Here is a 61,653-nt window from a genome sequence, read left to right as displayed (position 1 = left end):
CTATCTCTCTCTTCTCTTTTTTCTCTCTCCTTTTTTCTCTTCTCTCTCTTTCCTTCTCTCTTTCCTCTCTTCTCTCTCTCCTTTTTTCTCTTCTCTCTCCTTCTCTCTCTCTCTTCTCTACAAATATGTCAATTTCTCCATCTTTAAAAAAAAAACAACAAAAAAAACCACTCACCAGTCATACAGCTTTTACCTTACAAAGTAATGTAGGAGAAGGGGCCAGGAGTCTGGAAAGACCAGGAAGTAGTAGCCAATACGTGTTAGGAAGAAAGAAGACCTCCCTTGACAGGGGACTCTCTCCCTTTCAAGGTGGGAAATTCTCCTTAACACCTCCCCCACCCTGGCTCTTTTAACACTGTCTACAACCCCTCTCTCTTCTTCATCTGTAAAATGAGCTGGAGAAGGAAATAGCAAATCACTCCAGTATCTTACCAAAAAACCCTCCCCCAGAAAAGGATCACAGAGTCAGATATGACTGAACAAGAGCCCCTAGAACATAGAATGTCAGCTCTGGCAGAGAACTTAGAACACAGAATGTCAGAGCCAGAAGGAGCCTTAGAACATAATTATATCAGAGCTGGGAGGGACCTTTGAATACAGAATGTTAAAATAGAACTTTCGAGTTGAAAGAGAACTTAGAACATAAGAACTAGGAAAAATCTAGAACATGAAATGTCAGGGCTAGAAAACACTTTGGAATACAAAATGTCAAATCTGGAAGAGAACTTTGAATACAGAATGTCAGACCTAGAAGGGGCCTTAGAATAAAAATCGTTTGACCTGGAAGGGCCTTAGGGGTTGTCTTGTCTAAACTCCCAGAGCTGACGGCCAAATAATAATAATCATTATATAATAAATACATGATGCTTTGAGGTTTGCAAAGTGCTGTGCATATATTAACTCATTCGGTGCCCACAACAACCCTGTAAGGCAGGTACAGATGAGGAAGGTCACACAGGGTTGCGTTTCAGGGCCTTACTGACTCCAAACCACAGCTGCTTAGCCTGGCCAGCTCTGGAAATTAGGTCCTGATGATCTAAAGCACCTGTGGGTGTGGGCAGGTTAATTCATCCCTGATCTTTTGCTTCCTAGAGTCCTGATTGCTTTCATCTGGGAATATGAAGTTCTGGGGGGGGGGGGTCCCATCTAATGCCGAATATGAGAATAAGGCACCTAAGAATCTAAGTTCTCAAGAGCTTTAGAGGAAACAAAGCTGCCACCACAGCATTTTTGTAATGAATTGTTCAAACCTGCCAGGATCAGAGAAAACAGGAAGGTACCATGCATATATTTTCACCTGTTTTCCTCTTCTTATTCCTTGACCATGCTCTACCTTCAATCATGTAAGCCCTAAGAAAGATGGAGAACACCTGGGTAGATGATTGGTAATTCCCTTAATTAGAAGTGAAGGGGCTACTGACTGGGGCCTATAACAGGAAGCCTAGGGCGTTGTTTCTTGGCCCTCTCTGCTAACTTCAAATGGTCTTGAAGGGGCCTACTTGAAGGCAAGGAAATCTGGTCTCCTGGGAGCCAAACATGGATGCTCAGCAGATTCAGAGTAAAGAATCTGAAAGACTCAGGGAACTCCCAAAGAGGATTTACCCTATGTGTTTGGAGCATCCCATCAAGAGAGTGTGCCCAATGGGCACCACGGTATCTATTGATGTTGTGAGGTAAGAGTAAGGGAGCTTCCCTGGACTGATAGCCCAGGTGTTGTCATTGACACGTGGCCCAAGAATGTTTAGAATGTCTGAGGCCACCCTGGGCTAGCTGTAGGACCAGTGAATACATTGCTTACATTTATGGTGAGACTCAACTTCCTCTCCTGTGGAATGAAGGAGCTGTACCAAACAGCCTTCAAGGCTTTTTTCGGCTCTGATGTTCTGAAACTCTCCAGAGCCCTGGGCACAGCAGGCTGCTGCCCATGTGGGTGTGTTGGGCCCTGGGCTTCCTGATGACTCTTTGTTGGCTCCGGTTGAGAGGCAGGATGCCATGGTAGAATGGGTAGTGGATTTGGAATGAGAGAACCCAAAGTCAAATCTACTCACAAACCTTGGAGGGAGGACCAAGGCAAGCCCAGGAAAAACCCCAAAGGAAATTGTCAAAAACTTTTAATACAGCCCAGTTCCACTTGGGATGTAGTCTCTGTTCTGGGCTTGGCTGGGATGGACATGGAGATCTTGGAGCTGGGAGATGCCTTGAAGACCAAGCTCAGCCCTCTCTATTAACCAATGAGGGAACAAAGAACTAGAGACCGGGAAGTGACTTACTCAGTCATCTATCATACTAGCTATAGAACCTGTTAACATTAGAACTCCAGTCTCTTGGTTCTAAGTCCAGGGTTCTACCCCACTCACCATGCTGTACTCATAAGCCTCAGGTTTCATTTGGCTGGCTCTCTTGGAACCAAAGCCTTGTGGGAAGGGTAGAAAATGCAACCATGGCCCTGCCTACTTAACCAGGTCTCATTCTCTTCATTTCTGATATCAGGTTTGCCCCTAAGGGTTATAAGACCTTTGAAGTATCAACTTCTGAAGGACTCCTTTATAATGTGGAAGGTACGAAATTCAACTTTGCCTTCTCTGGACATCCCAGCAGATGGTACCTGCAGCCTTCCTGCCTCCTCATTCTTAAGGCACTCGCGCCCAGCTCTAAGATGTTTTCAGATTGGGTAAGTTTATGATGGGTCACAGGAGACATGGAGGAAATTACTGCTTGGGCACACCTTTATCCGTCCAGTAACTTGCCTTTCATTGGATGCTAGGTCCTACAATCCCACCTTCCAAGAGATACCATGGACAAGGGAAAAGGATAGGCCCACTGGGTTCTGCCCTGCTCAGCCCAGAGCTGGACTGTGGTCTCTGGGTACCACATTTAGGAAGGACATGGAAAAGCTGTCCAATATGTAGTTGGTAATTAAAATACCAGACCCCAAGAGAGAAATGGGCTGGATGTATAAATCCAATAATTTTCATAGAATTAATTGAACCCAGTGGAGTTGATGATAAGACTTTTCATGATGGAGAATATTGAGAGAAGTCCCAGGTCAGAGCCTTGACATTGACCCAAAGGTAAAGGTGTTACAGGCTTTAGAGCTTACAGGACCTTTTGAGACCATCTGCTCTAATCTCCTATTTTTGCAGATAGGGAAACTGAAGCCTAGGGAGGAAAGGAAATGTATTCAAGATCACACAACCAATTAGTAACAGAGCTTAGAATTACAATCTAGGTCATCCAACTATAGTTCCAGGTTCTTTCCATATTGAATATGCTGAGGCACTTAAGTGGTTAGAACATTCTGGAATTGCAAAGAACTGAATTTAAATCTGGCTTCAGACTCATACTAGCTGTGTGACCCTGGGCAAGTCATTTCACCTCTGCCTCTGTTTCCTCAACTGTAAAATGTGGATAATAGTAACACCAACTCCCAGGGTTGTTGTGAGAATCAAGTGTGATAAATATTTGTGAAGTGCCATACTAGCACATAGTAGGAGCTATATAAATGTTAGCTATGTTGGTGTCTACCCCCAGGAATCCATCCAATTCAAGCATCTATTGAAACCCCTTCCAGGCACTGCGCTACTCACTAGGGGGAAAATCAAAACAAAACGCTAAATTAACAACTCTTCCCCGGGAGCTTGCAATCCACCTGGGTGGGGGAAGGGACAATAGGTGCACATAATTTGAGGGAAGGCTTTGGGTGTGGGAATAGACCCATAATTTCATTGGCATAGGAAATTCTCCCAGAAAAGAACTCCTCCCAACATTCATATTTCAACCCAAAGGGAGAATTTGTTTTGCTCAACTATGCAGATTTGTTATGTTTTTTCTTTCCTCCTCAGTGAGGAAGGAAAGAAAAGAATTTTATTATTGAAAAATAAATTTTTAAAAATGCCTCTACCATTGCAGATTATAGTATTTGCTTTCTAACTTCTAAAGCTGCTTGGGGCATTGAGAAGTCAAATGACCTTTCCACTTGTCACATTGCTAAAACTCCCCATTAGACTTAAATCTAGCTGGCCTGTCTGACTCTGAGGCTGGTTCTTTTCCCAATGTACCAATCTACTTCTCAAAATAGGGAGAGTAAATAGAAAGTAATATAGGAGAAGGGGCCAGGAGTCTGGAAAGACCAGGAGGTAGTACCCAATATGTGTTAGGAAGAAAACTAAGGATTCTGTGGGGGCAGAAAATGGTCCAGGTATGGGGACAGCCTCTTCAAAGGCACAGAGATGAGGGATGGAATGTCATCTCCAGGGAACTAACCAATAAGCCAGTTTCTCTGGAATATAGAGTGTATGCAGGGGAATGATGGGGAAAGATCACTTGGAGCCAGACTGCTCTAGTAGAACCCAGCTGCTTCAGGCTCCATTGTGATGGACCTGGAAACTATAGACATAGCCCATCCTTGAAATATTGCTGTGGGGTGGGTAGATAGGCGGCAGAGTGGATACAGCACCGGCCCTGGAGTCAGGAGGACCGAAGTTCAAATCCGGCCTCAGACACTTGACACTTACTAGCTGTGTGATCCTGGGCAAGTCACTTAACCCCATTGCCTACCAAACAAAACAAAACAAAACAAAACAGATGTTGGTGTCTTTACAGGTTAGAGTTAACTACTTTAAAAGTGGAGAAGAACATTCTGACTGTGTGGCCGTGATGAATGTCACCTGTGTCTGTGAGTAACTGGCCTAAAGGGGTAAAGAGAATGGGGAGTGAGAAATTGACACCAAGCACAGGCTTGGCTTAGGCAGCCCGAGGGAGGGAAGGGCAGGGGAAGGATTAGCTGTAGAATGAAGGCTTGTGTCCACGTGGGGAACACCATAGTTGGTCAGTGACCTTTTAGAAGGGTGTCTGCATGAATGAAGGCAGGGCAACAAGCAGTTATTAAGTGTCTACTGGATTCCAGGGCCTTGCTAAGCACTGGGGATACAAATACAAGCAAAAAGAAATAGTCCCTGCCCTCAAGGAGCCTCCATTCCAATGGAGGAAGACGACACATGAAAGGAAGCTGAAAAGTAGAGATTGAGAATGAAGGTACTCACGTAGGGATGTAGTGTTATGGTCCAGAAAGTGAAAGGCAGAGCCAGGAGGAGAAGATCGGTTGGCTGGCCTGGGCCTCCACCCAAAATGGAGGCAACATCACCAATGGAAGAAGGGCACTAGTGGGGTGTGGGGATATTCCAGAGTGAGACTGCAGCTGATATCAAGGTGTGATATCAAGGTCCGGCTGGAGGAGAGCAAAGGTTGGCCAGCCTGAGTGAGCTTGTCTCAAAATGGAGACACTGGAAGGAGCTCCCCAATTTGAGAAGAGAGCTGGCAGGGTGTATGGGAGTCCCAATGGCTCCCACAGGCAGTGAGGGAATAGGATGAACATGCCAAAGAGTAGTTTGGAGAGGTTGGGTCATCTTCTACCTTTCCTTGGATGACAACTCCTCCAAAGATATCTGCTTCCCTTAGGCTGTTCTGGGTCATGGAACCTGAGGGTACAAGGGGAAATGTTGCCAAATTAGTCTTTCTTTTTCTTTTTTTTCTGAAAAGACTTAGGGAGTTTTAGTAGACAGCAAGCTCCATACAGATTAAGTGTGATGGATTAGCCAAGAAAGCTAGTCTTAGGCTTTGTCAGATTTTCATAAAGCTCTTTACAGACATCCTCATTTGAACTTTACAACACGCCTGTGAGGTAGCAACTATAGTTATCCCCATTTTACAGATTAGAAGACTGAGGTTCTAAAAGAGGAAGTGACTTGTCCTTGGTAGCATAGCTAGTCCAAGGTGGGATTAGATCCCAAGACTAAGAAGACGATAGCTTCTATATACCCTGCCCAGGTTGGACCACATCTGGGCATCATACTTGTGGAAGAACATTGATAAGCCAGAGAGCACAGGAATTCAAAGCAGACAGTTTGAGGACTGGTTGAGGCTATTTAAACAAATCAAAGATTTGGACAAGGAAGAGAAACCTGTTTCCAGGTGTTTGAGGGGCTATCAAGAAGAAGAATTAGGGGGCAGCTACGTGGCGCAGTGGATAGAGCACTGGCCCTGAAGTCGGGAGGACCTGAGTTCAAATCCAGCTTCAGACACTTGACACTTACTAGCTATGTGACCCTGGGCAAGTCACTTAACCCCAATTGCCTTAAAAAAAAATTAGTCTTGGTTGCCTTGGTAGTATCACTAGGCAAAACTAGAGACAACAAATAGAAAATGCAAAGGGGCAAAATTAAGTTTGATGTAAAGAAAAACCTAATTGGAAAATACCTAATGTAGAATGAGCTGCCTCTGGGAATCATAGATTTCTTCTCATTTGGAGGGCTTCAAGTAGAGATTAGGCAACTTCTTGGGTCTATGGTACAAGACATTCTTGTCAAGATACAGGCTTCTGTAGATATCGTCTAACTTTCTGGTTGTTTATGTCTGAAAGTAGATGGCTAAGGCAGAAATAAGAACATGAGGAATTTCTCTTTTCTCCAGTAAGTATCATCCCTCTAGTGGTCTAGATTCTGTCTCATGGTAGAGTAGAACCTAGAGGACCCTTAGAACCCAGAGTGATAGAACTAGGTCTGTTAATCCCATTTTTCCTATAGCCTTTCTTGCCAAAATGGAGCACGTCTTTTTTTTTTTTTTTTAAATCTTTTGTTTTTGACTAAAATGGATACTTTTGTCGCTTTTTAAGCTTAATTTCAAATTGTGTTTTCTGGAAGGATTATTCACTAACCGAGTACCTGACTTTTCATGCCTCCTATGTTGGCTGTTCCCATGTCTTGTCCTCTTTGTCAGTTTGTTCAGTGTGAGGTGAAACCTCGGGGTTGTTTTAACTTACTTTTTTTTGTACTGCTATTCAGTTTTTAAAATTTATTTATTTATTTTTAGTTTTCAACACTCACTTCCATAAGATTGAGTTCCAAATTTTCTCCCCATCTTTCCTCTTCCCCAAAATGGTATGCACTTTGATATAGGCTCTCTATATATATTCATATTGAACTTATATTCACATTAGTTGTGTTCTAAAAAAGAATTAGAACCAATGGGTAAAACCAAGAGAGAAGAAAAAAACAAAAAAAAGGAAAAAAGAGAGCAAATAGTATGCTTCAATTTGCATTCTGACTCATAGTTCTTTTTCTGGATGTGGATAGCATTTTCCATCATGGGTCCTTTGGAGTTGTCTTGGATCCTTGGATTGCTAAGAAGAGATCCATCTTTTAATTCACTTCTTAATAGTGATTTGGAACAATCTTTTGTAAGGTTAATATGCTGTTTTCAGTTCTTTTGATAATCCTTTGTTCATATTCTTTGAGCACTTGGCCATTGAGAAATGACTTTTAGTCTTGTATGTTTGATTAGTCCCCTTTATCTTGAATATTAAACCCTCATCAGATACTTGATATGAAGCTTTCTATAATTGATCCTTCCTATCCTAGTTGTGTATTGATTTGGTTAATGAAAAATTCATTTTTTTTGTCATTAGCATTTCTTTTTGTGATTGCCTCTTTACCTTCTTTGCTTAAGAATTTTACCCCTAAACATAGCTGCAATCAGGTACCCGATCTTTTCCCTGCTAATCTTTTATGGTGTGACCTGAATATTGAGTTATAGCAATTGAGTTGATTGGGCCTTTCTCCTCCCCCCCCCAATGCCTCATCAAAATTGTTTGTAGGTAGCAAAGACTAAACTAGTAGGAAGAGAATGAAATGTGCCAGAAGGGACAGGAATCCAAAGTACCAGTAGGAAGATTGTGACCTTTCCATTCCCCCTCTCCCAATATTTAGAAGGAACACATTTTCATCTGATTGGAGTAAAGAAGGAAAAAATGGGGGGGTATGACACATTGTACTAAGATTTTATGTGAGAAGAAGGAATTGGTGGCCAATAACCTATTTTCCTGGTATAGTATGAGACTGCTAAGTCATCTGCTGAGAGATGGGGAGTACTTGTGGGAGGCATGAGAGAAGAGAAGTTTTGGAACAATCACTGAGTACAATATGACTCAATTAAGGAGAAGAAAAAAGATTGCCTTAGCATAAGGAAGACTTAGTTGAGATTGTTGGGTTATTTTCATTGTGTCCAACTCTTCATGACACCATTTGGGGCCTGGATGTTTCTTGAAAAGATACTAGAACTCTTTGCCATTTCCTTCTCCAGCTCATTTTACAGAGGAGGAAACTGAAGCAAATGGAGACAAGTGACTTGCCTAGGGTCACAGAGCTAGTAAATGAAGTCAGATTTGAACTTGGGGAGATGAGTCTTCCTCTTAATTTGGGAACTTAGAACTATACTTGCCTCATCCTCAGGTTTTATGTGTATAAAATGAAGGGGCTGGTGCGGTCTAGAAGGGCCCATAGAGTTCTTCTATTTATCATCCTATGGAGACTCAAACTTCCAGTGGTCATACTAGGAAAATTCTCTACCCAGCAAAACTGAGTATAATCCTTCAGGGTAAAAAAATGGTCATTCAATGAAATAGGGTATTTTCAAGCATTCCTGAGGAAAAGACCAGAGCTGAATAGAAAATTTAACTTTCAAATACAAGACTCAAGTGAAACATGGAAGAGGTAAACAGGAAAGAGAAATCATTAGAGACTTATTAGGGTTGAACTGTTTACATTCCTGCAAGGAAAGATGATGTTTATAATTCATGAGTCCTTTGTCAGTATTAGGGAAGTAGGAGGGGAAAAAAATTATATGTATATCTAGATAGATAGAGAGATGGCACAGGGTGAGTTGAAGATGAAGGGGTGATATCTGGAAAATAAAATTAAGGGGTGAGAGGATTGTACTGGGAGAAGGAGAAAGGGAGAAGTAGAATGGGGTAAATTATCTTACATGAAACAGACAAGAAAATGCTTTTACAGTGGAGGAGAAATGGGGGAAGGTAAGGGGGAATGAGTGAATCTTATTCTCATAGGATTTGGCTTAAGAAGAGAATAACATACACAGTGGGGTATGGAAATCTATCTTACCCTACAGGAAAATAAGGGGGGAAGGGGACAAGAGAGCAGGGGGTTGATAGAGGGGAGGGCAGATTGGGGGAGGGGATAATCAGAAGCAAACCCTTCTGAGGAGGGACAGGGTCAAAAGAGAGAACAGAATAAATGGGGGGTAGGATAGGATGAAAGGAAATATACTTAGTTTTTCACAACATGACTACTATGGAAGTGTTTTACATGACTACACATCTATAACCTGTATCGAGATGCTTGCCTTTTCAATGAGGGTGGGTGGGGAGGGAGGAAGGGAGAAAATTTGTAACCCAAAGTTGTAAAAACACATTAGATAAAATAAAAATGACCTTAAATATGAAAAAAAAGAAAATTCTCCTAATGATTGGCACTATCCAAGAGTAGAAAGGACTCTCTCGAGAGTTCCTTGTCACTCTAGGTCTTCAAGTGGGGATATTGGGAGGATTCCTGTTCAGGTACAGGTTGAAGCCTTATCTGTATAAAGTCCCTTTCCATTCCTTGACTTGGTGCCAAAGAGACTCCCAAGATATAGAGCCTCTGGGAAAAGTAGACCTTGGAATGCTTTACAGCCTTATTAGGAGAAGGGTGGGTTGGGAGGCTCTGAGGGATCAGTGGAAGAGTATTCTCGGCCCCAGAGCAGCCCTGGGCTGCCCCTCACTATCCTTTGCTTCCTTTTCCAGCTATCTCTCTAACAGTAGAAAACTACCAAGACAAAATGAAGAACCAAGAAGGAAAGAAGATGCATAAGGTACAGGGGCTAGGGCTTTTACTCGAGTGGAAGTAAGTATATTCTGGAGGGAAAATTCATGGACTAGCAATTTGGAATCTTTTGCATGTCCTGGATCCCCCTCAGCAGTTTGGTGAAGCCTATGGACCTCTCTAAAAAAAAATGTTTTTAAATACATAGAATACATAGAAAACAAATGATATTAAAAATATGGTTCTTAAAATACCTTTTTGGAAAAGATTAAAAACTCACAGACCCCAAGTTAAGAACCACATTGATGGAATCCACTAGGGGGAAAGGTCAGCATGAAAAAACCATCCAGAGTCCTGGGCTTTGGAGTTGTTCCTTGGTTCTAATTCTGCCACTGATAGTCACTAGGTATGTAACCCTGAATATTTTCACTTGACTCTATGGTGCTCCATTTCCCCAACCATAAGAAAACGGGGTTCCTAATGTCTCTAGTAACCTACCTTATAGAGTTGGTTGGAGGCTCAAATGAAAGAATGGATGAAAAATATATGGTATCCCAAAAGCCTTGATGAATTTTGGGATGCCCTATATTGTTAAAAGGGAGTGCTCTTTGGAGAAGGGAAAGGAGTCAGTGGGAAGGGATAGTCATAGGAGGGGAGAGAAGAAACTAATTATATTAATAACTAACATCATATGTCACTTACTTAGCACAATGCCTGGTACATAGTACTTTACAATTATCTCATTTGATCCTCACCACAATCCTAGGAGATAGGTGCCATTATTCTCCCCATTTTACAGATGAGGAAACTGAGGCAAACAGATGAAATAACTTGCCCAGGGTCACACAGTTAATAAGTGTCTGAGGCTGGATTTGAAATCCAGACGAAGGGCATTATGGCCCTCTATGTTTACAGTCATACAAGTATGTAAAAGGCTTTGCTAATATTGGGGGGGGGGAACCATGTATATCAGTTATTCTACTGCTTTGAGGAGGCAGGGATGTCCAGGATCTCCAGATAAAGGAAGGCAAGGAGAAATATTTGAGTATGACAGGGTTATTTTCTTTGATTTTCTGTATTGAAAATTCTACCTTTGAGTTACTAGCTAGATTTTTCTAAATTCTGAATTATATATAAGGCAAATTATAGTCAGCTGTGTGGTATGCTAGACAGGTCATGAAGATTTGGCTTCAAATCCAGCCTCAGACGCTTACTGTGTGGCCCTGAGCAAGTCACTTCACCTGTCTGCCTCAGTTTCCTCAACTGTAAAATGAGGATAACAATAGCACCTATCTCCCAGGGGTTGTTGTGAGGCTCAAATGAGATATTTATAAAGTGCTTAGCACTGTGTCTAGCACATAATAGATGTTTAAATGCCTATTTCCTTCACCTCGTCCAATATTTAGTCTTTATGTCAGTCCAGGCAGAGTTACAAGGATGACTCATTTCATAAGTCTGGGGTGGAGGAATGGTCCTCTGGAGCCCGTGTTTGTCTTTTCAGGGAAGAGTCTTTTCCCCCTGGCGGGGGCCCATCATGCTTGTCAACTGTGGATGCAAAAATAAATACCCACCTGACACAGATAAATATAAAGAAGAAATTCTTGACAAAAAAGGTAACTTGGTGCATCACCCATCCTGGGGAGCAGCCTTAATCTTGGACTGGGCCCAACCTAATAACAGCAAAGTGAATTTATTCAGTGAATTTATTCAAAGCACTGCATAATCCACCCCCACCCTACCCCCATCTAGAGTAAAATGTTTCCCTTATGTTAAAAGAACTTGGGGGTAGGGCCAGAGGACAACAAAGGAAGAACACTTTTAGAAGAATTTAGAATTGGAAATCTGGATTCGATCAATAGGCATTAATCAAATATTGACAATACATCAGGTGTTTGTGCTGGGGATACAAAGTCAAATGAAAACCCTGACCTCAAGGAATTTACAGCCTAGGGGAATGGAAAATGCATTCTCAAATAAGAAAAAACACAAAATGGATTTTGATGCACATTTGAGAGAGGACAACAATGAAGTAAAGGGCTGTAACCACTAAAGTAAACCCCAAGCCCAACCACGCAGCCAAATTACTAATTTAGAGGCAGCTAGCTACACAGTGAATGGGACACTAATCCTGGAGCTGGGAAGAACTGAGGTCAAATCTTCTTGGGCACTTACTAACTGTGTGACCCCTAGGCAAATAAACCTTTCTGCCTTAGTTTCCTCATTTGTATAAAAAGGAAAATAATAGCACCTGCAGGGTTGTTATGAGAATCAAATGAGAAAATATTTATAAATTGCTTAGCAAAATTTAAAGTTCTATATAAATGCTAGCTACTTAAAAAAAAAAGACTAGTAGGGTTGTTGTTTTTCAGTCTAGAGATAAAATGCATTCTCATGCATTCTTTGCCCAACTTTGAAGCTATATGTCAATAGATTCTCTTTCATATAGCTCAGGAGCCCCCAATAATCCAAACAAACTCTTTCCCTTTTCATATCTGTGTACCTTACTCGCCCACTGCCTCTCTCTCTGATTTCATTTTCTCGGGAATGAAGCACACAGATCAGAAGTGGCTATGATTGACCAAGCTTTATCTAAGGAGGTAATAGTGCTTCTTAAATAGAAGTATAAACAAACTTTGAAAAACATAAGTTTAGATTTAACATAAGCCCTCTAGGACCAAGTGAGAGATGGAAAGAAGAACCATAACCTCTCTAGCATCTTTACTGGTGAAATTCTTCACCCAGTATCCCTTTCTCGTCCCCACCCAGATTACCTTGTAGCCACAACAGGTACCTGAAGGAGCAGGCCCTGTGCTTGTAAAGGGGCTGGTAAGAAAAAGCTGTCCCCCTTTTCATTTTCAATGGGTCAAAGTAAGTCACCAAGGCTGAGAAGGCATGGATAGGTTGTGCTCTCTATTATAAATCTCTTTACAATATCTTTTTTCCCAACCTTCCTATACTATTTCAAGGATGCTTCCAGTCACTGAAAGTCATAACTTTAATGACGCCCTAAACTCTTCATTTCATTCTCTTCATGTATCGAGTTGGCTGCCAGATCTTGTCTTTTATATACCTTCAGCATCTTGTATCTGTTGCCTTCTTTCACTTGGCTCCCACCTTAGTCTAATCACTTGCCTAAATTATAACCTAAGTCTCTTGATTGATTTCCATGCCTCAAGCTCCTCTTCTCCAATCCATCCTCCACACAGCCCACCGAAGTCACTTTCCTAAAATGTAAGTCTAATCACATCATACCCCTATTTAATAAACTCCAACGGTCCCCTAATAATTCCCAAGATCAAACATTATTTCACCTTACCATTTTAAAATGTTGACTTTTGTGTAAGTTTTATACAGTAATATATGTATATAATTTGAAAGTATACATATATTGGATTTGTGAGCAAATTTTTTCAGTGGTAGTGGGTGATAAAAAAGTCTTGGAGATGGGCTCTAGGACATAGTGAGAAAAGAAGAGGGTATTAAGTCTGGAGCTAGGCTGTGAAAGGCTGGAAGAGATGAACAGAAGTTTGCATCCTATCCTAAAGGCAAGAGAGAGCTGCTTGAGCAGGGCAGGGATGAGGGCTTGCTATAGATCTTATAGGTCTGGAATTGGAGGTTCCCTTGGATTCCCCACCCATCTTACAGATGAAGAAACTGAGACCTAGAGAGGTGAAAATAATTTTCCCAAGGGAGCACAGATAGTAAAGTGGCAGAGACAGGATTCAAAGCCAGGTCTTCTGACTCCAAATTCAGAACCCTTTCCACTGTCCCATATGACATCCCCATGTGCAAGGCTGTAAGCTCAAAAAAGCTGAAAATCCTAATGGGTCTAAATGTCAGTTTATGTGTTCCAGAATGAGGGCACCAAATCTTGGGGTGGGGAGGAGTCTTCTCCTGAGGTTAAGGTTGGGGATATTGGCCTTTTTAATAATTAAGGCTATCTAAAAGTGGACTACAGATACTTTGAAAGAATGAGTTCCCTGTATCACAAAGTATTCATGTAGATGCTTAAATCAGGAGGGTTATCCTTGGGCTTTCACAAACTAGCTGCTTCTTTTCCCTTCCCCAGCTATTCATCAAATGTCAAAAATGTTCTTGAGGATACATTCCCCACTTGGATTTTTCAACACCCATCAACTAACTATTAATTGTTCTCACCCAAACAAAGTGAGACTCTTTGGAGTTGAACGTGAGTATCCTTTTGGTCTTTGGGACCCAACGTGGGGCTGTAGTAAAAAGGAGAGAGAGAAGACTGGGAACCAGAGGACCTAGCTCCACATGGAGACTTGGCCACTCACTGCCTGTGAGTGACTTCCTGCGCTTCAGCTCCCTTTTCTACAAAATGATAGATGGTAGGTAGAAGACCTCCAAGGTCTTTCCAACTTAAAATTTAGGACCCTGTGAAATAGGGAGGTGGGAGTAAGAGGCCTGTAAGACAGAATGGCTTATGCAACCCTTGTACTGACAAATACAAGTTCTGGTTCTGACAAAGGTTTCCTCCAAGGGTCCCTAAGCCTTGCGCATATACAATCACTTGGCCCAAAAGGTCTGTGACAAAAGAAAGAAGATAATTATAACTGGGAATCCTTTACCTGCAGGTTTGTTTTTGGTGTTGGAGAGAGGGACAATATCACAAAGGCTAACTAATAGTGGGCCTCTTCATGCTGTCGGAGGGGTAGAAGGTGGGTTCTCGGGAGAACCTACCATTGGGTGACAATGGGGGAGGATTTAAATTGGGTTAAAGACCAGTTTTGTAAAGCATGAGCCAGCAGAAGACGAAAAAGAGAGGTATAGTGGAAAGAGGGATAGATTTGGGATCTAAGGTCCTCCGTTCAAATCTGGTCTCTGCTGCTAGCTGTCCCTGTGAGTGGAGGCAAGGTTCCTGACCTCAATTCCCTCATTTGTAAAATGAGGCATTGGACTCTGAAAAGGCACATCTGGCTCAAATGTTATACCCAAAGATGTCTATCTTTAGATCCTTCCACTCAATCTCTAGCTGCAGTATTAAACTGAGCTCAGATTCAATGTCATGGGAAGACCTTAAACATCTAGTCCAGGGGTTCTCTATCTTTCTGTGCGTTATGGACCTCCTCTCAACACAATGTTTTAAAGTAATGATAGGCAACTAGATGTAGATGAAGACTGGAGTTCAAATCCATCCTTGGATGCCTCCTGGCTTTGTGACCCTGCCCAGATTACCTTAGCTCTATTTGGGTATGATAATAATAGCACCTTCCCCTCCAGGGTGATTTGGGAAGATAAAATGAGACATTTTGAAGTGTTTTGAGAGCATCAAAGCACTATAAACATGCTTTTGTTGTTGTTGAATTGTTTCATTGGTGTCCTACTCTTGGTGATTTCATTTGGGGTTCTGCTGGCAAAGATACTGGAGTGGTTTGTCATCTCCTTTTCTCCAGCTCATTTTACAGATGAGGAAACTGAGGCAAACGGGGTAAAGTGACTTGCCCAGGGTCACGCAACTAGTAAGTGTCTAAGGCTGGATTTGAACTCGGGAAGATTAATCTTTCTGATTTCAGTCCCAGCACTATGCACTACGGTACCACCTAGCTGCCCCCATACACATCCTAGCTCTTGTGTGTGTATATATATAATTATATATGCATTATTACTATATCATAAACGATCATATATTATTATAATTATGTTTCTACAATTTTATATTTGAAGGAAATGCTAAATTTCAGTGGTTTCATGGAAAACAAAGATGACCTTTTTTCCCCTCTCCAAGTTCATGGACTCCTTGAAATCTATCTCCAGATACTTTGGGGATCTGTAGACCCCAAGTTAAGAATTCCTGATGGAGTTTCACTTCCTCATTTAACAGATGGGAGTGAAATGCCTTGCCCACACCTCAAAGTAGCAGAATAGATTGGAGCCAACTATCCTGTCTCCTAGTCTTCCAACTACACATTACTTACTAGTCATTCTTCAGGCTTTAAAAAAACAAAACAAAACCCAAAACATCCACGAGCAGTCATGCCAGCTTCTCTTGCTTTACTCCTCCACCCCCCCAACTGCCTCAAACTACTCTAAATTCAGCTCTTAGACCTCAGGGAGGGGAAGAAGGGAGAAAAATAAAGTTCATCTTTCCCTTTCTTCTTCTGAGCTCAGAGAATTTCTTTTTTGCTGATTCAGTTATTTGTAAAGCTGAGAGTTTTCCAGCTTGGTCTTCCAAGCAGCTGGAGGGGTTGATTCTGGCCTCCAGCAAAAAAAAAAAAAAAGTTTTTTGTGTTGTAGTTTTTTGTTTTTGTTATTTTGGTTTTGTTGAGTTTTTTTTTTTTTTTAACCCAATGCTACCACAGCCTAACCACTATTTGAAACAAAATCTGGAGCTCAAAAAAAGGGAACCCAGAGTAAATTAATCTTCATCACTATTGTAATCTGTCCCAATCTACCTTCCTCTTCACCTGTTCTGTGTCTTCCCCTATAATCACTAGCCTAAACTGCTCAGTCCACTTAAACCAGAAACGGTTGGGGAGGGGGCTAGTATACCAAGAAACGTTCAACATAAGGAAGCAAGCTGTTAGCCTATGAAGGTCCTCAAACAATGTAAGCAGACAGTCTTTGGATGTGGCTCCTGAGGGGAAACCCATAGGCCTAGGAACATAGCTGCTAACAATACCTTCTATCTAACTTGCAAAGATCTCCAATCACCACCAGGTTACTCCAACAATACAGTGGCATGCTCCTTAAATTTTGAGCTGGCTAAACTGACCCTCAGTGCAAAGTATCCTATTTTGTGACCTGGGGCAAATCATCTCTGGGGGTAAGGGGTTGAAATGGAGACTGGTTTAAACTAGCTGGCCCTCTAAGGTCTAATATTAGCCTTTTTTGTAGGGGATGTCATTCCAGGTATTCTTGTTTGGCTTCAAGGAGAGGCTATGCACACCCACATTCTTCTTTGTTGACCCATTGGTCAACAATAGTCATAACAGCTATAAGAGCTATCGGTAGCTAAGGAATAACTTTTTAGTTTCATCCCAGTAGGCCCAAAGGTTTGGAAGACTGAATTTATTACCTTGGGGTAGCAATGAGCCACTGAACCTGGATGTCCCACTCTGCCCCACACCCCCAACTCAGAACCAGGGAACTGCCCCTGTAACCAGCCTCATACTTTCCTTCTCCTAGGACCCACCATAAATCCTCCTTACAGAATGGTGCTGGGGCCAGGCAAACCTTCCCATGTTGTCACACATCTGAGAAACCGAGAAAGACGGAAATTTTATGTGGAAGCACTTTCCTTCCCAGATGCTGACTTCTCTGGGTTGGTTTCTTTCACCGTCTCCCTTCTGGATAATTCTCATGGGGTATGTGTGGGAATGGGCACTGGACTGGTAGTGGAGGAGGTTGGTGAAGTCTGGAGAGCAAGTTAGAGAGATAGCTCAACACAGGGGTAGGGTGGGTAGGATTTAAGAAGTCATCCCATGTAAGGGGCTGGGGAGAAACGGGAAGGAAAAACTTGGGAAGGAGGGGTTGATTCTGGCCTCCAGTAAATATGAATGCTTGAGAGCTGGCCACTTGGGAGCCTAGATTTTTTTTTTTTTTAAGTTGGAAGGGATCTTGGAGGTCACCTCTCCCTGCAGATGGGAGAGCAGAGACCCAGAAATGACTCGCTCAGTTAAGAAGCAGCTGAGTAGGGATACGAACCTAGGCTTTCTATAACTCTAAAGGTTAACAGCTTTCTACTACACCCCAGTCTCGTCCTGCCTCCCATAGAATGTCTCTGGACCTCCGATTCATAATGTAGGATTGGTTTTCCGTGTGGCACCATGGATCATGACTGCTAACACCCAACCACCCGTGGAGATCTATATGACCAAGTAAGAGTGAGGCCCCAGTAAACCTCTGGCGATTCTTCTTCCTCCTGCCCTAGCCTCAGCCCCACGACTCTGTGCCAGTGCATGGGACAAAGTTTTCTAATGACCCATCTCTGCCACCTCTGGACCCCATTGGAATGAGGCACTACCCCCAAGTGAACTGTGCTCTTCGTAGGAGCCTGGGCCAAAAAGTGTTCTTGTCCATTCATACTCTCCTCCAAATTACTCAGTATTTATTGTGTGTAGGTATCTGCGTATGTGTCTATTTTTCTATCTTGATATACGCGTGTACGTACAACATACATACATGTATATGAAGACATGCACACATGTATGTATATACATATAGGTATACATACTGCATACATGTATACATGATTATGCGTCTATGTGTGCGTGCGTGTGTATATGTATGTGCATATGTGTAAGTATATTGAATGCACGTTCCCCTACCTCAAGTAAAACATAAGTTTCTTGAGGGTAGGAACTGTTGTTTCTTGTTTCTAAAGCCCCAGTGACTCCCACTGCCTGGCACATGGGAGCCTAAACCTGGAGTGTTTCTCCTGCTTTCCCTTCCAGCACATTGAAGCAATCGCCCCTGCATCCTTGGAAATTTTGGAAGTACACAGAAAGTAAACTGCCTATTAGGTGGTTGACGGGGTCATCGAAGCCAAATTCAACAAGAAACAGGTTTGTTCTAGGGTTTAGAGTTTTATGTAGGTGCCCAGTGGCTAGAGTGCTGGGCCTGGAGTCAGGAAGACTCATCTTTGTGAGTTCAAATCTGGCCTCAGACACTTACTTGCTGTGTGACCATAAGCTATATGACATAAGCAAATCACTTCACCCTGTTTGCCTCAGTTTCTTCATCTGTAAAATGAGCTGGAGAAGGCAATGGCAAACCACTCTAGTATCTTTGCCAAGAAAACCCCAAATGGGGTCACGAAGAGTCTGACACAACTGAAAAACAATTGAACTATCTTCTCTGTTCTCACCTAATCAAGAGTATGTCCATAGATGTTTAGGTCAGGTCTCTAGATATCTGGCAAGTCACAGCAGTTTCCAACCTGAAGGGTTGAAGGAGAGGCAGGTTGGAAATTTTTCCTTAATCAGCTCAGGTCCATTACCTGAGATGCCTCATGAGTTCTAGAGTGGCTTTCTCCAGTGCCGAGGATTGGGACATCGAAATCTGCTCAGAGCAGATCAAAATGGCAGAGAGAAAGTGTAGGGATTGGAGCAAGGGCCCTAGAGATTTGCCCCATCCTTTTTTTTAAAGTTGAGTTTTAGAAGGAAGGGAAGAAATGGAAAACACTGAAACTAGAACTTAAAGACCGTCAGCCCTCAGCAAAATAACTTAATCCAAGCAGAGAAAGCCTAGGGAGGGGACTTCTGCTGTAGAAACACCTGATCTCATTTCATGGACCAGATCAGAGCTCTAAAAGTAGTTCAGAATTAAAACTAAGAAGTTACCCACAGAGAACAGGAGGAAAAGACTAAATATTCCCTTTTCCCCTCCACCTCCCCTCCCTTCCCCTCCATTGATGGATATGGATAGAAAACAAAATGGTGAAACAAGTTATCACCTGGAAGCCAATGTTCTGTTGAACCTTGGCCCACTTAGCTAGATTGGTACATAGCCATGGACCATCGGGCTCATACCCTAAGCCCTTCTACCTAGAGGAGAACTTTCGAGCTTGTGTTCTATTCTGCTTCTCAGAATGCAAAGCTTTTTCCATGACATGCTAAGACTTTGGAGGAGAAGGACAGAGGTGATAAAGTAGGCCTTGATACTCTAAATGGATTGCCAGTCGTGATGTGCTAAGGGACCCTCTGCTTAGGAGAAAGGCAATAAAGGCAGAGTCATGACTATTATCCCTTGGGCCTAGAGTGAATTTGCAGACTGACCAGACCAAGCAGCATGATGACAAATTTAGGTGGGACAAGGGAATGGGGAGAAGAGGCATTAGCCCCTGTGATCAGAAAGAGACCCTGGTATACAGCAAGTTTGGGGGGGCGGGGCTAAAGGAAAAGCTCCCCGGGGTTGTAACAAAAAGAAGCATGTACCCATTTGGAAGCTTCCTATTCTGAGAAATTGTTATTAAACTCGATTGTCCCTAAATTACTGAAGGAGTACAAGCATAGTAAACCCCTCTAACTTACAGCACTCTCGGACATGTCCCCAGTGGCACCGTGTTAGTTAAAGCTCTGGTCAAGGCTTTGTTTCCCAAAGTCTTTGTAAAGAACCCTTTTTCAGGTTTAGGACCATGGATACAAAAGTAATAGGGGCCCTCACCTGGAAAAAAAAAAAGATTCCTCCTTATAGAAGGGGATTTGATTTGAGTGGGATAACACCCTGCTGGTTCTTTGCTTTCTTCCAGATCTATGCCTGATTCAGAATTCATGACTACCGTCCTTAACTATTCCTACGTAGCTCATTGTGAGCTGACTTTCTGCCTCAAGGACAAAATTCGACTGGACACATGGATTGGGGTAACACCAATGGGTTGAAGAGCCTAGCTCTCTGAGCTCCCCTCCCTGTCTCAATGGTCCCATTCTCTTGGTTGGGAGGGACAAGGTGCAGAGGTGGGGAGGGGGCATGCTGGTAGGGCTACTCCTGTATGCACAGAATGGACAAATGGGTTATATGGGATAAGATGGGTTTGGTTCCTGACTAAGGACCCTGGAGGAAGGAAAGGGGATTGGGAGCCTCAATTGGGATAACTTGGGACAACCATTTAGAGCATTAACCTTGGCAAGGCCTCTATTGATAAACCTGAGCAATTGAAGCTAATAACAAGACAGTCATATTCAGATTACTCGAGTATAGAGTAAGCCCCTAGTTGATATAAACTTTGTCTATTTTACTCATGAAAGCATTTAGAGATATAAAATTTCTTCTAAGGACAGCTTTTGCTGCATCCCAAGAGGTCTGGTACGTTGTCTCATTATTGTAAATTCTCTTGGATGAAGTTATTGACCATTTCTATGATTTGTTGTTTAACCCACTCATTCTTTAGGATTGGACTATTTAGTTTCCAATTAACTTTTAGTCTATCTTTCCATGGTCCTTTATTACAAGTAGTTTTTATTGCATTATGATCTGAAAAGGATGTGTTTAATATTTCTGCCTTTCTGCATTGGATTGTGAGGTTTTTATGCCCTAGTATATGGTCAATTTTTGTGTAGATGCCATGTGCCATTGTATATTCCTTTCTATCCCCATTCAGTTTTCTCCAGAGGGCAACCATATTTAAGTTTTCTAAAATTCTATTCATCTCCTTAACTTCTTTCTTGTTTATTTTGTGGTTAGATTTATCTAGTTCTGAGAGGGGGGAGGTTGAGGTTCCTCACTAGTAGTTTTGCTGTCTATTTCTTCCTGTATTTCCTTTAACTTCTCCTTTAAAAATTTGGATGCTATACCATTTGGTGCATATATGTTTAGTAATATTATTTCATTGTCTATGATACCGTTTAGCAGGATGTAGTTTTCCCTCTACTGTATTAGGTTTTCGTGCCTTTTCATGTGATGTAATTTACCTTTGCCTGCCTCCTCCTTTCCTCTTCTCCCAGTACAATCCCTTTTCACCACTTAGATTTTTTTATCATCACATCAAAGTCAACTTATACTCACATCCTCTAAGTATCCCCCTTTTAAATGTCATAACATTACAGTTCTCAAGAGTTACAAGTGTCATCTTCCCTTGTAGGGATAGGTTTACCCTTATTAATGTTTTTTTTTTCTTTCCTGTTTACATTTTTATGCCTATCTTGAATTTTGTATTTGAAGTTCAAATTTTTTGTTGAGCTCTGCTCTTTTCATCAGGAAGGTTTGGAAGTCCCCTATTTCATTGAATGTCCATAACCTCCCCTGAAAGTTTATGCTCCATTTTCCAACCTGTAAAAATGGAAATAATCGCATATACCTCAAGCTCAAATAATACAGTATATGTAAGGAGCCATAAGAATACTGGCTATCATCACACATTTCTTCTAATAGTCCTACAAGATAATTGATGCATGTACTACCTCTATCTAAAAGTTTGAGAAAATTAAGATTTAGGGAGGTCAAATAGGTTTTTCCCCTTTACAAGGTAGCTAATATATCAATGGAAAGAATACTGGACCTAGAGTCAAAGATCTGAGTTCAAATCCATCCTCTGATACTTACTAGCTGTGTGATCCTGGGCAAGACACTTCAGCTCTACTTGCCTCTGTTTTCTCACCTATGAAATGGAGAGAATAATAGCACTGACCTCCCAGGGTGGTTGTGAGGATTAAATGAGATAATATTTGTAGTTTAAAGGGGAAAAAAGCACTTGGCATAGTGCCTGGCATTTAGTAGGTGCTATAAAAATGTTTTTTTTTCTCTTCCCTCCCACTTACATGACAGAAGCAAGTAGCACCCCTGAGATTTGAATCCAGGTCTCCTGACTCCTGCTCCAGCTTCTTCAATTTGTTGTTGTTTGCTGTTTTTCAGTCATGTCCAACTCTTTCTGACCCCGTTTGGGGCTTTCTTGGCAAGGATACTGAAGTGGTTTTGCCATTTTCTTCTCCAGATCATTTTTACAGATGAGGAAACTGAGGCAAACAGGGTTAGATGACTTACCCAGGGTGACGAAACTAGTAAGTGTCTGAGGTTGAATTCGAGCTCAGGAAGATGGGTCTTCCTGATTCCAAGCCCAGTGCATTTACCTCCTCTGGCATATTTGTTGGTTTATCATATTTAAATGTTTCCCTTGGTTTCTTGGGGCAGCTAGGTGATGCAACAGACAGAGTACTGGGCTTAAGAGTCAGGAAGATCCCAGTTCAGACTTGGAGGAGACACAAGCGAAACGAGGTGGCTGGAGCCAAATGACAGCATTCCATCTAAACTAAGGAGCATCTACTTTCTCCTAGGGAGAATAGGGAGCCAGCAGTCATTTCTGAGCAGGAAATGGACACGGTCACAACTGTGCCTTAGTGAGGAGGAGGTAGCTTCTGCAATAGTGAGTGCCAACCCAGAATGGGACTAGGAAGAAGGGGCCTGGTACAAGACATGATCAAGGAGGAAAATCCAGAAAGATAAACTTGGGCTTGACGTAAAACGTTCCACAACCCTTAAAGCACTATATAAACACTAGCTGTTATTGTTGTTGTGATTATTATTATTAACCATTACAGATGTCCAAATATAGGATGGGCTACCTCAGGAGGTATTGGCTCCCTTCCTTGGGCAGCTCCAAGCAGAGGCTGAATGTCTATTTGTCATATACTCTAATGGGGATCTTTTTAAAGTGTTTAAGTTGGATTAGATGACTGCTGGAGTCCCTTCCGAATGTCCAGTTCTGGTATTCCATAAGGTATCCAGGGAAGGGACTACTTGTCACATTTTGCCTTTGCATCCTTGGCATTTCATATCCCCTTGCTCATCAAATATACAAAGAACTCTGGAAATTTTGAACCTAGCTGTCTGGGGAAAAAAACAACATGGTGCCCCCAACACAAATAGGGCAGGTAGGAGGAAGAGCTGGTTTTGGTAGAGGACAATTACTTGAGTTTGAGATGCTGTGAAATTTTGGCAGAGAGAGCCCGAGAAGCAGTTGGGAGACTAGAGACTAGTTTGTGAGGCAGGAGAAGAGTTGGAGATTACTCGAGTTTTACTTCTATCTCTAAATTTTACACGAAATGGGACACTGGCTCATTTTTGTTCCTTCCCAGAACGAGGTGGCAATTGGGTATACCCAGAGTCCTCAACGATGTTTTCCTGTTTTCCTCGACTTCCCCTGGACCAAGGGATTTGAGGAATTCGAGTTCAAAGACAGTCTGGTACGTAGCTCGGTTGGGTGCAGTAAGCTCTGACATTGTTCCCCCAAGTCTATCATGAAGTCAAGAACAACCTTTACTCATCCATAGCTTTCCTGTTTAAAAAAAATCCTTTCCTTAATCTAGTATCATGAGGTCAATGATGCAAGGTGTTCATTTTCTCCATTTTATAGATGAGGAAACTTGAGGTCTAGATTGGGGAAAATGTGACTGGCACATAGTGGTCAGAGGGAGGACATACTTGAACCCAGGTTCTCTGACTTGGTCTGCAAGTGGTGAAGGGGAGGTTGACCTTTGATGGCTTAGAGGTGTGGGGATGGTCTCAGATGACCTCAGGAATTCCTCTTCCAACTAAATGCTGGGCTAGAGATTGCATTTTTGGAAACACATGAGAAAAGTTGGAAAATGTCCAGCAAAAAGTGGCCAGAATGGGGGAAAAGCTAGGGATGTTTAGCACGGAGAATGGAGAAGATGGGTCAGGTAAGAACAAGATGGCGCATCTGAAAGTATTTGAAGGGCTATCACCTCGAAGATCAACTTGCTCTGTTTGGCCCTAGAGGCCCAAACAAAGAATAATAAAGTCTCAGTTATAAAGAAGAAAATTTATACTTGAGACAAAAGAAATTTTGATTAATAATGAGTTGTTGAATAGTGGAATGGGATTGCCTTGGGAGGTAGTGAGTTCCTCATCCCTAGAGGTCTTCCAGTAGAGGCCAAATGATCACCTGTCAAATGTGTTTGTAGAAGGGCTTCCGGGTCATTTAGGTCTCTTCCAATTCTGAAACTATTCTTCTAATTTTGAGGAAAAGGTAACATTGAAGAGATAGAGTGTGTGTGTGTGTGTGTGTGTGTGTGTGTAAAATTTTTTTTTTTTTAAAAAGCGCTGTTACTCAAAAGACCTGGGTTTGAATCCCAATTTTGCCACTGACTAGTTATTTTACTTGGGGCAAGTCACCTGATCTCCTTGGGACTCACATTTTTTTTTTTTTCCTGTATAATGAAGAGATTTCAAAAACTCCAAGGTTTCTGAGGTCCCATATAGTTCTAACTCATAAGCCTGAATTCTCAACCACATCCTGGCCCACATTAACCAATAGGACCATGATTTTTGTTCAGTTATCCAACACTGACTTCTTTTTCTCTAACTGGGGGGGATGGGACTTCTCCCAGCCGTCATCCTTTGGTTATGTGATCCATGAACGGGAAGATGATGACAACCTGGATGCCACTGGATTCCTGGAAGTCAGCCCACCAGTCACTGCCCATGACATCTTTTATCCCTTGGGCAGGATTCTCATTGGCGATGGCAGCTTGCCCAGGTGAGGAGGAAGTTCAAGGCTTTAGCAGGCATAGGGAATGTGAAAATTTATTTTCCCTACCCCATACATGTCCTTAGTCTTATTGGTAGTTGGTCATTTGTATCCAACAAGTGTCTTTTAAAGTGCTGACTATATGCAAAACATTTTGCTGGGAAAGGGTCAGAATCGGTAAACATTTATTAAATGCCTACTACATGCCAGGCCCTGTGCTAAGCACCAAGAATCCAAAAATAAGCAAAAGACAGTCCCTACCTTCAGGGAGCTCACAATCTAACGGGGGAGAAAATATGCAAACAATGGTTGATATGGTGGGACCTGTACCATGAGACACGCTGAAAGACAGCCGAGCATACGCACTAACTTATGGCAAGTGTACAGTGCATAAGAGCTTTCCACAAAGGGTTTATGTGAGATCCAGTAAGCTAATCCACTCCACATTTGTTAAGCCCCAGTGATGTACAAGGTACTCTTTGGACATGGGCAGATGGAGGGGAGGGAAGGAAACAATTCCTGTCCTCAGGAAGCTTACAGTTATCCCTTTCCTGTTGCGGGGGTTAGGGGTGCGGTGTCCCTCCCTTCTTACTCCCCCACAATCTGGAAAATCCGTGCCAAATTTTTTTGGCCCTCCCTTTGTGCCAGAGAAGAAATCTGAATTTTCTTTTTCTTGTATGGGGTGTTCGCAGTACCTTATTTTAAAAATATAAGTTGATATTACATAATACCATACATATATTTTATGTATTTTTGAGTTTCTAAACTTTTTCTGTGTTACTTGCTTGCCTTTGTATGTTGTCTGCGGCTTCCGCAAAACTTTCCCCAAATTCGCATTTAGTTTCTTATACCAACTCGCGATATATCAAAACTGTGGTGAGGAAAGTCACAACGTGGAAGGGATAACTGTACATTTCTACTGATCAAGTGGGTGGGGAAAGGCTTATGGGAAGAAGCAACTTTAAATCGGGCTTTTGGAGGATGTTGGTGGGATAGTTAAGAGCATTAAACTTGAAGTCAGAAGACCAGGGTTTGAATCCCTCTGTCACTTCCTGTGTAACTTTAGGTGAATCAGTTTATACCTGTGGGGCTTTGTCCCTGCCTCTTTTTTATAAGGCAGGGATGGTGTGTGTGGGATTAAAACACTGTCCTTGAGATCACTACCAGTTCTGAATCCTATGACCTCGTCGTCCTAGAATCTAGATTTTGAGAAGGGGGAAAAAGGACCTTTTGAATCATAGATTTAGAACAAGAAGAAATCTTAGAACCAGAGGTTACCCTAAGTTCACCCCACCCCCTCACTCTTAAAATTAAGAAAAATCAGACCCCAAGAAGGAGCAGAGTCAGGGTTCAAACCCAGGTCCCCTGACTTCAGATACAGCATAAGACTTCTCTTCTGTGTCCAGAACTCTGCTGTCCAAGTTAGGAAAGACACTAATGACTTAAAACTAAAGTTCCTTTAGCCTAGCCTCTCTGAAATAGGCAGAGGGAGACCCATCCTGTCTTTGCAGAGGTGGGGATCTATGGATGTGAAATATTGCATGTATTGTCACTTGGTTTATGTGGTGGTTATTTCTGTAGAATCGTTTTCTAGTCTCTTTTCTCTTCCTTTCCCCCTCCCCCCACAGGAAGCCAGTCTTAGAAAGACATGAATTCTTTGACCCAGTAATACCACTTCTAGATCTATATCCCGAAGAGATCATAAAAATGGGAAAAGGACCCACATGTGCAAAAATATTTATAGCAGTTCTTTTTGTGATGGCCAAAAATTGGAAATTGAGGGGATGCCCATCAATTGGGGAATAGCTGAACAAGTTGTGGTATATGAATGTAATGAACTACTGTTGTGCTATAAGAAATGATGAGCAGGCAGATTTCAGAAAAACCTAAAGACTTTCATGAACTGATGCTGAGTGAAGTGGGCAGAAGCAGGAGAACATTGTACACAGTAACAGACACATTGTGCGATGACTGACTTTGATAGACTTAATTCTTCTCAGCAATGCAAGGATCTAAGACAACTTTGAAAGACTCATGATGGAAAACACTCACATCCAGAGAAAGAATTATGGAGTCAATGCAAATTGAAGCATACTATTTGCTTTTTTTTTTTTTTTTTTGTTCTTTCTTGTGGATCCTCCCATTAGTTCTAATTCCTTACAACATGACTAATGTGAAAATATGTTTAATAGGATATACATGTGGAGTCTATATCAGATTGCATGCCATCTTGGGGAGGGGAGAGGGGGGAGAAAATTTAGAAATCAAAATCTTCTGGAAGTGAATGTTAAAACTAAAATTAACTAATTGGGGAAAAATAAAAAATAAAAAAGAATGGGTTCAAGAATGACCTCCAACACCTAGGAGTTTTGTGAGCCCTAGGCACGTAACTTAAACCTTTCAGTGTCCCAGGGAATCCTCTAGGATTATAAATGGCAGAGAAGGTACCAACCTGCATCAGCAGCCATTCCCTTCCCTGGGAGCAACCAGTGCCAAGGAAGGCAAAAGCCCAGTCCCTAGTTTGTCCTTGCATTCTTCATTAGAAGGAACGGCCCTCTGGGAAGGGAAACAGAATATTCAGACTGAGGGGAGTGATTAAAAACAAAAAAGATTTTTTTTTTAATGGAAAATGAAATGGGCACAATGCTGAATTGTGACCCAGGATTCCCATCCTTTGGCCCCGCTGGCCTTCAGCCTACCTCCCTCCTCTTAAATACCTCCTAGATTTACTTAACTCTTGTGTTTCTTAGGGAAAACATCACAGAAGTGAACCAAAGGCTACGGACATTCATCTATGCCCAGAATATGCAAGACCCCCTAGAACTGTTTTCTGAATGGCTTCTGGAGGGCAACGTGAAAGAATTCCTGACCTTCGTCCCTGCCAATGATGGAAAGGTAGAGGGTGGGAAATGTCTGGTCTGTCTGGCCCAGCTAATGCTGGGAGTGTGTGGGAAGGGGTAGGACCTGATGTAGGTTTGAACAATGTTAGTGAGTATCTAAGTGGACTTGAAGTTAACCCCTTAGGAGAAGAAGCTAGTGACCACATGGTCCAGTGGAAAGAACATAGCTACAGAGTTGGAAAAGCCAAGTTCAGATTTTGACTCTACTATTCCTGGCTGTGTGGCCATGGGCGAATTGGTTTAATCTCTCTGGATTTCATTTCCCCTCTTCTTTAAAATGAATGTTGAACTCAAATGGCCATAGATATATGACCCTAAATAGGTTGGGATCCCTTCATTTGTACTGCTCGCCTCAATCTCCCTGCCCTTCTAAGGGCGAAACTCAATAAAAAGATGGAGACTCTGGATACTACGAGTCTAGGTCCATACCCACAGCCTTCTCATTATAATCTGACTCTTAATCTCTAGTCTGCCAGGATCCATGGTGAGGGGATTAATGGGAACCTCTTCCTCACAACATCAAATCCACAGACTTGAGCACCTTTTGGGTACTAATCTAAGTAGTAGCCACCAGACCTAATGGCCTGCCCCTCACCCCAGTACAAGTGGCTAGTGGCTAGTGGCTACATCTGTTCTCTCTCTATGCCCTCAACAATGTCCTCATCCCACTGAAAACCTTGAAAATCCACAAATGGGATCCACGGTCAAACAGCCCTTCATTGCTCTGTCCTTTTCATCTCTCTAGGGCTTCCGGCTACTCCTGGCTAGTCCCAGTGCCTGCTATGAGCTATTCAAAATGGAGCAAAGACACGGGCATGGGAATGCCTCTGTGTTAGACACAGTGGAAGAAGAACTGCTCTATTATGCTGGTATCTCCCTTCCTCTGATCCCCCCTCATCTTGGCCAGCTTTACCCACAACACAAGTTCCCCCAACACAGCGCTGGGCTCACAAGCATGGGGAAGAAGTGTCTAATGGGCATCCTAAGATATACCTTTACTTATTGCTGGCCTGGATGCTATGAGCTAAGGTCAGTCAACGTGCATTTATTAAGCACCTACTGTATGTCAGGCATTAAGGACACAAAGACAGAAGTAAAATAATCCCTGCCCTCTAGGAGTTTATATTTGAGATGGTCGCTGGGATATTGGAGTAGATGTGGCTAGCAGGCATTGGTGGGAGAACATGGGGGCTGGTGACGTGTTGCCTCCATGGATGGATGCAACTGAAACTATGAGGATGAATGAGATCCCACAGGAAAACGGGAAGAGGAGCCTGCAGGCCTTGGTAGACAGGAGGATGTGGCCACACCTCTGTGGGCAAGAAGGGGAACAAGTGTATGAACAGCTGAGGACCCCCTCCAGCCTTGTCCGTGCCCCTCCCCACCCCACTTCCTTCCCCTCTTGTGATTCGGATGGCTGCCAGTAACATTTGTCCTCATCACCTTGTCTTATCTTTCCTACAGAAAGGATGAGGATGAGTATCAATGAGATCTTGGCTGATAAGCTCTTGCAGAGGCAGAATGACTACGTACAGGTATTGGGGAGGGTGGGAGGAGAAAGACTGGCAGGGCTGGGTGGCTCCGAGCCTGGCTGGGGTCAGAGTCGGGGGCTGGCAGAACCCACAAACTCACCTTTTGTCCCTTGATCACCAATTCTAGATAGAAACTAGAATTTAATTCTCTCTTCCATATCGTATACCCTGGCCTGTGTTGTAAGACTGACAGAGGGCAAAAGTTTGAAGATAAAGGCTAAAAATGGAGTTGGAAACAAATTCCACAAATGTGAATTGCCTGCTATAAGCCTGATATGGGAACCTTTTATTTTTTCCCCTTTCCAGATAAAATCATTGCCCCTCTATTGAAAGGTGGTGTGTTGCAGCAAAGTTAAAGGCTGGAAGTCGGGAGATCTGGGTTGAAGTCCTCAGCCTACCACTAACTCACCGTATGATATGGGCATGTCCCATTTCCTTTCTGGGCCTCAGCATCCTCATTCTTTAAAATGAACAAGTTAGATGGGATTTATTAACAAAGATCTTTTCTAAGCTCTGACATGCTGAGAGTCTGTAGCATTTTAAAAAAATCCCTATTTGGGTCTCAAGAAGATTGTTGGAAAAACGTAGGATTTAAAACCAGACAACCTGAATTCAAATCCTGACTTCCCCGGCCTTGGATCATCTACAAAATGAAGGTTGGATTAGGTGACAAAGTTCCCTTTCTAGCATCATGACGCTTTTCTTCCTTTCTCCCTACGTCAAGACTTGTATCACTTGGAACCGAATGGTGCTGAAGGAAGAATTGGGGCTCTCGGAAGGAGACATTATTGACATTCCCCAGCTGTTTCGCCTGGGCTGGATCCAGGATCCCACCACCAAAAAAGAAGTGCTCCGAGCAGGGCATCTCTTCCCAAACATGGTAAGGAATACGGCAGGGGTGTTCAGGCAGTAGACCATATTTGGCATCTGGGCTTCCTGACTCTGTGCCTAGCTCTTTATCCATCGGACCACCTATCTGTAGGGACAGGCAGTGGCCTCATTACAAAAGATGAGTTTAGAGCTAAGTCTCCAAGGAAGTTGGGCAAGTTGAGGAGAGAGCATTCCAGGCATGGTGGATGACCCTGACAAAAGCATGGCAGATCATGCATGAAGAACATTAAGGCAGCCAAGGTAGCTGGATTATATCATGCATAGTAAGGTGTAAGGAGCCTTTAAATGACAATCAGAGGGATCCATATTTGATCTTAGGGGTAATAGGGAGCTACTGGAGTTTGAAGGTGGGAGAGGTAGGTGACATGGGAGACCTGCATTTCAGGAAAATCCCCTTGGCAGGTGTGCTGAGGATGGATTTGGGCAAGAAAGATTTGAGCCAGGGATACTAATTAGAAGCTATTTGAATAATCCAGAGGAGGGGTGATGCTGATGCAGGACTGAACTAGGGTAGCAGATATGTGAGTAGAGAGAAGGGGAATCCATGAGAGATGTTCCATCTATCTAGACGACAAGAATCCAGCAACAGATTGGACTTTTGGGGTGAGTACAAGAGAGGAGTCAGACACAACAAAGAAAGCTTAGGGTTGGACATGAAGATCTGGGAATCCTCAGCATGGAGGTGACAGATGAACAACGGGAGCCGATGAAATCGCTGAGCGAGTGATGGAAAGGAAGGAGAGTAGAGGGCCCAGGAAAGAGCCTGGTCTGAGATGTCCAGCAGGCAATTGGTAAGGCAGGACTAGAACCCAGGAGAGAGACCAAGGGCTGGGTATTAGTGATCCCAAGAGGCGGGAGCCTAAGCTAGAACCTTGGGGGACACCCAGACAAAGAAGACTCAACAAAACCCTGGGATGGCCCTCAGACGCTTGTCTCCTGCCAACAGGTGACCTCCCAACACTTGAAGTACCTAGAGTTTCTCTAAATAGGTGCCTGAGGTCAGATTTCAACCAAGGCTTACTGACTCTGGGGCAGCTAATGCAGTGGACAGAGTGACATCCCTGGAGTCGGGGGGCCAGAGTTCCAATCCAGCCTCAGATGTTTACTAACTGTGTGACCCTGAGCAAGTCATTTAATCCTGTCTGCCTCAGTTTCCAAATTTGTAAAATGAGCTAGAGAAGGAAATGGCAAACCCCTCCAGTGACTTTGTCAAGAAAACCCCAAATGGGGCCATGAAGAGTTGGGCATGACTGAAAAATGACAACTTCCTGACACCAGGCCCAGCACTCTATCCATCGTGCCACTAGTTACCCCAAAAATGGATACTAAGGTCTCTTCTATCTCTGATTCTGTATCTGTCTATAATAGGTCTTCCTTCCTCTCTTTTAGAACTTTTTCCTTGAAAGTGACCTAGACCCTCAGTGCTACTGATCTTTTTTTCCTTCTCAATGCTCTGCTGCATAGACTGTCTCCTAGGTGTAGGGACTGGGGCTTCTTGACCCCAGATGCTGCTGCTGAGTCTCTACCCTTCTCTTTTTCTTCTTGCCATAGTTGAATATGATCGTCCTAGGATCTTATCTTGGGATCCCCAAACCTTTCGGACCCTTAGTCGATGGAGTCTGCTGTGTGGAGAAAAAGGTCCAGAGCCTGCTAGAGCCATTGGGCCTGAATTGTCTTTTCATCAGGGAATTCTTCGGTCATCAAGGAGATCAGGGGGATGCCTACTATTGGTTCAACATCCGCCGGAAACCATTACCCTACAAATGGTGGAACTTTATCATATGATGGGTCGTTCCCTGCTCTCTTCTCTGCCCTATCTGATGCCCATCTATGGGGTGGTGGCAGGAGTTCTCTCCACTACTGTCTTATCCATCTAGTCTTCTGGACAATCTCTAGCCTACAGTGATGGCCAACGGCCATGTCTCTTCCGATCAGGGGACTGAATCCTAATCTGCAATGGGGTATGGTGTCTGCCTTCAGAGACATCTTAGATCGAGGCACACTTGGCCTTTACCCTTCTGGTCCCCTTGTCCAGTCCATTTTATGGTGCTGAGAGTGACTAAATAACCCACCGCAGAGATGTTACTTACGGCTTGGACCTTGGCTGAGAATTTGAGCAAATATTCAATAAAGCTCCTATTTCATTCAAGTGGTAGCTTCTTTATCATGGGGCTGGGGTAGGGGCCAAAAAAATCCTATTTAAATGTTACTTTCTTTCTTGGCCTTCTGAAGAAAGTGTGGCACAAATTGAAACAAGATGGAATAAGGGGGGGAAAAATGCTGGACTTGGGAGTCAAGAAATCTGGTTTTAAATGGACTAGTTGGGACCAAGGGAAAGTCTGATCCTTATACACATATGGCCCTTATATGCTACTGTAGGTCCATGTCCTTTGTTCTACCATAGCCAGAGCTGGAATGTGTTTTGTAGTTGGGTCTTTCCACCCAACTAGGCCAACTGGAGAACTAGTTAGTTCAAAGGAAGACATTTAAGGAAAGCATAATATACATATGATTTTCCCCTCTACACAGGAATGCTCCTCCTTATCAGTAACTAATTCCTTTGGTGGGAGGAGGAACCACCCACAGGGAATGTGAGACCAGGAAATATACATTCATGGAAGGAATGTGGTGGCCAGGGCAACTCCTACCACTGATGCTGTGTAGACACCAATGTCCTCTAACACTACTGAGTTGCTCCCTGTTATGAGACTCTGCTGTCATCCACTAAGGGACAATGTAGTTTTTCTTCTTTCCCATAGAGGGCAGTATTGTATAATGCTTTAGTTTATAGCCTTGGGATTATTATAGCTCTTTTGTGATGCATACCCCAGAGGGCAGCAGCCAGTCAAATAGCTGGATAGACTATTGGGCCTTTTAAATCTACCAAATGCCTTTTCTCCTGCTACCCCTCAGAAATGGTCTTGATTCTAATTGAACTACAGTTTGACTTTCTATCTCTTGCCAGTATGCCAGTTATGGTCCATACAAGTCACAGGCTGGATGGAGCTGGTGACTTTCACCAGTTTTGTCTACCTATAACTGTTGCTATACTCAAGGTAAATAATACTTGTACTACCCACCTCACAGGCTTGTCATAAAAACAAGAGGTAAAGACATAAGATTGGATAAGAGTAGAAATGGTCCTAATTTTCAAAAGAAGAAGAGAACAATTACTTTGATTCCTGGGAAAATTCTACAATGAATCCTTAAAGATGGATACTTAACGTCTAGAAAGGGAAATCGTGATTACAAAGGGCAGACATGATTTCAGCAAGTACAGGTCACAGACTAATCTCATTGCTTTTTTTTCTTTTTGATAGAGAGGATTACCAAACTATAAAGTACTTACTATTTAAGTACTTAATAAATTAAGCTACTTAATATAAGGGAAGTGCTGTGGATATAATTTAATTTTTGAAAAGTCATTGATAACTGATAATCATACTATTCTTGGGGTAGCTAGATGGCTCAGTGGATAAAGCTCCAGCCTTGGAGTCAGTAGGACCTGAGTTCAAATCCAGCCTCAGACACTTGACACTTACTAGCTGTGTGACCCTGGGCAAGTCACTTAACCCTGACTGCCTAACCAAAACAAAAAAAACAAAAAAAATCATACTATTCTTGAGGTGAGAGTGAAGATATATGGATTAGACAATAATACAACAAGGTTTAGAACTTGGATGTTAGCTAGTCTCAAAGTACAGCCGATCATATCATAGTAGTAAGTCTCCAGTGGAGTTCCCCAGGGATCTCTACTTAGCCGTATTCTGTCAAACATTTAATCACTTGGGTAATGGCATATAAAACATGCTCCTACAATTTTTTAAATAACACACTGGATGACAAATTCAGGATCTAAAAAGATCTTGACAGGCTAGATTATTGGGATGAGTCAAACAAGATGAAATCTGGTAGGAGAAATAATTGACTTTACAAGTATAATGTGGAGAAGGACAGTGTTAGACAACAATTCTGAAAAATATCTGAGGTTTTTAAGGGACTATAGTGAGATATGACAGCTAAATAAGCTAATGAGATCTAGAGAGAAAAGATTGTCCCACTGTGTTTAGACCTGGGCAGATGACAGCTGGAGTAGTGGGGTCAAGACTGGGTACTGCAGTTTACAAAGGTCACTGATTAGCTAAAGGGTCACTAGGATGAGAAAGGGCCTTGAGGCTGTCCTATGAGGAAGAGGGGATGTTTATCCCAGAGAAAACAAGGCTTGTGGGGTGGGAGGAAAAGACATGAAAGATGTCATTAAGTATTTGAAGGTCTGTCCTGTGGGGAGAGATGAGATTTGATCTGTTTGGCCCCAGAGGGCAGAGCCAGGAGCAGGGCAGACAATACCAAGAGAAGAATGTAGACTTGAACCAGACAAGCTATCCAGCACTTTCAGCTGCCCAGAGTGGACAGGGCTCACCCGGAGAGAGAGAGGCGATGGGCCTCCCTCATAGGAGGCCCTCAGGCAGAGACCACTTGTTAAACATTTGGGGGATTCCTTTGGGGCACTAAATGGACACTGAGGTCCCTTCCATCTCTCAAATTCTGGGATTCTCTGACTCTTTAGGGTGCCTTAATGTGCTACAAACATGAGTTATTGTTTTCATTTTACAGATGAGGAAACTAAGACCCAAGCAAAAGTGACTTGCTAAGGATAGGTAAGGCAGTAAATGTTAAAGGGAGGAATCTAACCCCCTTCTCCTAGCTTAATTCCAGCATTGTGGCTACCTTTGCATGTTGACATGTCTTGTTGTTCTCTCTGGGGCTAGCATGGCCCTTGGACTCCAACTCTTCCCCTCAAGACAGAATCAAATCGGGTACTGAGGAAAAGTAGTAGTAAAAGAAAGAAAATAAGCATTTGCTAAGTGTCTACTATGTACCAAGCACCTGCTAAGAGCTTTACAAATATTATCTCAAAAAAAAAAATTATCTCACATGATCCTTACAATGACCCTGAGAGGCAGTTGCTGTTATTATCCCCATTTTACAGTTGAGGAAACTGAGGCAGCAACTGGGCAGTGGATAGAGCACTAAGCCTGGACTCAGGAAGACCTGAGTTCAAACCCAGCCTCACACACTTCCTAGCTGTATAATCTTAAGCAAGTCATTTAACTTGCCTTAGTTTCCTCAATTGTAAAATGGAAATAAAAGCACCTACCTTCCAGGGTTGTTTTGTTTTGTTAATTAATCATGTCTGACTCTTTGTGACCCCATTTGGGGTTGTCTTGACAAAGATACTGGAGTGGTTTGCCATTTCTTCCTCTAGATCAGTTTACAAATGAGGAAACTGAGGCAAACAGGGTCAAGTGACTTGTCCAGGGTCACACAGCACATGAGGCTGGATTTTAATCAAGGTTCTCATGATTCCAGGGCCAAAAATCTACCCACTGTGCCACCTAGCTGCCCTTCCAGGGTTGTTATGAGGATCAAATGAGATACCTGTAAAGCACTCAGCACTGTCCCTGGCACATAGTAGTAGCTATAGAAATGCTAGCTATTATAATTACTAGACAGAAGTTAAGTGACTTCCCCAGGGTCACACAGCTAGGAAATGTCTGAGGTTGGATTTGAACTCGGTCTTTCTGACTCCAGGCCCAGTGCTCTGTGCACTACGGCGCCACATAGCTGCCTCTAAAATAATGGCAATTTCCCCACCAGCTTGCTGGGTGATTTGTGGAAAGTTCCTGGCTATCTCTGGGCCTCAGTTTCCTTTTCTCCAAAATGCAGAGGTTGTTCTACATGAGCTCATCTGTCCCTACCAGATCTAATGGGTAGCAAGGGGGTGCTGGTGCATAGAGCGCTGGGCCTAGAGTCAGGAAGACTCCTCCTCCTAAATTCAAATCCTGCTTCAGACACTTACTAGCTGTGTGACCCTGGGCAAGTCACTTCACCCTGCTTGCCTTAGTTTCCTCATTCTAAAATGAGCTGGAGGAGGAAATGACAAACTACTCCAGTATCTTTGGCAAGAAAACCCCAAATGGGGTCACAAAGAATCAGACACGACGTAACAACAAAATACTGAGGTCAGCCTAATGAGCTCCTCAGTCCCTACCAGCTCTAATGATCAATGATTATCTGCCGCTGATTCTGATTCTTGAGAGGTGGGGAAGCGTGGGTCCCCAGGAGGTAGTTTATCTTAGTGTCCACAGCTCTGCCATCTGATTAGGGCATCTGCTAATAGTGTCCAGGAAGGACCAGAGGGTTAGAGCTGGTGAGGACCTCGGCTGCCATCTGGCCCCAACCCCTCATTATACAGGTGAAGAAACAGATTTAGAAAAGTTAAGTGACCAGCCCACAGTCACACAGCCAGTCAGTATCAGAGGCAACTTCCTAACTCCAAGTCTAACACACTAACAAATGCACTCTAGGAGACCCAATGGAAACCTTCCTGTGATGGCAGCATTTCAGGCACTGTGACCATGTGGTGGGAAGTGACTTTGAAAACAGACCTAACATGTTGAGAGCCCTTCCCCATGATACTGCATCTCCTACCACCAAGCCTTTGCCCTGGCTGTCCCCCATGCCAGGAATGTTCTCCCCCTTCTCCTCTTGGAATCCCAATTTCCTTTAAAACTTGGCTCAAGTATTGCTCTCTATTGTGTGACCTACCATCCCCACTCCCACACCAGCTGCTAGCACCCTCCCTCCCAACACAATTTTGCATTACAATCATGAATTTAAAGCCAGAAGGGGTCTTCAAGGCCATCAAGTCCAACCCCTCCATATTACAGATGAAGAAACTGAGGCTGAGAGGTTGTGACTAGCCCAGGGTCATATGGCTAGCAAGTTCCTGGAGCCTGCAGGATTCAAACTTGGGTGTTTCTGACTTGAAGACAGAACGTTTCAATGTGCTATCTTCTATGCCCCTGGATGCTTCTATTCTGCTCACATTCTGTCTATGTACGTGCTATCTCCCCTATTAGAATGTAAGATCCTACAGTACAGGGTCTGTTTTGTGCTCACCTTCATATTCCCCCAAGCTTAGTCCATGGGAGCTATTTAACAAATGCTTGATTGACTAACGCCAGAAAGAGGCACTAGTGAGCATGCAGCCTGACAACCCAATTTTATTTATTTTTACAAATAACTCATCTGATCCTTACCACCACTCTGGGCAGTTGGGACTATTATTACTGTACCCATTTTACAGAGGAGGAGACTGAGGCACAGAGAGGTTAAGTGATGTGCCTGTACCTAATTTAATAGATGAGGAAACTGAGGTACAGAGAGGGTACCAGCTCAAGATCACACCTTTTCCCATCAGGGAGTTTACCCATCATGTGAGGTCGTGTCACCAAATCCCTAAATTGGGGCCTCCACGGACATATGAGTTAACAGGCAGGCCCTTAAGCAGAGTTGTCTTCAGATTCTCTTCTTGACTCCAAATTGATGGTATCAGAAACCCCCGGGAGAATAAGTTATTGAGTCCAGCCTCATTTTACCAAGGAAACTGAGGCCCAGAAAAGGCAAGTGATTATCTCCTCAGAGTTTCATAGTAGTGAGGAATTCAAGCCCAGGTCCTCTGTCTTCACAGCCAACAGCATTCTTTCTACCCAACAGCAGCTTAATGACTAGTTCTCAATCAGGATTAAGATCAGGAAGTAAGGTAGTAAAATGTGGTAGAGACATTTCAAAGTACAGAGCTTGTAGAAACAACTCTAGGTTGGGAATATCATCTACGTGGCATCCCGGTCTGCAATCACAAAGAAACCCTTAGGATCATCATCGCAGGGAATGCCAGGTGGGGGCTCGTGCTGGTGAATGTAACCATGACAGTGGAAAGGATGCTGCCCAGGAAGGCTGAGCCCTGACTGCTCTGGGTGACGGTGGAATATTTGGTCTTTATCAGGCCTTGATGGGACCCTCTGATTTCCCAGACCCAGAAGAATAATGATAATAATTACAATACCTTAATTTAGACAATGTTGTAAGATTTACATGTTTCCCAGTGTTCCCTATGAATAAGAACTATTTCTTGCCTCCATTTTACAGAAGAATCTGAGCCTCATAGAGGTGGAGACTTGCTCAGTTACATGATGAATGTGTCGGAGAAGCATTGTCTACTGGAAAGAAGAGACTCTGGAGTCAAAGGAGCAGGGAACAAACTCTGCATCTGTTACCAGCTCTTCAGCCTGGGGCCAGTCACTCCCTTTTCTAGGAACTGGAACAATTTCAATTCCAAAAACAGGAAGGCGTTCAACCTCCCCACGAACAACACAGTCAGGGATGGGAAATTCACTATTTGTCAAGGTAGGTCATTGCACCGTTATAGCTGATTAAATTTTGCCCTCATACAGGGCCCAAGTTTGCCTGCCCCCCTGTAGCACCTCCTCATTGCTGCTAGTTCTGAGCTCCGGAGGTACAGATCTTTTGTCACATGGGTAACAGAGACCATTGGTCACGAGGGGTCTTCCAACTCCGTCTCTACGATCTTAATAACCAAGTGGCGAAAAATCCCATGTTCTTGTCTAGTACAACCTGTCCAGACTGTGAATGTCCAACAGGCCCAAGACAAGGAACTTTAAAAACCAAGCAATTAATTTTGAGGAATTAGAATGTTAGAGCACACAATGTCAGAAGTGGAAGGAGCCTTAGAACACAGAATGTCAGAGCTGGGAGGAGCCTTAGAACACAGAATGTCAGCTGGGAAAGCCCTTAGAACACAAGATGTCAGAGCTGGGAAGGCCCTTAGAACACAGGATATCAGAGCTGGGAAGAGCCTTATAACACAGAATATCAGAGCTGGGAGGAGCCTTAGAACACAGAATGTCAGCTGGGAAGACCCTTAGAACCCAGAATGTCAGAGCTGGGAGGGGCCTTAGAACACAAGATGTCAGAGCTGGGAAGGCCCTTAGAACCCAGAATGTCAGAGCTGGGAGGGGCCTTATAACCCAGAATGTCAGAGCTGAGAAGGGCCTTAGGACACAGAATGCCAGAGCTGGAAGAGCCCTTAGCACACAGGATGTCAGAGCTGGGAAGGCCCTTACAACAAAGAATGTCAGAACTGGGAAGGCCCTTAGAACACGGAAGATCAGAGCTGAAAGGAATTTTAGAACACAGAATGTGAACGTCAGGTCTTTATAATCACCATGTGAGAAGGGCTAGGCATGTCATGTTGACTATTTCCAGATGAGGCACCTGAGGCTGGGAATCAGAATCACAAAATGATAGCTGTCTAAGGAGCATTGGTCAAGTTAAGCATATTTAAAAAAAAAATTAATACTAAATTTCAAACTGTTTCTGAATTTGAGCATTTCCTTCCATAACTCAATTTCTGCTCAAAGCACTGCTGATGATCGAGAAATAATGGCCACCCCTGCTGGCCAGGGTGCGAGCCCCATAAACAGAGTCATGGGAGACCATGACAATAAACTTCTCATTAATGGCTGGAGGCTTAGTGCCACCTTGTGGTCAATTTTCCACATAGCAAATTAAATTCAGGGCATTAGCTTTCTCCAACACCTAGCCAGCACAGTTTTCTGCATATAACTCACATTTATTAAATAGCTGTTGAATTGTGAATAGCTAATATGGACACACGGGGAACTCACCAACCAACATCAATGTTTTTTAAAAATATGTAAATTAGGGGCAGCTAGGTGGCGCAGTGGATAAAGCACTGGCTCTGAAGTCAGGAGTACCCAAGTTCAAATTGGGCCTCAGATCAAACACTTGACACTTACTAGCTGTGTGACCCTGGGCAAGTCACTTAACCCCAATTGCCTAAAAAAATGAAACAAAACAAAAAAACCAAAAATATGTAAATTAAAAAGCAAAGGCAAATATTCAGTACCTGTTATATGCAGGCACCATGCCAAGCACTGAGGAAACAGAGAAAATTGTGAATTAGCCCCCACAACGGTGCACTTACTTTCTAACTGGAAAAAAATGAGCACGTGTTCTAGTCCTTTAAACAGTGGCAAGAGTGCAAAAGTTCAGAATGAGTCGGGGATAAATGGTAGCTAGTAAGAAGACTTTTTAAAAATTATATCACAAGGGGCAGCTAGATGGTGCAGTGGATAGAGCACCAGCCCTGGAGTCAGGAGGATCTGAGTTCAAATCCGACCTCAGACACATAACACTTACTAGCTGTGTGACCTTGGGCAAGTCACTTAACCCCATTGCCTAGCCCCCCCCCCCCCAAAAAAATCATATTGCGTAAGATTGTTGGTGGTGGTGGTGGTCCTTCATTCTCAAAAAGGACTATGACATCATCGGAAGGTGATGCCATGACTTGCAAGTGAATTGGATTTAAGCAAGGCAGGGCTATGCAAAGTCACCAGCCTCACTTTCTCCTTCAGAGCCACCTTGGTCTAGTGTCAAGATAAAGATCAGGACCTCTGGAGATGGCCCAGGATGCAGTGGGGGACCTTGGCTAAGGTCTTTCCCAGGTCTGTTTGAGGCTAGCCCATTCAGTGATTAAGACTAGGTAATATTCTGGCTGTTGTTTGTCCTTAAATGAGGCAAAGAATGGCCTCTCTTCCCTAGTCAAAAAAAAAAAAAATTCTATTGGGGGGGGGGGGAAGACCCTCAGGATTTCTGGCCAAAACAGAAACAATTGCTATTTACGTTCACTCTGAGCCAATCAGGGCCCAAACAGTGACCAAGTGAGGCTTGGGCTGGGACCCATTGTTGGCCAATGAGAGCCAAAGGATTTGCTTTTCAGGCATAGTTCTTAAAAATAAATTTAGCCTTGGGGGTAGCTAGGTGGCACAGTGGATAGAACACCGGGCCTGAAGTCAGGAGGACCAGAGTTCAAATGTGGCCTCAGACCAAACACATGACACCTGCTGTGTGACCCTGGGCAAGTCATTTAACCCCAATTGCCTAAAAACATAAATAAATAAATCTAGCCCATAAACCCCAAGATATCAGCAATCAAAATTTATCTTCCTACAATCTTTACAGCAAGTGTCTCTAATAAAAGCCTCATTTTTATATAAAGAACCGAGTGAAATGTATAATACAAGCCCTTCCCCAACTGATAAATGGTCAAAGGATATGAACATGCAGTTTTCTGAGGAAGAAATTAAAGCCATCTATAGTCATGAAAAAATGCTCTAAATCAATATTGATTAGAGAAATGCAAATCAAAAGAACTCTGAGGTACCACATCTCACCTTTAAGATTGGCCAACATGACAAAACAGGAAAATGATAAATGTTGGAAAAGATGTGGGAAAATTAGAACACTAATGCATTGTTGGTGGAGTTGTGAAATGATCCAACCATTTTGGAGAGCAATTTGGAACTATGACCAAAGGGCTATAAACACGTGCATACCCTTTGCCCCAGCAATAGTACTCTTGGGGCTGTATCCCAAAGAGATCATACAAATGGGAAAAGGATCCACATGTACAAAAATATTTATAGTGGCTCTTTTTGTGGTGGCAAAGAACTGGAAATTTCAGAGGATGCCCATCAACTGGGGAATGGCTGAACAAGTTGTGGTATGTGAATGTAAATGGAATAGTATTGTGCTATAAGAAATAATGAGCAGGCAGACTTCAGAAAAACCTGGAAAGACTTAAATGAACTGATGTTGAGTGAAGTGAGTAGAACCAGGAGAACACTGTACACAGTAACAGCCACATTGTGCGATGACTAACATTGATAGACTTAACGCTTCTCAGCAATGCCGGATTTAAGACATCTCCAAAGGCCTCATGATGGAAAATTCTATCCACATCCAAAAAAAGAACTATGGAGTTTGAATGCAGATCGAAGCATACTATTTGCTCTTTTTTTTCTTCTGTTGTGTTTTGTTTCCTCTTTCTGCTGGTTCCTCCTATTGGTTCTAATTCTTACTTACAACATCACTAATGTGAAAATGTTTAATAGGAATGTATATGTATAGCCTATATCAGATTGCATGCCATCTTGGGGAGGGAGGAGAAAAACTCAAAACTCAAAACCCTATGGAAGTGATTGCTGATAAATCAAAATAAATTAATAAAAAGGAAAAAAAAAGACCCAAATAGTGAGCAGGTGAGGCTTGGGCTGGGACCTATTATTGGCTAATCAGTGAGAGCCAGAATGATTTGGGTTTAAGGCATAGTCAGGTAGCTCCATTTGAATCCCAAGGGGCCTTACCAAAACCTGGTTTTTCCAGAGCTCTATTTCAAGAATATCACATAGGAAAGAACCAAAGAAACAGGGTATGGGACAAGGACAATGAATAAGAGAAAGCAAAGGAGTTTAATTCTTATTTTGCTTTCATTTCCACTGCCAAGAATGACCTTTGCACTAAAATTGAGATAACTCAACTACATGCCTTAGTTAAGTCATGGGGCCCAGACATACTGCATCCTCTGGTCCTAAAAGTGATAGACGTGACCATTGAGCTCCTTAGAGTAACATCTGAAAGATCATAGCCAATGAGACAGGTATTACAGGAGTATAAAATTGCAAATATCTTTCTCTTTTTTCAGTTATAGATTTCTTTTGCTTTTATATACTTTAATTTTCTTCCAATGTCTCTTCTCCCGGGGAGCTAATCTACAAATCTACTTACTATACACCAGTGGGTTCCCAAAAAAGCATGACAGACCCTGCCCTCAAGGAGCTCAGAGTCTAATGGTGACAATAGGAATGTTATGTGCAAACAAAATAGAGGCAGGATAAATTAGAGATAATCAATGGGGAGAAAACACTAGAATTAAGGGACATCAGGAAAGGCCTCCAGTGTAAGGAAAGCAGAACTACCGATAAGGAGGATGGCAGGCATGGGGGAAGAGTCAGTGCAAATGCCTGCAGGCAGGGAGTGAGATGTGTGGTTGGAGCAGCAAGGAAGACAGTGTCTTTGGATCAAGGAGTACCAAGGGGTTGAGGGAAGGAGGGAATGAGGTATAAGATGGAAAGGGAAAAGAGGACTAGTTATGAAGGTCTTTGAATGCCAAAGGATTTCATATTTGGTCCCAGAGGTGATAGGGAAGAGTTGGCGATTATTAAATAGAGGTGGGGACGTGGTCAGAGCTGTACTTGATGAAGATTATTTCGACATCTGAATGGAGGATGGACTGGAGTAGAGGCCAACTCGCTAAAACAGGAAAAAGAAAAGTTGCTGTCTTCTTTCCAGGTACATCACTGTAATCACGGTTGTTCTTCATATGTTAAAATGTTTGTGGATGGTTATCAAGCTCTTAATGAAAAAGAAAACAAAGAACAGAACAGGAGCAGATGTTCAGACATCAGTTTCTCTGTTAAAGACCTGGGGGTTTCCACAGCCAGCAGGCCCAGTGTATAGTTTAAAATAGCATCCAAAAAATGATCGATGGGCCTGGGCCACGGAGAATGGCACAGCTTCCATGATGATCAATTGTCATCCCCTGTATGCTCATGAGGTCAGATCACAGCTGTGCTCAGTCCTTGGGACCACAGAAAAGTAGAAAGGGAACAACCAGAAGGGTAAAAAGCCTCGGGTCCAAGGCACAGAAGGATCAGTGGAAATAACTGGGAACGTGTCGTCAGAACGCTGAGGGGAGAGAGAAAAGGGGACCACGGCCCTCTGGGCCATCCTCAGCTACGCAAAAGGCCAAGGAGGAGTCATCAGACTTGCTCTGGTTGGCCCCAGAGAGCAAAACCAGGCAGTAGAGGCAGATTTGAGTTTGACATTAAAAAAAAAAAAACCTTCCTAACAGCAAAAGCCAGATTTGCTAACCAGCAGGCTTGCTGGGTTCTGATACTGCAGCTGCTCTAGTCCCTTTTGATCTAAAAATTCTGGGATCTGCTGCCACTGGAGGGGTTCAAAGTAGGGTCGGTTTCACTCATCTCTCTACTTTGCAAGGACAGAAAAATCTCAAAAGCTGCAGCATGGCATACTTCAACACTGGGCTGAGACATCAAAACACAGGGTCCCAGTCTTGACTATGCCACCAACTTTGGGCCTTCTCTAGGCTTTTGCAAAAAAAGAAAAGGAACAACTGCTCCCAGTGGTGACTTTCCAAAGTCGAACCCTACTCTGATATCATACCCTAAACTCTCTCCTAGCTCTAACTTTCCATGTTCTAAGGGCCCAACTTTGGGCCTTCTCTAGGCTTTTGCAAAAAAGAAAAAACTGCTCCCAGCGGTGACTTTCCAAAGTGGAACCCTACTCTGACATCACACCCTAAACTTTCTCCTAGCTCTAGCTTTCTATGTTCTAAGGGCCCTCCCAACTCTTACATTCTATGTTCCAAGGCCCCTCCCAGCTCTGACATTCTAGGTTCTAAGGCCCCTCCCAGCTCTGACATTCTGGGTTCTAAGGGCCCTCTATGTTCTGATATTCAATTTTCTAAGGACCCTCCCAGCTCTGATATTGTGTTTTAAGATCTCAAGGCTCTAACATCCTATGTTTCACAGCTCTAATGTTCTAGACCTACAAAAGAACGGAGTTTTCTTAAGGGTTACTTTATCCTTTATGGAATTTGCACATGACATTTTACACATACCAAAAGGCTTAAGTGTGCAGAGAAGTAAGTGGCCCTCTGGATGACCTCCAGGTGACTTGAGCATCCCAGCCACCTTTCCCCACCCCACCGAGTGCTTAGCATTTCCAGGAATCTCACTCTAAGCCCAATGAGACAATCTGTCTCCTCAGGGGACTATGGAATGGATCGGCCCATTTGCTCCCAGGTCACTTCCACCTTCTAGGCTGGCAGAGTGCAGAGTCAGGGAACCTGGATGAGATCAAAGTCTCTCCAGCTCTGACTGGGTTCTTCATCTTTGTGTGTCATGGACCCCTCTGGGAGTGTGATGAAGTGCAGAGGCCACCCAAAATGTTTTAAAATGAGTAATACCTAGAAATATAAAGGAAACCAAGGACACTGAAATAGCACACAGCCTCTAGGTTAAGAGCTCCTGCCCTCCCTGGACTTCTAATTAATGACAAAGCAAAGAGCCAGAAAGGAGTAAACAATGATGTCATTTATTTAAAACATTTACTCCAAGAAATATATATATAAAAAAGACAAATTCCAGCACTAAACAAGGAAGCTTCTCTTGCCCACCCTACCCTACCCTACCCTACCCCAGTCTACAAGTCTGCATTCAAAGCCTCCTGGCAGCAGGCTCTTGGGGGAGGGAGGGAAAGGGAGGGACAGCCACTTGAAAACATGATCTGTGATGGATCTCTGTCACTTTTCATCTCTCTTCAGAAAGTCCTGAGACCCAGGAAAATAAAAGGTGTACAGGACATTTTGGTTTATTTTTTCCCCCCAAACCCCTTGTTCTAAAAGGATTTTTTTGCTAATTAGGAAATTTTCATTTCACAATACAGAAATGGAAGGGGGTGGAGAAAGAGACACTCAAAAAGGTCTGGTTATACCCCTCCCCCCAACTTGTTTTCTGCCTTCAGTCCCTTTGGCATCATGGGTATCATGACCAGAAATTAGATTTACTTTGTACTTGCGTTCTTGGAAGATTCCAACATTGCCACCCCCCATTCCCCCCCACCCTTATCTATCTGCCATGGATCTTTTAATCAGTAACCATTATGGGTTTCTGCTGAATGAATGTCCCTTCCTCCCCACCCCACCCATGCCCACAACCCCAGCTGAGCTCCCAATAAATCCAACCTTGGTTTCTCTAAATCAGAACCCCTTGGCGAACATGTGACAAAGAAGCAAAGTTCATCCCACCCAGATAAGACTTGTATTTCAGGGTCCCATATGTATAACCAATTACCAAGGGCAGGTGCACAACCAGGGAATGAGGTTTTCAAGATGGCAGAATTCTTCGGAAGTGCTCCAGGCCCAGAAAATCATCCCCCACCCCAGTCTCCTTGTATAACAAAAGAAGCTCATGGGGACGCATTTATAAAGCTGGCTCTTATTCAGAGGAGAAAAGATTTTTCTATGGCATGTTAGTCTATGCTATCACGGGATTCACCCCGGTCATTTATCACCTTCTTGACTTTGCACCCAAGGAAGAGATCAATTTACAGGATGCCCAGACAAGGTGGCAAAGGAAAAAAAACAGGACAACTTGATGAGAATACATTTTTGGCATTTTTAACATTTTAAGAGAATCTACAACTGGTAACAATAGCATAGAAAAGACCCCCGGACAATTTGCTTTCCCAGTGTTATGAAGCCTGCCTCCATCTCCGCCCACTTCAGCACACTGGACAGAACCTCCCTTAAACACCTGTACTGCCTCAGACATCTGAGCAGGAGGAAGACTTTGGATTTCAATTGGGTGGGACTGGAACAGGGGTCTGTAGAAAGGCACCACTTTTTTTTTTCCCTCCCAACATGGGACGACTGGAGATGGCAAGAACAAGAAAAACTGAGGCCAGTAGGCAGGTGACAGACAGGCACTCCTGCTCTGACATGCTGGAAGGGTTTTCAGCCATTGGCACCGTTTGGAGCTAAGCAAACTCTACCTCAGAGTGCCAGGTCCCCCGACTCGGTCAGGACTGTTCAGAAACAAACAAAAAAAAAACCAGGACACAGAAAATTCATGCCCAGATCCACTGACAAAGGCACAAAGGCTCGATCCATCACTAATCGATTCCCTCTGCCCCAACAGACCAATCCTCCGAGAAGTATTTGCAACCAGGCCTTAATCACCATGGGATCCCATAAAGCTGAAACTTGAAAGAGGAAAGAAAAGCCCTCTGCCTCTCAGACAGAGAGATGGACTGTCCCTGCTTCAAGGACTGATGCTCCATGGGAAATCTCTTAGGGCTGAAATTAAGTCTGACATATAAGTCTGTCCTTATTCATTGGTTTTGATCAGAAGTAAAGACAAGGACAAACAGATATACACAGATCTTAAAAGGTCCCCATCATAAAACTAAAGCAAAAAAACAAAGATGGGCCAAAGGAGAACAGAGAGCTGGTTAAAGGGAGGCATGGTCTGACCCATTCCCCTTGACTCTCTTAAGAGAGTCACAAACAGAAGCTGGCAAAGGGCAACACTGGAAACCTTCTAACATGAAGACACTTGTTCTCAAGGACAAAGCCTGACCTTGGATGAAATGTTTTCACCAAGTCACCTTGACCTCCACGGATGAGGAAATAATAATCCTCACCAACCAGAGATTCTATAACCCATCTTCATCGCACAAGGAAGTGACTCTTGAAAAAATAAAAATAAAAAATGAAACAAAAAAATGCATATAAATGGACAAAAAGCAACACTTCCCCTCCCCTTCCCACCCCGAGGCAAACCAACAAATTAAAATAAACCCAAACCAAGGCTCAAAAGTTCCTGCCATTTTCATAGGAATGCTAACTCGTCAACTACGAGCAAATATTTTAATTAAACATTTGGGGTAGGGGAAGGAAGAAAGAGAGAAAGGGAGCGAGAAACGCTTTGGAAATCGTACAGTAAAAAGGTAGTAAACGTTGAATTTGCTTATAAAACGGAACCTCGGGAAGACTAACAAATAGGAGCTTCGGGCCACCTTTTCACTGTGTAATCTCTTCTCATCCGCCTTCTTTGTGTCCCAGTGCACATTGGAAATGACAGCTGCCTAGAGCGGCCCGCCAGCAGCCTCGATGCCCCCGGCATCAGGAGAGGGTGCGGGGATTATACTCAGGGAGTTTTTTTAGCTTTTCTTTTTCAGTCTCGCTCTCGTCCCTCGCGATCACCAAGGAGTGTGAGTAGCCCATGGCAACCTGGGGAGAAGGAATTGAATCAACACAAGCACAAGAATGCTGACAACACCAAGGTAGGCAGGTCTTTGGTCTCTGCTGGGAGGGGGTTTAAAATCTTGAGCTGTATCCCTAGTTTGCTCGGTCTATGGTTGAATAAAGATATTACACAGGGGAAAAATACATGCTTCCTGTTGCTTTAGGTGCTTTGTAAATTACAAAGCCCATGAGTCAGAGCAGCTCCAAGGTAGATTTTAAAAGCATAAAAACTTAAAAGCAACACAGAGTTGAAATTGGAGTTCCAACGACCTGGGTTCAAATCCCCTGCTCTGCCTCTGACTTTGAACCAAGACTTCTGGCCCGGAATCTCTTTATCCTTAAAATGCAGAGGGGTGGGATAGATGTTAGATGTAGAGCTGAAAGGGGCTTCAGAGGGCATCAAGCAGCTGGGCCAGCATGGGAACCCAAGAGCCACAATTCGATCTCAGCACTGTTCTCCTACACCACCTTGCCTCCCATGATCATCTAAAGGTCCCTTTCCCCATTTCTACACCTGTGATCCAAAGGGCAACCCTGAATAAAACCCTGGGTAAAGATAAATGCTCCTGTGGATGTGATCACATTAGGCAGGGCTTCCAGCTTTACAAAGCAAGTTTGTTTACTCTCAAAACAAACCTGTAAAGTAGGCAGCTCGCTAGGGTCATTACAGGTCACAGGTTAGTGGCCTTGGAGATGGAAGAGGCCTTAGAGGCCAACTAGTCTGACCTCTTCCCCACCCCAAAAGGGAGAACCACAGGCGAGTGACTTGCTCAAGGGCACACTGGTGGTAACTGTCACAGGCACCTTTGACTCCAAATGCAGCATCTTTGACTGTACCATCGTCCATTTTTATGGAGACTGGAGGAGGTTAAGAGATTGGCTGAATCAGAATCCCAGCCAGCTCGGCCACTTGCTGCCTACCGCCTGGGTGACCCTGGAGAAGGGCCTGGGCCTGACCTATCTGATCATTTCCTATCTCTAAAATGGAGGAAGATAGATTAGGTGACCTCTAAGGGTCCTGCCAGCTCAAAATGATTATCCTATAACTAGTTCATGCTCCGGAGCTAATACTCAATATCTAGGTTTTCTGACTTTCCAAGTCCAATTTCTGACAATACTTGAAGGCAGTGGGGATATGGGATCAAATCCTGGCTCCTCCTCCTTACTTTCTGTGATTTCAATCTATGGGCCACAGTTTCCTTATCTGCAAAAGGCAGGGGAGGGATGCGAGATGATCTCTGTCGTCCCTCTGCCTTCTTTAAATCTATGATCCTATGGAAAGAGGGAGAGGTAAACAGAACTGAACCCCACAGACCCAGGGCACATGTGTACTTTGACAATGACACAATCATATGTAAAACTCAGTCCTGTTCATGAAACCAGTTGATGAGCAAATCTAATAGTAACTAGTGTGAAAAAGTGCAAGAAACTGCTAGTGTGTCTTAAACCTCTTTGAGTCTGATGCTGCCACCTGTAAACTGAGGGGATGCAGCTACCTGGCCAACCTGCAAACCAGCTGCATTTGACAGTGGACAGGACACTAAACACAGGTCACAGGGCCCAAGCTTGAATCCAGGCTGGACCACCTGCCACCTCTGAGACTTGGGGCAAATGTTTTAACCTCTTTGAGCCTCAGGTTCTTAATCTGTAAAATAAAGGGGCTGGGCTACATCTGAGGCCCTTCCAGGTCTCCAGGTATGATCCATGTGGGGAACAGCATGGGCTCTCATGGAATTCGGAGTACACTCCACCCCCAAAACACAGAAACTTTCTTACAAGAAACTACTTCCGGCATCCACCCCCTGCTAATCTCAACCCTCGCCAGGTGGCCAAAGAAGGAAACCACAGATGGAGGGAGAGAGTGAATGTTTCCAAGCACCTTCCCTGTCTGCGCGGATGGAGCTGGGACACAATGATCCGCCACTCCCCTTGTGCGCATGCCCAACAATTCTCAGATCAAGTTCGCCCTGTTCCAGTGGGGGCTCATTTGCATCTGGCTCTGCCAGGCTGGTTAATGTCACAGCCCAAGGATGGTCCTCCCCCCATTTGCCCCATGTTTCCTTCATTCCACTGAGTGCCCGCACTAATGGTGAGCACATGAAAACTGAGCCCTGGGTGACAGAGAGGAGGGAGGCACTCAGCCCCTGGGAGGAGGGGAGGCCGAGGGACAAATGCCTTCTGCAAGTTGGAGCAGAAACAAATGCTGTTTGGGGGAGGCCCGTAACCCCCTGTTCATACATTTTCTCTTCCCACTGGGGCTCAGGCCAAAACAGTTACTATGATTACACTTTAGGATCAGAAAATCCCAATCATGGTCATAGAGATACTACAGGAGAGTTCGAGGGGTCCATAAAGTCACTTGGGTCCAACCTGCTTTCCCTACACAAATGGGAACCAAGTGACCCAGGATTTAAACTTCAGTCTTCTGAAATCAATCCAGACCTTCCCCCATTAAGAGTCAAGTAAATTCATAGGATCATGAATAATTTAAGAGCTGGAAAGGACCTTTGAGTCTCTCAAGCCCAGTGAGAAAACACAAGATCAAGACTAGTAAATCGACTTAGGACCACAGCTGGAGAGCCAGAAGGGAACTCAGAGGGTCAGACAACAACTCCTAAATTTTAAGAGCAAAGTGACTCAAGTGAAATGACTTGTCCAGGGTCACACAGCAAGTATCTGAGATAGGATTTGAACTCATTTCTTCCCAATTTCTAGTCCAGTGCCTAATCCATGCTATAAAAGGAACAATGGAAACAAATAAATGAATGAATGAATGAATGAAAGGAACAATGGGGAGATGAGAACCTATCACTGAGAAGTCTCCAGTGCATCCATATACACCATGTGCCACTCTTTCCACATGTGCTTCCCCATGATCCGTCCTCTCAGTAGCGCTGATTCAAAAGGCACAGGGGACACACGTATCAGATGACAAGCCCCGACTCTGCTGGAAGCAGCAGACAAAGACAGCAAGGACATGGGGCCTGCCCGCAGGGAGCTTCCACCCAGGGACCCCCTCCCTCAATCCCTCTACTCACCTGCTCTGTGTAAATGCCATCCAGGGTCTTCACTTCTTGGGCCGCAGTGGAAGACTTGGGCTTGTGATCGCCATAGCCCTAGAGAAGCAAAAAGGATGAGGGAGAGAATCTGAATGTGGGCGACCTCTGGGCCAAGCTTCAAGAAGGCTGCCTGTGAGGAGGGCCCCGCCTGAGCAGCCTCAGGGTGTAGATGGAGGCTAAATAATGACAACCGATAGCCTTTTGCCCCATCACACTGAGAAAAGTAAGCCCAATATGTAACTTATGGCCCTGAACCACAGAATCTGGGTTTACAAGGACCAGGTTCAAGCCTCGGGGTGTCTCACAAATTACTGCCTCATTCCCCATCCTCCCCCAATCCCGGAGTTTAACCCTGCAGACATCAGAATTTACCAGGTATTCAAGTTTATACAGAAAAGGTCAAAGGACCATCAGCTACCATGCAAGCACACAGGTCTAAGGATACAATGGTTGTAGGAGGCAGGATTTATGTGACCAGACACAAAACACTGAAAATAAAGAGTCATGGACACTCTCCTTTCTTCAGAGTCCTTCCAAACATCAATACCCCAGGGTTAAATGCTTTTGTCCCTTTCCCCCTCCTCTTTCTGTCTCTGTCTCTCTCCTCCTTTCCTTCTCCCTCTCTCATATTAATTATATTTAATTAATTATATCCCACCTTGCCAGGGACCTCTTTACTTGCTACCCTCACACTTTTAAGCCTATCTGCCCCATCCTACTGCCAACACATACCCCAATCCTAACACTTAGAAATGTGCCCAAAGGTAATTTAGAAAGAGAAACACTAACAGTTTTAGTGGATATACTATCTTTCTTCAAAGAATTCATAAGAACTTGTGGATATTACGTTAAATCTTGTACTCACTGGTTTGAGCTGATAATTCTCAACCATGCTCCTTTCCTTCCGGGACATCATAGGCTCCTATCCCCACATTATCTAATAGCTAATTCACTTGGAGTTATGCTAATCCTATGCCCACTCCCATCTGGGTTTCCCACCTCCCTGCCCAGCCCCAGATTCTGAATTCCACACAGGCAGGAGCTTTGTCATTCAATCTCTCTATGTCTCCCCAGGGCCTACAGCACTGTTTCACATAGCACAGAGCTACACATGAGGCTGCGTTCACTCAGCTGAACCAAGAGGCTCATTTAACCTGCAGGAGTCAAGACGTGATCAGCATTAAAAGGGCGCCTACAATTGGAATGAAACTATGATGAAGCTCCCACGACGTGCATGCAGGACCTGTGCCTGGCACTGGAGACAGAGAAAAGAACAGGGAGAAGACGAGGTCTCTGCCCCTAGAAGTAGATGCTACAATCTAATGGAATGCCTACACAAGGACGGGCAATGGAGAAGCTCTGACGGTGCTTCAGGAGAAACTCAGGCTGGAGAATGAGAGGCCGTCCAAGGCCAAGATCACAGAGAAGCCTGGATGCTAACAGCCAGAAGAGTTCTTATGATAAGATCAAAGAGCTAGAACTGGACAAAAGGAAAGAAAACAAGTACCTACTAGGTGCCAGGCCCTGTGTTAATTAAGCACTTCACAGGTATTACCTCATTTAAATTTCATAGCCCAACCTGGGAGGTAAGTGGGACTATTATACCCATTTTACTGATGAGGACACTGGGGCTAACAGAAGATAAGTGACTTGCCCAAGGTCAGACATCTAGGACCTGTCTGAAGCTGGATTTGAACTCAGGTCTTCTTGACTCCAGGCCCAGCACTCTATCCACTGAGCCACCCAGCTGCCCTCAAGAAGAGACCTATAATTAGAGAAACTAGAGTCCAATCCCTATTTAACAGAAGAAAACTGAGGCTCAAGCAGGTTAAGTGATTTGCCAACACAGACAGCGAATATCAGAGGTGAGATCTGAACTCAGGTCCTGACACATTATAGTCACAGAGTATCTGCATGAAGGTGTGCAGGCAGGAGGGCAGAACAAGATAAGGGAGCAGTTAATGATCCAACATGGCCAGAGCACAGGGTATGTGAGAAGCCAAGGACGGCAGAACAGGACAGCAAGGCCAGATCCAAGAGCTTGCATTTTCCATAGGTAGGAAACAGTGAGTCGTTGTATAGGCTCACTTGGCAGATCCCAAGATTACCCGGTCACAGACGGGGAGAGGCCCAGTCCAATCCCCTCACTTATAGATGAGGCAACCAAGGCACAGAGAGGTTAAGTGACATGCCCTAAATCACACAGCAGACTCCCAGTCCCGGCACTCCAACCACTAAGCCAGCTGGCGGAAAAGTCACCGGGGCTGCTGAGGAACGGTGCAAAGGGAGGCTCCCTGGCCTCAGATCCAGCATTCATTCCAGTGCACCATGAAAAGATCAAACCAACAGGTGGGACATAACTTAACTCTTCCCTATGAATGTCAGATGTGAAAAGGCAATGTTGGATCAAGGGTGATAACGTCAAAATGGCAAAGATGACCAAATAGGAAAACAGCAAATGATACAGCGGGGCTGTGTGAAAAACTGCAACTGAGCTGGTCCAGCCATTTCGGAAAGCAACTTGAAACTGTGCTGAAAGTTATCAAACGACACACACTATGACCCAGAAATACTGCTACTAGGCCTAGCCCTGACCCCTCCCCCAGAGAGATCAAAGACAAATGAAAAAGACCCATATATACGAAACATTCACAGCCCCTCTTTTTGTAGGGTCAAGAACAACTGGAAGCTAAGGGAGTGTCCATTAATTGGGGAAAAGAGTAACAAATTATGGTATATGGCTGGAATGCAATAACGTTGTACTAGGGTTTCCTACAAATTGATATAGAATGAAATGACTGAATCAGGAGAAAAACTGGTAACAATGAAACAAATTTCAAAGATGTAAGAATGATGCTCAATGTAATAACCAGGAAGGGCTCCCTCAATTACTTAGAGATCTACAATGAAAAAGCATGTGACCCCTCTGGATATTTTTTGGATACGGCCAACGGGGGAATTTGATTTTGCTTGACTCTGCCTATTCATTGCAAGGATTTTGAGGAAGAAGGTTAGGGATAGGGACAGGGAGGGAGAGAGGGAGAGGGAGAGAGAGAGAGAGTCACAGACAAATAGGACCTCGAGAGTTATTCTACAAAGCGAGCTCTCTACTAGAGAAAGAGAGAGAGACAGAGACAGAGAGAACAAGAGAACAGAAGGAGTTCCTCCTTTTATTCCACAATATATGGAAATGCTCCATTTTATCTGCTATTTCTTAAGCTTAGATTTTTTTTTAATTAAAGGTGATTATTCAGAAAGGATTAAATAGAGCATGCTTCCTGGGAGGGGTAAGATTGTAAGCCATATTTTGAGGAAACTCAAACAACAGAGATTGTTGGGTTTGGGGCTGAAAGGAGGTAAAGAAAGACACGGCCTTGGGCAGGAGATGTGCATGGACGGCAAACTGATCAACATGGATTGGAAACAAGTGTGTGGGTAGAAAAGTAACAAAAAATGTGGCTGGGAGAGCTGGGGTGGGCAGAGGATAGACGGCAGGATCTCAAGGCCACGATCCAGGACTGGACACAGTAAGCATCATGGAATCACTATGTTCCTGAGCAGAACAAGGGGGGAAGGAGAGTCTAGAAGATCCCTGCTGGGGGGAGGGAGAACATTTAGAAGGTGACTAAGAATAACTCAAGTACTGAGGCCCTCTGAATGAGGTCCACCATTATCTGAAAGAGATCAGCCCACTTCCTATCCACACAAAAAATCCAAGCAGATGAAGAATGCACGTTGACTCGACTATGACATGGAGTCAGGTGGCAGCATCAGTGTGGCTCTGCATTAGAGAGGTACGTATACACAGCAAGATACCTACAGACATGCACGTGCACACAATGTGTTAATCCATCTCTCTCAACAGATACAGATTACAAAGAGTGTACTGCACATCATCGGCATATCTGTTAGTTAGAGCAAACAGACAGCGAGCTAAGCCATCAAGTGGAACAGAATGAATTTGGGAAATTAAATTATGATTCCGATGACACCCATGGACTTCTCACCCCCAAAACCCATCTTTTTAACGCCATAGTTTTCTGCTGGTGTTCTGCGCTTGTGAATGAAGAAGCCCCATGACATTGGGGGTGATCCCAACAGCAGATCAGTACAAGGCAATGAAAGAAGGGTGGTATTCTCAGGATGCCGGCTCTCTCTCCCCTGTGCTGACTGGCATGGAAGAAGCAACATCGCAGACCTCCCCATTAAGGGTCTCCATGACCAGAATAGGAGGGCTAGCAGAGTGCTCCAATTCAACACAGGATTAAAGGGACCAAAGACAGGCCTTTGACGGGCAGAGGGCAGTGCCTTGGACAGTCATAGGATAACATTTAGAGCAGGACCTCAAAGGGCATCTATCCCTCTCTGCCTCCCCAAACAGTGAGGAAACTGAGTCCCAGAGCTGTGGAGTGATTTCTGCAGTCACACAGAGCTGGGAGAACAGGACCAAAGGCATACACGAGGAGAAGGCATGGATGGACTTCTAGCTGCACTGGACGGGAAAGCCCACACCATGTGAGGACTCAAGTATATGAAGGTAGATGGTGAAAGGCTGAAGTCTGTGACAAGCTTGGAGTTATTCCTCAATAAATGGACCAAGGAATCAGAACTTTGTGGCCAGATGAGTTCTCAAGGGTGGTGCATAAAAACATGCAGTGAGTGCAAGGCTGTGTGCTGAGGCAGGGAGGTTAAGCCCCACAGGGCAGGTAAGGAAGCTATTCTTGTCCTCTGTCCTGGTGAGGGAGTGCACGTCCAGGGGTCATGTTCTGGGCACCAAGCTTTAGGAAGGACACTGGTAAGCTGGAAAGGGCTCCAGCGGGGGCAGACAGAATGGGCAAGGGCCCTCGGGTCGTGCCACAGCAGTTGGAGGACCTGGGCATTTTCACCTGCCAAGACTTGTTTAGAGGAAAGGAAGATACAACAGCTCCAAGCATACGAAGGGCTGTCTTTCAACTTGCTTAGTCTGGCACCGGAGGGGAGAAACAGAAGTAATGGGGGAAGTTATGGAAGAAGCAAATCCAAAGGCTTGATGTCAGGAAAAACGCTTGCTAAGAAAAACTTCCCCCTCCTAGATCCCCTCCCGCCCTGCCCTTCTGTCTGTCGCAGGGCACGGACCCCCTCCAGTCTTCTCCTCTGACTGACTGGGGAGGTCCTGCCAGGGCAGCCACGCTCTGGCCTCCAGCCCACCATGCTGTCCTCACAGGGCTGCCTGCCTACCCGCCCCACTCACATCCAGCTTGTGCCTCCAACACCGTCAGCTCCTTTTTCGGCTATTATTTGTATTCCCAACACAGCACGGTGTCAGGCACGTTAAGTTCTTAATAAATGCTTGCTCTGTCTCTCTCCTTCCCTTTCTCTATCTCTCTATCTTTTTCTTTCTTTCCCTCCTCCCTATCTCTTTCTGCATCTTTTTTCCCCTCTCCCTCCCTCCCTCTCCTCCCACCTTTCTCTGTGTATGTGTGTCTCTCCCAGAATCAGAACAATCCAAATCTGAACGGACTGCGTTGAGGGTTAATGCTCCCCCCACTCACGGGCTGGCTTTTCTCCTTTTCTGATGGTTATGCTATAGTAGACATTTCACAGAAGGGATTCCTTTTTTTATGTTACAGGTTGAGCTAAACAGCTCTCCAAGTCCTTCGAGAGTTGGCAAACAAGAAAAGGCAGAGGCTGCTGGAAAGAATGGGAAGGAGGATCAGTCTAGTATCTGCCAAATGTCTACCTTTGGGTGAGCCCGGACAGGAGGAGATGGACAACAGGATCAATCTAGCCCAATGTTATCTCATTCGTGTATTCTCCCATTGACAGCCCCACACAGAAAGAAGGGAAAACTGAGGCCCAAAGAAACAGACCAAGAACTTCACAATAGAACCCAGGTCTTCAGGCTCCCGAGTTGGGCTTTGGGTTCACAGACCAGGATTCCCCAAATAGAAGCTGGGGATGTTCTGGGACATTGCACAGAATGGAATGGGGGCCCCCGGAGAGGAACCCCGTCTAAGACCTGAATCATCAGAAACAATTCCAAGTGGTCTTTTTTCCTCCAATACAAAAATGAGGCTAGTTTTAGGAGAGGAAGGGAGTGTAGGAAAAAAATGTCCAGCCATCAACAGTGAAACCAAGAGGAGATCGAGAGATATGCCACAGGAAAGAATAATTAGGGACAAATATGAAATGAGCCTGAATCAGTGATTTCCCTGCCACAGTGAACTCCCAGATAAGGAAACTCCCCCCACTGATACTGGTCAGTGACCTCCATGCCATGTCATGGTCTTAGGAGTCTGTAACCTCTTGTGTGTAACAAACCCGGCTTATGGATCCCTTCTCCAAATAATATTTTTAAATGCATAAAATACACAGGATTATAAAGGAAATCAATTTTATTGGAATACTGCTATAAAAATCTTTTGGGGATGGGGGGCAGCTAGGTGGTGCAGTGGATAGAGCACCAGCCCAGGAGTCAGGAGGACCTGAGTTCAAATCCAGCCTCAGACACTTGATACTTACTAGCTGTGTGACCCTGGACAAGTCACTTAACCCCACCATTGCCTAACCAAAAAAAAAAATCTTTCTTTTTGAAACTTCACAGAGGCCAGATTAAGAAATCTTGTCTTAGAATTGTCTAGAAAAGTGGTCAGCAAACACAGTCTGAGGCCCAATCCAGCCTGCCACCTGGTTTTGTACAGCCTGCAAGCTAAGAATGATTTTTACATAAAACTTTACTTAAAAAAATTCTTTCTGCTCACCCCTGGCCCAGGGAGCAGTGTTTCACTTGGGGGTGACAGAACTGCACTGTGTCAGAGAAAGGACTTCAACACAGACCTTCCTTGCTCCAAGGCTAACTCTCTATCCACACCATGCTGCTGCCTGAGAACTATGGAGGCAATTCCTGACTCGTGTTTCAAACTCCCCCACACCCTTCTACAATACTTCATGTCACCCCCCATCAGGAGGGCCCACGTCCCACCTGTACTTTATAAGCCCCTAAGTGTTTCCCTGCCAAGGAATTTGGCTGGCCCAGATCAGGGGGTTTTGCCACTGGTCATCTGGGTTCATAGCTGTATCAAGCTGACTCGCCACCACCTAAATGTCTCCCTAAGAAGCTCCCTTGGAATTGCAAAACTCTATTTGGAAGCACCTAATGATTCTGAACAGGACCTACAGAAATATCTATGCCTCAGTAAGAGAAGGAGCCACAAAATGGGTCAGGCTTCTTTTCACTTCCTCTCTTCTGACCTTCAAATGGGGTCAGGAACTTCCTTTGGCCTCCCTTAAGACTAAATCAAATCAAAAAAAAACAAAACAAAAAACAAAACAAAACAAGACTAAATCAAATCCCACCTTCTGCAGGAAGGGCCTAGCCTGCTCGCCATCTCCCAAAACTCCCTGCTATTGCCCTGTCCCTCTAAGATTATTTTTCATTTATCTAGTTGATATTTAGTATCTACCTACTTGTATTCATGCTATCTTTCTCATCAAGCTGGTGGGCAAGGACTTTGTTTCTGTCCTTCTTTGTAACCCCAGCTTGGTACATAGTAAGTGCTTAATACACGTGTACTGAATGACTTGACATTAGGGAACTAGCCAGCATGTATCCCTTCCATGGACAAACTCCTGGGTGACAAAGACTGAGAGCTTGGAGACAGAGAAAGAATGAAGCCTATTAATCACCAATGGGGGCTCGGCAGGTAAAGCTCTCACTCTGGCCCCGAGCCTTCCCTTTCCTGCCATCCCTTGACTACTGGTTCCAGTGCTTTCAGCTCTCTTTGTAGAGGGAAGATAAGAGGGTGAAAACAAAGATGGTCACATTTCTAGGAGTAAAGCACATGACTTGTAGGGAAAAACTTGCCGGGCCCAAATCAGTGGGGCGAGATAATAAAGTAGGATAAAAACGAGAAGCAAGATTTACAAAACACATTCTACCCCAGAGCCTTGTGAGGTCCTAGGTCCTGGTGTTATCACCACCTACAATTTAAAGATTAAGAAACTGGGACTCAGAAAGGCCAGATGCCTCGCCCTGGGTGAGAAGGTTGTTCTCTTTTCACAAAAAGGTCACACTTTAAAAAGCCCATTCTCAAAATGCACTAGGCAGCCAGGTAAACTCCAAAAAAATCTGGCCTCAGATACTTAACTTGTAGGTGACCCCGGGCAAGTAATATAATTGCTATTTGCCTCAATTTCCTCATCTATAAAATCAGGATAACAACAGCACCTACCTCCCAGGGTTGTTGTGAGGATCAAATGCGTTACTATTTGTAAAGTGCTTAGCACAGTGCCTGGCACCTAGTTGGTACCACACAGTGCTAGCTATTATTATTGTTATTATTACTAAAACAATCCAGGAAGGTAGATAGAATAACCACTCCCTTTCACATCTAGGTAAACAAACTTCTACGGACACCTCAGGAGCAACTTATAGTCTCTCTAGCACCAGTTTCTGAACTATATTTTTTTCGGATGGCTCTCCTGGGAACTCTAGTAAAGCCTATGGACCCTCTACAGAAGAATATTCTTTAATGCATTAAAAAAAGGCTTTTTACAAAAGAAACTGGTTCTATGAAAATACAATAATCAAAACTTTTAAAAAGTTCACAGATGCAAGGTCAAAAACCAGGGTCAGATCGATCAAGAGATGGGACTTAATCCAGGTCCTTCTGAACTCAGCATTCTGGCCACTACATCACACTGTCTTGTTATCCCCATTACACAGATAAGAAAACTTAGGCTTATAAAGATAATGTATAGTGGAAAAAGTGGTGAACTTGCCAGGAGTCAAAAGGAGTCATTACTAGCTATGGAAAGGTCACGTCACATCTCAGTTTCCACATCGCTAACATGAGGGGATTGGACTCAATGACCTTCCAACCCTAGCTCTAAGATCCTGTGAAGGAATCTGCCCAAGGCACCAGGACCCGGGTCTCTTTCATGAAGTCCCAGATTCCTCACATTATGCCACCCAGAAGATGAAATATGGCCGCTCCCCATTCCCTATAAAGAAATCTATCATGTGTGCAGCCAAGGAAACAAGGCCTCATCCAAGGCACATGCAGACTGAGCAAGGGAGTCAGTGTGGTGAGCACCTCTGGGACTGGATCAGGAAAATGAGGATCCATTAGCACTGCCCTAATCACTCGTGTAATTGAGACTAAAAACTGAGAAGACAGAATGAAAGCCGATTTAGTAAAGTGGGGGACCTCCCATGAGACAGAGTCTAAAAGGCCACCACTCTGTGACATCTGCTAATGACTGCTTCCCAGCTAGTACTTATGGGGCTTCAGCATCTGAAAAGGCTTTGATGGGCCTGGAAAAGTGTGAATTCAATGGTTATTTATTTGCTCTCTAAGTTTTAAAAGGAAGAGACACAGCTAACCCACTACTTCTCATGGAGAATAGGCTGTGAGACACCGGAGACTTGGAGCTGTCTCTTGCCGTGGAGAAAGTATTTTATGGGGTTGAGGGGTAATTGATTTTTAGAAAATCCTACCTTGATCTGCATTTACATGGCCCAAATGGCTTTGGTCTCACCAATCACTTCCTCTGAAGCCAAATGTGGACGAGAAGAAGCCCTGGGTCAGAGGGTGAATCTACACTCCATAAATTTGGAGGCAATGGGGGCCCCAAGACCATAACATCATCTGTGCCTAGTCTATGATAAATAGCATGGGAAAGCGCCAGTGTGGCTGGGCCTAAGAAACAGCCTGAATCACACAGACATTAACTGTCTTTAACTGTCATTAACCCAGGGACACATAGATGGTATCAGAGGTGGGGGTGCTAACCAGGTATTCCGAAATCCAAATCCAACACTCTGCTTAGTATAACCTAACTTTGTTTTATCACATTAATACTACAGAACGATGAGCAGGTCCTTCATAAAGGATCCCTGCCAAAGCATTCAGGATCAGGCCTGGGCACATACAAGTACCTTAAGTAAATGTCTGCTCATTGAATTCATGCTTCAAGAAAAAGGAAGAAAATACTGAAGATGCAACAGATGTGAAGACCCATGAGTGCTAGAATGTGAGAACATCTCCCTTGATTCACAGGTGAGGATGAGTAGGGACGTGAGGCCAGGCAGGAGCAAGCTGGACAGGAAACCTGATGGGTGGCTCTCTCAACCTAACAGGTGTTCCGGGCCTTGGACCCTTCCCTTATCCTCCCCTCACTGAGCCTCAGATCAATCAAAGAATCTTACCAATTCACCAAAGGTTGGAGATGGGCCCCAGCTTATCGTGCTCTCGTCTGCAGCCACGATAATACTGCTCTTCCTGAAAAGAGAGAAAGAAGCGGTCACTGCTGGTCTCGGGGCCTCCTCCACTGCCCTGACCCTGACCTAGGGTCCTTCTTGCAAGCTGTGGACTCAGGGATGCTGATGAGGGCACTGCCTGCCTTTAGACTCCAGCGAAGGCCACGGCACAATCCTATTTTCATCTCAGCATTTCAAATAATCAGCAACAGCAGGAATTAACGTTCCAAGAAAAAGGGAAAAATATTTAAAACACAAAAACACTTAATAGCATCCCAGCCTCCTTTTCTTTTTTTCTTTCTCTCTTATTTTTTTTCCCTGAGATCAGGCTGTAAGGGCAGCAGCCCACAGGGACCGGAGCCCCACACTGATCAGTCCAGAAGCTTTGACGACCTCCATTCTAACCAAGGCCAGGTCACTCCTCAATAGGAAGCCTGGTAGCCCTCCCTGACTCCTGGGGGCTTGCCATATTGGGGTCAGACACCCAAATGCCTTAGCCACCTGCAGTTCAGAACTCCCCAGCTCAAGGGCCTCTATCAGCCTCCCACTTTCCTAGAAACAGGGATTAAAGGCCATGCACCACCAAGTCCAACCCAACCACAGCCTGATTTTCTACAGGTAAATTCCATACAATTACCCTCTAAGGTAAATTGTTAGGTAATAAAACACTCTGAAAAAGGTCAAACATCTTGTAATTGTGACCTATTCTATCCATGTTACAGATGCAAAAGGAAACTGAGGTACTAAGGGGTAGAATGCCTTGGCCAGCTAATAAGTGCTAGAGCAAGGGGCAGCTAGGTGGCACAGTGGATAG

General features: G+C 44.0%; 2 protein-coding genes across 3 annotated transcripts in view; one reads left to right on the top strand and one right to left on the bottom strand.

Annotated features, from left to right (window-relative positions):
* Positions 1-1,536: 1,536 nt before the first annotated feature.
* Positions 1,537-31,708, top strand: LOC114028491 (protein-arginine deiminase type-4-like). The gene is made up of 17 exons (XM_027842750.1): positions 1,537-1,673; positions 2,491-2,671; positions 4,603-4,675; positions 9,635-9,702; positions 11,155-11,227; positions 11,663-11,692; positions 13,723-13,842; positions 16,803-16,981; positions 17,391-17,494; positions 19,867-19,978; positions 23,186-23,293; positions 24,461-24,609; positions 27,351-27,495; positions 28,246-28,369; positions 28,965-29,035; positions 29,757-29,912; positions 31,475-31,708. Exons 1-17 carry the CDS (start codon positions 1,537-1,539, stop codon positions 31,706-31,708), a joined length of 2,064 nt encoding a protein of 687 aa, XP_027698551.1.
* Positions 31,709-47,143: 15,435 nt separating this feature from the next.
* Positions 47,144-61,653, bottom strand: part of RCC2 (regulator of chromosome condensation 2) — a 51,677-nt gene continuing 37,167 nt past the window's right edge. For both annotated transcript variants that reach the window (XM_027842754.1, XM_027842755.1), the window contains exons 11-13: positions 60,789-60,861; positions 50,579-50,656; positions 47,144-47,525 (exon numbers count right to left, since the gene is read on the bottom strand). In XM_027842754.1, coding sequence (XP_027698555.1) covers positions 47,418-47,525; positions 50,579-50,656; positions 60,789-60,861 — 259 coding nt within the window. In that variant the 3' untranslated portion in view covers positions 47,144-47,417. The remainder of the gene's footprint in view (positions 47,526-50,578; positions 50,657-60,788; positions 60,862-61,653) is intronic.

This window comes from Vombatus ursinus, unplaced genomic scaffold (assembly GCF_900497805.2).
Source record: "Vombatus ursinus unplaced genomic scaffold, bare-nosed wombat genome assembly UNPS02014884.1, whole genome shotgun sequence".
NCBI classification, from domain to species: Eukaryota; Metazoa; Chordata; class Mammalia; order Diprotodontia; family Vombatidae; genus Vombatus; species Vombatus ursinus.
The sequence above is the reverse complement of the archived record's forward strand: the minus strand, read 5'-3'. Positions and strand labels throughout refer to the sequence as shown.

What these genes read in the sequence shown, in the direction of transcription:
- LOC114028491 (XM_027842750.1), top strand. Translation starts at nt 1,537, where the DNA reads ATGGATGCTCAGCAGATTCAGAGTAAAGAATCTGAAAGACTCAGGGAA. An exon ending in GAGACTCTTTGGAGTTGAAC is followed by an intron (nt 13,843 to 16,802) that starts GTGAGTATCCTT and finishes TCCTTCTCCTAG; the next exon opens with GACCCACCATAAATCCTCCT. An exon ending in GGCATCTCTTCCCAAACATG is followed by an intron (nt 29,913 to 31,474) that starts GTAAGGAATACG and finishes TTCTTGCCATAG; the next exon opens with TTGAATATGATCGTCCTAGG.